Raw genomic sequence first — 71423 nt, 5'->3', positions numbered from 1 at the left:
GATCATATGACACTGAAGAGTAATGATGCTGGAAATTCAGCTTTGCTTCACAGGAATAAATTATAAGGTATATTAAAATAGATAAAAATTAAATTGCAATAATATTTCACAAAATTAGTTTTTTTTCCTGCATTTTTGATCAAATAAATACTGCCTTGATGAGCAGAAGAAACTTCTTTAAAAAACATTAAAATCTTCCTGATCCCAAACTTTTGAACGGCAGTGTATTAAAAAAAAAATGCTGACTCGTACATTAAGAATCCATTTAATTTTGTGCTCTGCAAAGCACTCATATTTATGCTACCTTCTGTCTTTTGTCTCTTGTCAGGTGAAGCTGTACTTCACCAAGACCGTGGAGGAGCCCTCAAACTCAGAAGCGAGCACTTCAACTTCTGTCACTCCGGATGTGAGTGATAATGAACCCGATCACTACCGCTATTCAGACACCACTGATTCTGACCCAGAAAACGAACCTTTTGATGAGGAACAGCACGCACAGATTACAAAAGTCTGAACACTTTTTGGCATCTACACCACACACACACACTCACACAAATACATGCCGGACAAAAACAAGAAAAACCAACCAACACCAGTGAAATAAAAAAAGGAGAAAACTTGAAAATAAACTGAAGAGAAAAGGACCCTTCCTCCCCTACCCCTCCTACAGCTCGAGGACAGTAGTGTCAAACGCCATTGATCACGGACAAAGAAAATATCCTGACCAATATGTTATTTTACTTCATTTTGATCGATGAATTTCGTGTTTGGATAACAACACCGTTGCCTGAGGTGGGAGGGAGGGTCCTGTAGCTATTCTGTGTATATAAAATCCCTTTTTTGTGTCAAAGACGTTAAAAATCTAGGCAATCAGGAGAGGGGAGGGGAGGGGAGGTAGAGCAGACCACACATCTCTCCTTCTCCCTGTCTTCACCCAGGCCAGTGCTGCAATCACCCTCTCCCCCTCTCCCTCGCTCTCGCTCTTCCCCTCCTTACTGTGAATGCTTCTTGTGCTGTCTGCAGGCGCTAAGACCTTTGACCCCTTCCTGCGCGGTGTGTGCTGGTGTACGTAGTCTTTCAGGCTGTTGTACAAAGGCTACGGCTGCCAGCGTTCCTTTTCCTAGCCTCACAACCTACCCTGCCCCCACCCCACTGTGTATAACGATAAATTATGCAGAAAAACACGACATCCCATGTAATTGTCGTTTTTTTTTTCTTTTTTTTCTTTTTATCCTAAGATAATAAAAAATATAATACATGAAAGCGCAGGGAACCAGTGTTTGCAATAATGTTAACACTCAACATTTAAAGGACAAATTGGTGTGCATGTCATTGGAGTCAGTGTCCATGTTTAATAAATGCTATATGATGTGTTTTTATTAAAACAGAAGTGTCAGAACTCTCTTAAACGGTCGTCTGAGATCAATTCACAAAGGTAAATCGGTATCAAGACTTCAAGTTGTGATTGTTTGTATTGCACTATATATATGTATATATTAGTGCTGCTAAAAGATTAATCGCGATTAATTAATTTCGTTTACATAATATAAGTGTGTGTACTGTGTATATTTATTATGTATATATAAATACACATGCATGTATATTTATTTCAGAAAAATATGCTGTTTATATATAAAATATAATTATATACATGTAAATATTTTCAAAATATATACTGTATGTGTGTGTCTTTATATATACATAATAAATATACACAGTACACGCACATGTATTATGTAAACAAAAACTTTTATTTTGGATGCGATTAATCGCGATTAATTGTTTGACAGCACTAATATATATATATAAACACACATATATACATACATGCATACACACACATACATGCATACATAAAGTATAGACACCACATTGGCCGATATATGTTAATTTGAATTTATCAGTGTTCTATTTAGTTAATGCTCACTTCCCTTATTTTACACTGTTAGCTGAGCCTTTAACAAATTGAGCCTTAAAATGCTAACAATACTTAGATGTTAATTTTATTTACTGAAGATTACATTTGTTTTCATATTGTACATGATAATGTTATACCTAAATTGCAGAATTTAAAATTATAGTTTTTTTTTCAGTGATTAAAAAAAGTGCACTATAATTTGGGGTTGGTAAATTAAAAAAAACTAAAAAACATTTTTGAACATTACTCTCACCAAGTCTGCGTTTATTTGATCAAAAATACAGTAAAACAGAAATACTGTGAAATATTACTGTTTAAAATAACTATTTTATGTTAATATATTTTAATATAGTATTTTGATCCTGTCATGGCAAAGCTAAATTTTCTGTAGCCATTACTCCAGTCTTCCATGTCTCATGATCCTTCAGAAATCATTCTAACATTTTTATGATCATGTTGAAAACAGTTGTGTTGCTTAATATTATGTAAACTGATTTTTTCCAGATTTTTTTGATGAACAAAGTTAAAAAGAACAGCATTTATTTGAAATGTAATTTTGTAGCAATGTAGAAGTCTTTTCTGTCACTTTTGATCAATTTAATGCATCCTTGTTGAATAAAAGTATTAATTTCTTTAAAAAAATCTTACTGACCCCAAATATTTGAACTGTATAAAATATAGATTTTTAATATTGGCTATTTGTTAGTTAACATGAAATATTTTTGCTTTTGAGGAATTGGGCAGAATTTTAAACGGTGATCCTTTTTTCCTCTCGCTTTTTCCTTAAATATTTATTAGTCATTTTATGAGGGTTTCATCTTTTTGAGTCGTTTCTTAAATCGAAGCTCCCTTTTCAAACAAGGTCATTGCTGGATGCTCGCTCTCTCCTGGCTTCCTGTTTGTGCTGTTAAACTTTCTTGAGTTGGGAATGCAGAATGCATTTCACTATATGCAGTCTATTATACATATATGAAATGAGGGGCTTCTATCGGATTTCCAGGTTGATGAGGATCTATTTAGATTGACATAAATGATGCAATCCCTCTGATGGGTTTAGGCACAGCACGTCAGTAGTCTGAAGCAGATGTTGGTTCAGGCAACTATTTATGGCTTAGTGCTTCATAGTAAGTAGTGAAAATTGAGTCTTATTACGATGATAAAAAAAATCTTGATAGTTACTGTGGGAATCAGTAATCTGACTAGTCTATCCATATAATTGTCCAGTCTTAATGCTGTCTGCATATCTGTAGCTTTCTGCAGTCATTAGATTAGAGCGCATAGACATGGAGGAAAATATTAATCTCATAACAAAGAGGAGAGGACATGGATATATAATCCGTCCTTCTCCTCATCTCTGTCTTCCCTATTGCTTTTGATTTGCCTCTCGGTCAGTTTTACCCTACCCTTTGTCTGTTCACGCCATCCTGTCATATCTCTTCTGATGTTGATAAAAACTTCAAACTAGACTCGCACCAGCTAATGATGGAGACGGGAACTGTTCCGCTACACTGTAATTGGTTGCCCAACGGGGAGTCAACCCTGAATGACCAATGAGGTGCTTGCCCTCCTCTGTCGGCAAGCACCGCTTCTTTCATCAGAAAGAGGTTCAGTCACCAAGAACGGCTGCGCCTTCAGTTTACATCTGATGCAATGCCACGACAATCTGGCAACCGCTATGCCCTCTTATGCACAGTTTTGGGGATTTTCAGAGCAGCTTTATACAGCAGTGTGATTTGAATAGAGTTTGGAAATCTCTTAACTTCGACTCAGTTAAATTATTCAGTATTTCATCTAATTGCAGCATTAGCATGTCCACGTTTTTCTCGTTTTTTTCTCTGTTTGGGAAGTATTTGCTCAACCTGGCAACCCGTCATCTACACTGTGGGACAGTGTGAAACTAATCTGGCAAAAACTTGCTGTTAGAGCACAGCTGTGCTATGTTTGGATTAGGCCCAGAATGAAACGGGAAGTGGGGATTAACTGGCCTGGGTGGCAGGTTCTGCATTTCTTTAAAAGAGCTAAACAGCCCTGAGAGAAGTATGGGGGCTGCACTATTTTTGTTCTTTGACTTTTTTTTTCTTCCATTTTTAGCAAATATAGCTGTGGTCTGAGATAAAATCATAAAGTGTAGGATAGTCTCAGAATTATCCTAATTCTGTTGATCTAAAAGGAATATTTGGTATTTAATAAATGTATCCCAATTAACAGCATTTGTGGCGTAATGTTTATTACCAAACAAATATTGAGGTTACAGTGAAGCACTTTTAATGTGAGTAAATGGGGCCAATGTTCAAAGATTCAAAAGCAGAAATGAGATAGCACTTGAATAATTCTGTTAGAACTTTATGCATTATTTGAGCTTTAAAATTCACATTAGGTTGATAAGCCCATTTTGTAAAAGCATCTTAATGATTTTATGAATGATTTATTCAATTCAATTCAAGTTTATTTGTACAGTGCTTTTCACGATACACCTGAAACCTGACTGAAATTCTTCATAGAGATCATTTTTTTGCAGGAAGGAGCACAATTGAGCAGACAACTTTTTCTAAAATTTTAGAAATAAAAGGAAGATTTATCCATTTATTTATTTATTATTATTTTTAAAAATTCCAGTTTTTAATTGGAATGTCATAACTTGATCTTCTGGTGAAAACAACATATTTCTATGGTGATGATTTTTTTTCCAATTTTTATTTTTCCATAATCATTTGCATGTACGTTACAATATGGGAGAAAATATATCGCTACTACTTTATTACCACAACTTTCAACACTGATGTTGTTTATTCGTGCCTATACTATTCATACATTTAATATTTAACATTACTTATTTAACATATTCTTACTATTTACATATTATTTAACATTCTTACATATTACTTATTTAACATATTCAAACATTTAGTATATTAACATTTACATACTGGCCTCATTCACTTTCACTGTAAGTCACTGCAAGTAACTCAGATTTTTGCCTATTTAATAAATAATTTTTTTTCAACAGACAAGTTTAAATAGTTTTAGTGGTAATCAACATTACGCCACAAGTGCTGTCGATTGAACTTAACTTGTGTTGAACCAGAAATAATCCTTTAAGGTCTGTCATGCTCAAACATTATGGTTGTCTTTTTGTGGACAGCACACTCTTGTCAATAAATAAACACCGCCCCTTCAAGTTTCTATGATTAAATCCAGTAGGTAACCTGTATAAAAGTAGACACTGAACTGAAAGTCTCTGAAGGAAAAGCTCAGCACTGTACTTACAGAAGAGCTGCTGCAGATACAGAGTGACAAGAATTTGCAATGTATGGGCGTTAGTATTCAGAGTGTGTGCGCGCTTTCATTTTAAAGAGCGCTTGATTAGACAGAATCCCAAGGGGAAAGGATTAGAGGATTATGGCGTGTTTTCCCCAGAGACGATCGGCCACGCTAGACCAGGCTAACATCCGTCACAGCCAAATTAATATGGGGCTCAGATAACAGACACCAACACTTCTCATATCAGCGCCGAGGAGTGTGTCCTCTCCATGAACCCGGCTTACTGTCACACATCTCATATGTGCACAAAGGCGATCATAAAGAGGTCTGAAATGGCTACGAGTCGACCCCAGATTATGAAAACCTCAGAAACCATCTCAGTCTTTGTTGATGTGAAACATTAACATGTCATGATATAAACACACACACACTAATAGCCAATGGCAAACACACACAGGGATAAAGATAACGTGTGAATGTGCAGTCGTTCCCGGCTTATATGTTTTTAAGGCCACAAAAATATGTATAGGAGCCAATAGCTAAAGAGAACTGATCCTGAAGACACACAAAGCATGTCATTAAACAACAAATCACAGGACCAATAAAGCTGCAAATTAAGATTTCTAATGCAAATACTAGACCTCATCATTTTTTTTCTTCAGTTTTCTCTAACTGGCAATGCTTGTCACGTAGGAAAAAGCTTCACCTGACAGTTCTCCACTCCTACAGCTGACAATGACAGAAGAAAGGTGACAGAAAGACTCGAAAGTCGAGACTTAAGGTTTTGTGGTTTCCATGTCACTGTGTTGTCACATGAGTAAAGGGGTGAGACATCAATGAATGTATCAGTTGTATAGCCTACAGAAGTGCTACATTGGTATTGTGTAGGAGAAAGGTGTGTTGATGTGATTTTGCACTTGCACTCTTAGGCTGTCAATTTGAAATTTAAATCAAACCTAGAAATCAATCATTGCACATATTAGTTCACTCACTGGTGATTTAACTTTGACAAAGTGAGTCATTTATAGTACAGGCACTTAAAGTTCCACTCGTCTCAAGATCCTGTGTTTGGAGAATTAGAAGTTTCTAGAAAGTTTCTGATGATACAATGGGCAACTTTTTGAGCAATGTTGTTGGACAACTTTGGAAAATGTTGCCATCAATGGGCAACCAGGTGAGACACAGAGCCCACGACTGATCTAAAATATCCAAATAGAAATTTGTTACCCATTCTCAATGGGGAAGTGCCCAAGCAACGTTGCTCCAAAAAAGTTGCCCTGTGTATCATCAGCCTTATAAATAAAGTGTTGCCATATAAGAACCATTTGGTTTCCCCAAAGTGCCTTAAAGTCAACAGTTCCTGAAAGAATCCTTTTTTTTATTGTGATGAATTTTTAGTAATCTACATTTTTTTCCATTATAAAGAAGTTTTTTGTACAAAAGTTCTTAATGGAACCACAGAACCAAAAACTGCGTACACCATACTTTAAATGTAGTAATTTTCATATGTTCGTATGAGTCTCAGTGATATTTATCAGTGAGAAGTGTGTGTATATTGTCCTCTGGTGCTATCTGCCAGTAACAAAGCAGAAGTAAAATGTCCCATAATTCACAGCAGGAGCTCAACCAATAAGAAAATCACAGTAACGAGGTCACACAGCTGAGAGTCAGTCTATAAAAGAATGTGTGTGGCTGCAGTGTTATGTAAGAACATCAGCACACAGCATATCAAAATCAAACTTCCTGGCTACCAAGAAACTTATTTTCATTGTTCAGGTATGAAAGGGTTGATCTGAAAAGGTCACCCCCCTCCCCCGTACCCGATAAATGTCACTTTCCTGTGTGTTTCTGAAAAAAAAGATGATGCAACATTGTGGTAACACCCAAACAGAGCGTGTGCTCACTCGCGTGCAGTTTCTGCATAGCACGACCAGAGCAGACAAAAGGTCAGGCTGAAAAAGGTTGGTAGTATCTACCAGGTACCCAAAATTTCGTCTGCCATACGGGTTTAAAGGAAGGTGGATTGTTTTAGAGAAAGTCACAGTACCTCACATTATACTTCAGTATAATTTTAGTATTGAAGACAAGATAATATTCACTAAAACTGCTTTTGTTTAATTGCAGATGTCAGTTTGAAATTTCAATCAAACCTAGAAATCAATCATTGCACATATTAGTTCACTGGTGATTTAACTTTGACAAAGTGAGTCATTTATAGTACAGGCACTTAAAGTTCCCCTTGTCTCAAGATCCTGTGTTTGGAGAATGAGAAGTTTCTAGAAACTGTTATGAAATGGCATGCATTGCCCTGGCATGTCCTGGGTTCAGTTCACACAGTGTAATAGAGGAGAATGAGAAATAGCAATAAATTGTATTGTAGCTGCCATTTTATTGAACAATTGTTGTAAATCACATGACCAGTTCCATTGCAATATGTGGTACAAAGCCTCAGAAAGGTACATCTTAACTGTTGTTTGATAAAATGGCAAATTTTCATAAGTATGTTAGATGCTAAAGCTTGAAAATAATAGATTTTAAAGATCATTTTGGTCTACAAATGTTTGCAGTAAGAACGATCTGAAATTTGAATACAGCTCAACAATGGGGATTCCTTTAAGACAAAATTCCCTAGAGGGGAAAGTCCGCCCTTTTACCTCGAATCGGTTCTTTTGAACAGTTCGATTCAGTGAACCGGTTTGTTTGATTCATTTACATCATACCGTTTTTAGCAAATCACGTGCTCCTGGAGGTCTATACAATAAATGCTACTTATTAAAACCAACTATCATATACTCAGTTCCATGAGTATGTGACTTCTTATTGTCTCGAGAAAGGCTTGGACCAAGATTGACCGGTTTTGGTAAGACCGATTGATAAGATTCGGCTCAAAAGAACAATTAGCTTGCGCATTCGACCCAACCCTACTTCCGTAAATATTGTTGATAATGTAACGGCGTTTTTTTGGGGTTTCATCACTACTAAGCTGTTTCTTTGTGCCTTTTACTCTAAAGACATGTATGTCTACAATCTCGTCGTATTTCTGTGCTGTGCGGTAAGTAAAACTTTAAACCATATTCAGTTTTATACGGTATATAATACTGTTCACTGTACATAATATCTAAAACGCGCCCTACAGCGACAATCACTAGAGGAACACAGAAATGTATGGAATTGCTTTGTATTGCTATTACTATTTCAAAAATAATTTAATACAATTTAGTGTAAAATACTGTAGTACAAACATACTAAACATTTATTGTACTTTTAAGTTTCATTTTCATTTCATTTTGTAAGTTTCATTTAAGTTACCCATGATCTTGCTGTTGAGAAAGCATGCTTGAAAAGAATTTCAACAAGAAAGCGTAACTTTAATTTCATATTTTATCTGTTAAGGGCAATTTTTTTACGTGTTTTAGGTGGTAACTGTAGGACTGACAGAAGGCAGGCTCCGGCGCACGAGACGCGGCGCCTGTGAATACGGGACTTACCAGCATGAGGGAAACACTTGCTGTCTTTGTCCCACAGGTAAGATCTAATATGTCTCCGCACATTGACTCCGGGGCTCGACATTAAAGGGGTCATATGATGCTGCTAAAAAGAACATTATTTTGTGTATTTGGTGTAATTAAATGTGTTTAAGTGAGGAACGGCCGGAGGGCTAGAGTGAGCAGAGGCCGGTCGGCTTGAGAAAGGCGTGGCCAGCGGATTCGACGAAGGAGCGGCCGGCGGGCTTGCGGCAACCACATGTGACGACCCCGAGTTGGACTCCGCTTCGTCCACGGTGAATGCCGATCGGGCGATCGACAGCGCGAAGTTGAATTTTATATTTATGCCTTCTCAATGTACCAAAGTGATCATTTCCGATTTTTTCATTCGATAATTAATCATAAATCGGTTAGTCTTGACTGGCAGCGCTGCGCTATACGAATCAGCTCAAGTGTGTTCCGTGCGTCCGTCAAACGATTCCGAACAGAACCGATGCGCGGGACTCGATGATGGAGAGAAAGCAGCCAGAAGAAGTAGTGAAATGTACCTACATCACTGACCTGTTCAGGGCTTCAAGTGCAGGTCAGTTTCATTTGTAAATACGCTAGATAGTTTTGTCTTTATTACCGTAGTTGAGTATTAAACTGCTAGTATCTGTTAGGCTATCAGTAACACCCCATTATTATCATCATTCAGAATACTGTGCTAAAGGACATCAATATCGATTGTCAAGTTGCATTAAAAAATTTAGCAGAGACAGATATTCATATGGATTTATTGTACAGGGAGGGAGGGAGCTAGAGCAGACAGCAACACAAAAATAATATGAGTAACAGGCTCACAGCCTAATAATTCAATAGTGTATTAGACTTTTTCAACAAATATATATTTATTTCTGTGATTTCAAAGCTGAATTTTCAGCATCATTACTCCAGTCTTCAGTGTCACATGATCCTTCAGATATCTTTCTAATATTCTGATTTGCTGCTCAAAAAACATTTATTATTACTATTATTATTTTGAAAACAGATTAGATTTTTTTCAGGTTTCTTTGATGAATAGCAGACAGCAACACAAAAATAATATGAGTAACAGGCTCACAGCCTAATAATTCAATAGTGTATTAGACTTTTTCAACAAATATATTGTACTAATTTTGACATTTAGGCACTTTAGAAATTGTTTTAATACACTACTAGTCAAAAGGTTTTGATCAGTAAGATTTTTTATGTTTTTTAAAGAAAAACCAAAACCTTCTGCTCACCAAACCTTCATTTATTTGATCCAAAATACAGCAAAAACAGTAAAATTGTGAAATATTTTTATTAAAATTTAATTTATTTCTGTGATTTCAAAGCTGAATTTTCAGCATCATTACTCCAGTCTTCAGTGTCACATGATCCTTCAGATATCTTTCTAATATTCTGATTTGCTGCTCAAAAAACATTTATTATTACTATTATTATTTTGAAAACAGATTAGATTTTTTTCAGGTTTCTTTGATGAATAGAAAGTTCAGAAGAACCCGCCCCCCCCATGGCTTGTTTTGTGTTCCAGGGTCAGAAATATTTAAGACAACCATGTAATTATCTTAATTTAGAAGAAACCAAAGGATGTTCTGGAGTATACAAATGGAGTATACAAATGTGTGTATTTGTGTGTGTTACAGGTTACCAGGTTTTAAATCACTGCACAGATAAACGTGAAACATATTGTGAGAGGTGTGAGGATGGCGCCTATATGGATCACCCGAACAGTGATCACAAATGCCAGCCTTGTAAAGTCTGTGATTCCAATGGTAGGTCTTAACACCTTGTTAGTTTTGTCAGTTAAATTGTGATTTTCTGCAAATCAATGTTTTTCTTGTTATACTATCTAATAAACATGAATTTTAACAAATGGGCAGTAAACAGTCAACTCTTATTTAGAAAATATTTGGCAAAACATCACTAATGCCAGAGATGGGGCTTTTTTCAAAGGGTAGTATTGTGCTTCTTGAAGCCCAAATGTAAGCATAGGCAAAACTAATTTTAAAAAGTCTTATTTCTGCTTAACAATAGCAAACATGGACACGAAGGAGAGATGTTCACCGTTTTACAACACTGTCTGCTGGTGCAAGGAAAATTATTACTGTGACAAGCGTGACCAGTGCAAGGCCTGTTCTCCCTGTGACATGTATGTAGTCAGACAAAGGCCCTTTTCTCTCTGAAATGAATGACAGATGTCTGTGTGCTTAGAAAGTTAGAATGGAAATTACTGTAAAAAGCTGTGTGCATGGACATGTTGCTGCCATTCAAACCAAATACAATCTGCGCTAAAGCAGACTCAGTTTGGGCAAAATACTGAAATGATCCTGACATAAGTTATCTTTTGTTTTCTTCCTCTCTCAAAAAGACAAAATATAAAAGTAACAGCAATGCTTGTGCTTTACTTAACAATACATAGCAATATTAAATAACTGTAACCTTGGTCCAGCTGGCCTAAAGGTTTGCAATGTTTTTTTTTGTTTTTGTTTTTTTCATCCGTGTTTCTGCTCATTTGATTTTGCTAACAGTTGCTTGAAGATCTGAAATTTGGTTTAGCATTTTTATACTATCTCAGTATATTATATATTGGTTTTCAGTTTATTATTCTGTCTTCTCTCTGTTTGCCTATTGATTACCCAATAGGTGTGAGAAACTTGGAGTGAAACAACAATGCACAAAAACCAACAACACTGTGTGCCATGATGCCATACATCCACAATCCACAAGCACAGGCAAGGGCTGCTTTATTACCGATTTCAGTACATGTTAAAATGCCCGTGTCCCAAGAGCACTTCTGTGTACTCACAGTATAAGCAATAACTTATAAAAACTTAATAAAATGTAATAAAAAATAATTAAAAAACGTAATAAAATAAAGCGTATGCAGTATAAACGCCAAGTACATTACAGATAATTGACTAATGATTGCTTATTTCAGGGACCATTGTAGCTGTTTCAGTGTTGCTCATACTTTTGGCTGGTGTTGGTGTGCTGGTGTTTTGGCTATGGAGAAAACACAAGCTTTGTTTTAAGGATGAACAGAGCAAAGATGCAATGAATCATGAGGTAATTTTTTCTTATTCTAAGCTTTCATTGCAACCTTGTGGTATTACAGTGGAACTGCATGTTAATTTTTCATTTGCATTTTCAAAACTTTTGTGACTGATGAATATGCTTGGGTTTCCCCATATAGGAAGGCCTTCACCTGAAAGGTATGTTTGCTAGTGAGAACTATTTGATATGTTTGCATGTTTTTTTAAATGCATCAAATATCAGTATCCTCCCTTGAAATGGTAATTTTTTGGCATCAAATTTGTTGAATTCATGTTCAGTTGATTCAATAATGTCAATTACCAATAAGTAATATGTGATAGTAGCACCTCTTTACCCAGTTATTTTTTGGTAAATAAACTATTTAAATTAACCTTTAAAATAAACGCATGCCTTATTTGATCCCCTATAGATGGAACGTTTCTGGAGAAAATAAAGACAGTAGATCACAGTTCAAATAATAGCAGGATAATAAGCTTAAATCAGTGCTGTCTTCTTTTTCTGTGTAGATTTAGAGCTGAACCCTCACCTATCAGAAATTGCTGATGTTCTGGGCTGGAAAACAATGAAACGTGTTGCCCAGCGGAGTGGCATGAGCAAAACTGATATTGAGCAACATGAGCTTAATCACCGTAACGATGTGAAAGAACAGACCTTCGCACTTCTGCAAGCTTGGTCTCAGAGACAAGGTTTACATGGAGCCTACCCAGCTCTCATCAAAACTCTTCGTCACATGAACGAAAGAAGAACAGCAGACGAGATCCAGAAAATTATTGAGAAAGAAGCAATAGCTCAGCCATAGACTGAATGGGAGTTGTGAACTAAAAATGCACAACATTAAATTATAACTTTGTCTCGACATTAGATATTCATATTTCATATTATGAAAACAGTTTGAAAATACCAGTAGCAGAATTTGAATTTCTTAACTTGTCTAAATAATGTTGATCAGTCAAAACAAAAATTCTAGTTATGAATCGTTTGCTATAGATTTGGTCATTGACAGCTGGCAGCATAATAACCAAAAATAGGTAATTTTAGAGTGATCTGTAAACAAAGTCAAACTGTTCAAGTCATTCACTTTTATTTTGGTGTCAAATGTCATTTTCTCTCAGTATACCTCCACCCTGAATTTATTTAGTAATTTAAAGGAACACTCCACTATTTTTGAAAATAGGCTAATTTTCCAACTCCCCTAGAGTTAAAACAGTTGAGTTTAACCATTTTCGAATCCATTCAGCTGATCTCCGGGTCTGGCGGTAGCACTTTTAGCTGTAGCTTAACATAGATCATTGAATCTGATTAGACCGTTAGCATCTCGCTCAAAAATGACCAAAGAGTTTCTATATTTTTCCTATTTAAAATTTGACTCTTCTTAGTACACATTGTGTACTAAGACCGACGGAAAATGAAAAGTTGCGATTTTCTAGGCCGATATGGCTAGGAACTATACTCTCATTCCGGCGTAATAATCAAGGAACCATGGGTGCACTAGGCGCAATGATATTACGCAGCGCCTGAAAATAGGCTTATTGGAAGTTACCTAGCTGGGGACTATTTTCAGGCGCTGCGTAATTGTACTATCAATTGTTCCATTGTACCGTTTTCTTGGTATGTATGGAGAGTTTATTGTTTGTTTTTAACCAGTGTTTTTATGAGTAACGTTTTCTGTTCAGTGTCCGGCAGGTTTGATTGCACATCCAGGGTCATTTCCAATGATCTTAATTGAAGCCTAACAAACATCAAGTAACTGACTGCACTGCTGCTCTGTTTTGTTTTTTTGTTATGTTATAGTTTTAACAGTTTTGTCTGGAACACATCTGGGTCCGTCTGTTATGTATTTTGTTTTGTTTGTTTTTGTGTTTGAAGCACTGGTCTGTACATGAGTTAGCCGGGAAGCTAAATTCCTGTAATCTGGCTCTTTTTGGCCATTTTATTTCCCTCCTCAGTGCCAGTGGCTGTTTGTTTGTGCTTTGGTGTTTTTGTGTGTAAACTGTTATGAATTGAGTTTTGATTTGTATTAATATTTTTTTTTATATTGTTTTGGTTTTAGGTCGTTAAAGTGGGAGGGGTTGGCCATGGTACCCTGTACTGTGTGTCCACATGGAGTGCTGTGTTTAAAATTTTTTGATTGTTCGCATGCGTGTGTGTCATGGGTATTGAGTGTAGGGTAGAAATCTGAGGGTCTTTGCTGGACACCTCCCTCTTTATTTTTGTTTTTATCGTATTGTACTTATGGTTTTGTATGTTACTGGTATAGACTTGTGATGTGATTTGAGACCTTGTGTGAAGTATTGTTTGTTTGTTTTTATTGTATGTTAATAAAGTGATTCTTGTTGATATATCTGTCTATGTCTTCATGCTCACCCTACCTTTGGCAACGAACCTGTGCCCCTTTGCTTAGGGTTGTGCTGTTATGTCCCGGTGTATTCCGGGTGGCGTAGTCGACTATAGGATTTCTCTTATTATTGGTAATTTTCAAACACCTGACCCCTTTTGCCACACTTAGTCATATATATTGCATATAATTACCCTGAAATGTTCGGTGGACATTGCGCCTGTTCATTTTCACGAAAACAAAACCTTGCAAAGAACAGAAACTTACACGAAATGGATCCTAACGCCATGTGTTAAATGGCCTTGTTTTGGAGATAACATTGTCATAAATACATATAAAGTCTCATACAAAGTGAAGGGGCCTCATTTATAAAATATTGCGTATAAACCATCCTAAATTTGTTGTAAGATCATTTCTGTGCGTAACTGCGATTCAGAGAAAATGAACGTGCGCACAAAAACACGGCGCGTACGCCTCTCTTCCAGATGTGACAATTATAAATCGCAAATGATCTTGAAATTGTGCGCAGCTGACTGGTGTCAGATCTCCGCCTTGTAAACGCCCCCCAATTAATATTACCATATAAAAGAGCACATGCCAATATCCGAATTTCTATGCTTGGGAATGACGAGCACAAAGAAAAACAAAGGCAAAAAAAACTTATCTGAGTCTGAAATTGAGGTCCTGCTGGCGGAGGTAGAGGTTCGTGAGGGGACGCTTTTATTGAATAATGTGTACTTATTCTGTGGACAAACAATGTGTGCGTGGTTATATTTTTTTCTCTTGACTATTATCAAAATTACTACTTCTAGAAACAACAGAAATAATAAATAATAATAATAATAATAATAATAGTAGTAATTATAAAACAATTAGGTTTCCAAAAGTAAGACTAAACTACGAATTCAAGCAAAATTTTCAGTCACCTTAAAAAAGTGAGCCTCTATAATAATATATATAGTATATGTATAATAATATAATATATAGAATATATTAAAACCGTTATTGCACGACATAGGCCTATTCTTATAGGCCACACAGACAGACAAAACAGTCGGAGATGCGTTTATGCATTTTTTTTCTATTTTACGCATTAGTAGTAAATCAAGACTTCGCAAGTTCTCTTTTAAAATAAAGTAATAAAAAAAACAACGTGGAATAAACTGTGTACAGAAAGCGAGTAAAGAACTCAACATTTAAATCATTTTTATGCTGTTATTTCTAGACCTAATACTTGTATTTTTAAGATTTCTTACCATTCTTACCTTTTCTTCTCTTTAATTGAGGATTTATTGTTGATTTATTTTTATTGTATAACATTCAAATAAATTTCTCAATGTCCTCTGATCTAAATGTTGTGTCAGCTGTGAATGTCCTCGTTAGACTAATTTATTTTTCTCTGTAACTCCAGTTCCCCACTGAAAAGCAACCTCAAGGGGCTGGAGTGCCACTTCACCTGGGATCTGGGGCAATATCGAAATGAGCTCCAGGGGTTGAGGAGGAACATGCAAGATGTTGAGCAGCAGGAGTGCATCAGACTGATCCACCATTACAACCTGCTGGGCTTCCCTACTACTTCCCCTAAAGTTGAGAAACCTGTCAAATTTATACAAAGGGAAAGTGTTCTCTATGAAGGAAAACAGCCAGGAAAGGAAGATCTTGACTCAGACATGCATGAAGCTGTTTGAGAAGGTTGTCAAACATTACCCAGACTGTGTCAGAGGATGGTTAGCCCTTGCAACACTGCACCATTACGCACAGAACACTAAGAGAGCCAATGAGATTTACCAGCAGCTCCTGTCAGAGAAAGATGATCTCCCTCCTCATACTCAACAGTTACTGTACTATAGTTATGTGTGCCATCTACATCAGAGTAGACAGTCCAGAGACAAATCAATCAACTTTCTCATGAAAGCAGCAGAAATCCAAAACATTTCAGGGGACAAACAGAAAAGCATAATGATTCTTAAACAAACTGCGAAGAATGGCAGAAACTCTCGCTGTGAGGAGATTTTGCAATTTCTAAAGACAGTTCTTAATGATGAGTAAGTATTCTCTTTATTTCACTTATTCACGCAAAGTGAATAAATAAGTGTAAAGGTGCGGTCACGTTTACCATTGCTTGGTGAATTTTCTTAAGTGTTTCACCAGGAAACCATGCGTTTGAAGAAATTTGCAGTGGGTTTATGTTGGTCTTAATTTGGTTTAGTTAATTCTGTGTGAGTTGTGCATAGAATATTAATTTTGTGGCTTTACATTTCTCATAGCAACGGCAATGACAAATTATCAGACTGTGTCCCATTTCACTTTTACCCTGTTTTTAAGACATTTAACCCAAAACTATATGAAGTATTTTTTATAAATAGATTTCCTGTATGTCTAATTGCAAGAATAAATGTATCAGCTGATAAGGAGTCATCTCTATCCAATGACATGACACACTTTGAAAATGCAGAAATTTTCCATCCTATTATCTGTAATAAAATCACTTGTTGTATGGAACTCATTAAATCTGTTTATTGCTTGTGACTTCATTTCCTGTTTCTGTTGATATGGAAAAGATTTGACTGACTTGAAATACACAATGAATCTGATGAATAGAGAGAGATCTAGCAGCAAAACAGCTGGACACAACAAAAGAAATGTTTAAAAGAGTTCAACTGTAAATAGTGGCTCATATTGAGAGTGGAGCTGAGTATGTTTGGTAACACTTTATAAAGTTGCATTAGTTAACTACATACAGGAATACAGCATGATCTCTCAGTGACTCACATAAACAACAAATCAACACTGCTAGAAGAAACATCTCTCAAACCGGACCACCGCTGACCATTTATGGAGTAAATTGTTTACCATTCAAATATGCAAAAATGCATGACAGATTTTTAGACTGTATGTGGGATTGTGTAAAAATCTTGTAGTCTATTAAAAATGTTGATTATCTGTTCAATGGCTGCTAGATATTCTATATTTTTATGTAAACAAAAATACGACATCTTTTTTTTCTAAATGATTCTGTAACTCCAGCCTGAAACAACACCTTCAGAAGCTGGAGTGCCACTTCACCTGGGATCTGGGATACAGTAAAAATGAACTCAAGGCGTTACGGAGTAACTTGAAAGATGTGAACCAGGAAAGATGCACTTGGTTACTTCACTATTATAACCTGCTGAGCTACATCCAACAGTCTCTCGGCTTCAACACAGAGGCGCTGAAGTACCTGCACAAAGCAGAAAGTGTGATGCAGGAGCAGGGAACAGAAGAAGCTGGAGTCCGGCTGCAGGTTAACAAAGCTAACCTGGCTTGGGTCTACTTCCTTATGGGAGAGATGGATAAGAGCAAAGGATACCTAGAAGAGGTGGAGAGGCTTCAGGGAATGCATCCTGCTCCACCTGGATGTGCTCTACACCCTGAAGTCAGTGGAGAAAAGGGCTGGATGCTGGTGAAGTTCAACAAGTCCAAGAAGCGTCAGGCAATTGATTATTTTAAGATGGCTTTGAAAGCAGAACCAGAAAGGAAGGAATGGCACAAAAGTCTTGCCATAGCCATGAGCAGGGCATATATAAAGTCTGAATTTACTCCACAGCTGGAGGCTGAAATACTACAGCAGGTGAAAACGGCAGCAGAGATGGACCCAAATGATTTGTTCCTTCAATCCCTTTATATACTAAAAACGTTTGAGGTGCAACGAGAAGACAATGAGAGACAGATGCAAGATTTACTAGAAAAAACTCTTGAAACTGAAGACCTGGAGTGTTTGGGTATTATTTTCAGGTATTTTAGAACCATTTCTGTAGATAAAGCTATTAAAGCAGCAGAGAGAGCTCGAGAAAAGTTCCCCACCTCAAATAGAGTGTTGAAATATCTGGCAAATTGCTACAAATGGAAGGTTTACAATATTAAGGAAGACAGCATGGAAAGGAGGACATTGGCTATGAAATCCACTAAGCTGTTTGAGGAGGTTGTCAGACATTATCCTGACTCACTCAGAGAAACGGTAGCCCTTGCATCAATGCACAAGTACGCAAGCAACAGTGAGAAAGCAAATAAGATTTACAAGCAGCTCCTGTCAGGAATGGATGATTTCCCTCCCCACAGCCAACAGTATATTTACTATTGTTATGCCTGCTATCTATACAACTGCAGATGGTTAGAAGATTCAATCAACTTTCACATGAATGTGGCAGAAATCCCAGCTATTTCAGACGACAAACAGAAGAGCATTAAGATTCTTAAAAAACTGGGATGAATGGCAAAAATCCTCGCTGTGAGGAAATTTGGAATTTTCTGGAAAGAATTCATATTGACGATTAAAATGTGCTTTAATGCAACAACTAGGGGTGGAATGGTTCAACTTACTCACGGTTTGTATCACAGTTTTAGAGTCACTGTTTTGGTACGGTTCGGTATGTGCTATGTTTAGGGAAAAACTATACTGACAAATAAAAATAAAGAAAATAAGAATAATCTATCTAACTACCAGCAACAGCACAAATAAATACAATAGAATAAAGATACAAATAAAATAAACAGTGATTTTCAGTTTTTTTAGGTAGGTCTAACATTAGTTTTTAGGTACAGAAATTGAATAAAGTAATGAAATGTAAAACAGCATTGCGTATTTGACTGTATAAATTAAAGATTAATCTTTATTAAAGTTACAAAAGCTATTCAATCAAGAGCAGTGATTGATTTCTTTGTTGTTGCTGTTTAATTAATATTAAGAAAGTGCTGTCACTTTAAGAGAATGCACGGATCCAGTGCACTGATACAGTTCGTTCAGCCGGCTTTGTCTGCTATAGGATACTTACCAAGACGGGAATTTTGACATAATTTTTGTGTGAATTTGTCAATTTAAACACAATACTTCAGAGAGAGCTTAATATTTGCGCGTGTTCTGAGTCGCGGGTTTGCGTGCTTCGGATGAGCGCACGCACTGTCTGCTATAGGATACTTACCAAGACGGGCATTTTGACAAAATTTTTGTGTGAATTTGTCCATTTAAACACAATACTTCAGAGAGAGTTTAATATTTGTGCGTGTTCTGAGGCGCGGGTTTGCGCGCTTCAGATGAGTGCCCGCACAAATCTCCTCACTGAGCGCGTGAGCTCGCGTCCTCTGGCTCTTAAATATTTAAACTGGCAAAGCTTAAACAAGTTTAGTTTAAACACAGATATCAACGTGTGCTGTTCAGGTTTCACCTGTGCGCGCGCGCTATCAGCACCCAGGTGATGACGTAATAAATGACTGCTCATATTCCAGCATACGGCATTCGCATTGAACAAGAGTGAATAATGGTTTGTCCAAGGTTTTTTTCTTTTTCTTTTTTTTTCATCGCTGTTGTTGTAATGTACTGGGAAGCCAGAATGCGCATCCATCAACAGTTATTTAAAGCAAACCATATTACAGATGCGTTGTCAGATTTAAGTTGAACCGCGGTCCTAGCGCGTGCCGGACCGTGTGTGGAGAACCGTACGGTTCGATTTTTTTCCGCGAACCGTTCCACCCCTAGCAACAACCCTCAAAAATCACTACGGATGATGTTCTCTCTGTTTTACCTGATGGACAAACTATAATGGAGAAATTGTGCTCTGCCAGAAAATCAGAACTTGTTGAACTTCTTGTAAAAATATGTATTTAATATTTCTCTCTTTTTACCTCTGTGGAGGTCTTTACCTATTTAATGGCATTGTGTGAAGGACTGAAGCCATTTAGGCCATTCGACACCTATTTTAAAAGAATGTCAAAGTAAGAACATTTAACCCAGGACAATATAAATAAATAAATATAAATAGTTTTTCTCTGTCTAATTAATTTCCAGAATGACAAGTGGACATTTCTTAAGTCTTTATTCAAGGATATAAACTGCAGTAATTTTCCATCCCATAAAAAAAATCACTTGTTAAATGGAACTTAAGAAAAATTACATAATAAATCTTTATCGTGTATAATGACTTCATCTCCTATTTCTGAGTGGCGAATTGATTTTGAATACACACTGAATCTGAAATTGCCCGATGAAGATATCTAACAGCAAAAACAGGTGGAACCAACAAAATACTTTTTAAAGGCAGATTGACTTTGTAAACACTAGCTCAAATATTCATTATAACATGGTGAATATGCAAATCTCCTCAAATGTCAGAACAGCCAATCAGAAATACAGTCGGGTCACACCCACATAAAAGCATCAACATCAAAAGATCCATATGTTACTTGTAAACAAAATTTCTGGAATATATCTAATGATTATCCATGGTGCTTTATAGTCGTGAAAATAAGAGTTTGGTTTGATTCAGTAAAACCTGGTACTACAACACAGTGATTCATGTACATTATGCTACAAAACAGCTTGCATTTGTGGTAAACCACGTGAGAACTTTGTACCAGAACACCATTATGCATTATGTTTGAGGAACAAGTCTCTAGACTTTTACCACTATCATTAGGAGTTGGAGTTGCCACGTCCTCAGAAAAGTGGTTAATTTCCCAGCATTTCTCGAGGCTTAGAACGCAGGCTGCTGGTCGATGCAAATAAGGTGCATGGGGAAAAAAATGTCAGGACAAGTGTGACAGCGCCATAATGTGTGCTACATGGTTCAAAAAGGCTTGCTACGTTAACACACACACACACACACACACACACATAAACACAAACTAACAATAAATACATAACAATAATAGTAACATTCAGAGGTTGCTTGTGAAGGCTCCACTGTCACAGAGAGTAAACGACTATGTCTTTCAGTAAAAACGAAAACATATGCAGAACTGAAACTACTGGGAGGGGGATCAGGGTGTAATACAGAAAATGTATTGCTAATAATAATTTCAGCAGTGTGTATTTTCAAAGCCAGATATAGGCCTAGTAAAGAATGGTGACAGGAGCTAAAAAGAACAGCTCGTTTCTTCTGCTGTTTTAATTTTTTTTTTATTCTAGCTTCTTATTCTGTTTTTACCTTTTCCTTTTGTAAAAAAATCTCTTTTGAGCTTAAATTTATTCAAAATAACTTCAAATAAAATATTTATTCATTTGATTTTGTTCCACCTATAATTTGAGGAATTTAACCAATTGTAGGCTACACTAGGTGTTATAGCTTAGCTACGACTCTGAAAAGTAGCTCGTTTTAAACCTTTAAAAGTATCCAACGAACAATGATGTTCCGTTTGTGTGTCCGTGCCGTTAAGTTTTGGCAAGTAGCTTTGGGGATTATTTCTGTAAGATGGTTAAAATGTTATATGTAAATGGAAATAGTTCAATTAAACTAAAAAACGGTACTTCTCCCAGGTTTTCTCTAAATCGTGATGTGCGTAAAGGATGCCCAGTGTCTCCTTATCGGTTCTTAATTACAGTGCAATTTCTTAATTTACATATTAAAAGGAGTAACCTAAAAGGCATCACTGTTGGAAATGCAGAATTAATCATTAGTCAATTAGCTGATGACACAGCATTGTTTTTAGAAGACTCCTCTCAAATCTCAATAGCCTTAAATATTCTTTAGTCATTTTCTAAAGCTTCTGGTCTAAACCTTAATATTGATAAATGTTAATTATTTCCCATTAAAAGTTGTAATGTCTCTTCAATCTGTGGCATAGCTGTTAAAGGCACTGTTAAATATCTTGGTATAGAAATAACTAAAGAAAAAAATAGATGTGCAACAAACTTAAATCCGATTATTGAAAAAACTAAGAAAAAACTGAATTGCTGGCTTCAAAGGGATCTATCTATTAAAGGAAGAGTTTTGCTCACGAAGGCTGAGGGACTTTCACGTCTCTCTTATGGCCCAATCTCTTTATGTAGATAAGCCTATGTAAATTGGTTGATAGAGCTCTAACAGATTTTGTCTGGAAAAACAAAAGCCATTATATGAAGAAGTCTGTTATTTTAAATTCTTATAACAAAGGTGGCTTAAATTTGATTGATTTTAGTTCTTTAAATTACACTTTCAAAATAAATTGGCTTCAATATTTGAATAATCAAAACTCCATCTGGAATATTTTCCCTCAACAAACTTTTTCATATATTGGAGGTATACGATGTTTACTGATGTGCAACTACAACTTATCAAAAATTCCTATCAAACTTTCAAATTTCCACCAACAGGTACTTTTGGCATGGGCTTTAATATATAAACATAATTTCACTCCCCATAAATTCTTTATTTGGAACAATCAAAATATTTTATACAAAAATAGAACTTTATTTTTTGATCAGTGGTTTAATAACGGATTACTTTTAGTTTGTCAGCTATTTAACAACAAAGGTTTACTAATGACTTACGCAGAATTTCTTTCAGGATACAATATGCCAGTTACTCCCAAAGAATTTGCCATAGTTATGGGAGCGATACAAACAGGAATCTGTATGCTTTTTAAAAATTACACTCAATCTACTACTATAACTACTGCTTTCCCTGAGCCAATGGACACTCCAATAGTTGAAATATGTTTTTCTGGAAAAAAAAGATAGAAACATTAAAGATAGATCCCTGTTTATTGAATATATTATCTTGATATCTCCTGCAATCTTTTACTGGAATAATTTATTAAAAAATTTAAAATGGAAAAAGATTTGGTCTTTACAACAAAAATATTTTCTCACCAATAAAGTAAAAGAAGTGTCTTTTAAAATAATAAATACATTTTAGCCTGTTAAATATTTTATGATTAAATATAAAACCAATATTGATACAAGATGCTCATTTTGCCAAGTTCACACAGAAACTGTCCACAGAAACATTTTGGTCATGTATGGAAAGATATTGAAACATTTATTAAAGATAATATCCAACAAGATTTATTGGTTACTTTTAAAGATATTATTTTTGGACACTTTGATTCTGATTCTATAAAAACAAAGCTTGTTTTGTTATAAATTAAATGTATTTTCTTGGCAAATTCTATATCCACAAATGTAAATTCACCAACAACAAACCAATTTTTCTTGTTTTTTTGAAAGAATTTAAAATGTATCTTAATACTATTTCATCCTCTGTAAACAAGAAAGCGAGAAGAACAACCTCAATTTGTAATGACTTTAATTTGTATACTCTAATTGAAATATAAATTAATATCTTACCCTCATGTCCTTTCTTCCAATTTTTACTTTTTCTTTCTTTTTTTTTTGTTCTGTATGTTCAGATGACATTGTACATATTGTTGATAAATGTTGTGTACTCTATACAAAGTTGTATATCTTTAATGTCATCTTTGTGATGTTTGCATTCATAAAAAAAACAGCCAAAACTCTAGATGGCATTGACTACAGGAGCAAGGCGGACGCAGTCACGCAGACGACGTTGTTTGTTTATTGATTGATTGACTGCTTGAATGATTACAAATGATACACTACAAGACAGATGACAACCAACAACGTAAAGCACATCTACAATAAATATAATAATATACTCTGTTAATAGTGGTTTTATACAGAAAATATTTCATTTTGAAGTGGATCCGTGTGGCTTTTGTGGAAAAGTAAACTTGTCTGAGGAATTAGATAGTTAGGTTATAATCAAGGACTAATCTAATATGAATACTTCTCCCTTTAATAAAAGCCGATTGTGTTGCACTATAGGCCAAACTACGCCTTTTTTTAAGTCTATTTGCAAACAGTTGTCTCCAGCTTGTCTAAAATAATTAGTCCTTGTTCGACTTTGGAACTAGAATAATTAAACCGTGCTTCCATAGATGGTGATAAATTAGCTTTACTCTTTTAGTCAAAAACTAGGATTCGTATTTCGGGCCAAAAACGTTTCTACTGTAATCCCATTGATACCTGGGGACGTTCCTTTGGACATTTGAGTAATAGCAATATCTAATTCTAAATTATCAGTATCAGCTTCCATCATTTTTCTAAAATCACTGTCTATAATAGGAACTTTATATTTTAAGAAAGGAAAACATCACCATCTCTCTTATTAAATCTTGATTTATAAATCAGAAGGAATAAATAATCATCAATGAGTGTTTTCAATCAGTGTCTTCACTTATGTGGTTATTATTGCCAAGTTTATTAATAGTTTTTAAAGCTTGTTTGTGTTTTTCTAAATGAAAGAAATAACAAGGTTTCCCCTCTTAAACTTTAAATAAGCTTCAGTATATTCCGAGCAGCTAGGGTCCTCACACATACCAAGAAATCTTCTCACATTACTCCTGTTTTATCCAGACTACATTGGCTACCTGTTCGTTTCTGTATTCAATACAAAATACTCCTCATTACATTCAAAGCTCTCCATGGTCTCACCCCTCAATCAGATCTCATACACACCTACACCCCTTCCAGTGCACTTAGGTCCTCTGAATCTGGCCTGTTACAAGTTCCCCGGCATAAACTAGTATCATTTGGCGGTATGACCTTCTGTATCGCTGCCCCCACACTCTAGAACTCTCTTCCCCAGCATATTCGCTTCATTACGGGATTTCAAAGCCCACCTGAAAACATATCTTTTCACTTTGTGCTATTCTAATTTACCTGTCTCCTGATCTGTGTTTTTTCTCTTATGTATGTCTTTATTTTGCTGTCATGTGAATGTGGATTTATTGTATTGAATGTGGAATTATTGTAAAGCATCCTTGGGTTTGTAGAAAGGCGCTAAACATTATTATTACTATTATTATTATTATTATTATTAATCCATTTGCCTCTAGATCTTAAGAATGCTCCTTTAGCATTTTCTGTATAAAATCTGTTCAACTTTGACTATACATGAAATTCTTTCTGCTCTATATCACTCAAAATATCTTTGTTACCAAGGTATTGTCATCTTGATAAGATTGTTAACTGCCTTGATTTTCTAGTATTTGCAAAAAAGTTTCCCTTCTTTTATTGCCAATCTTTTAATGTTCAATATGACCCCTTCTCTGCAGTTAATTCTATATTTTGACATCCTTAATCATTAACAAAACAGATTAAATGTGTTGAAAGAAGTAGGATATCTATCCTGCCTTTCATCTGGAACAGCATTAAAATCTCCTTCAATAATAATTTTATCTGTAAGACATATATGTTCTTCCAGTCATCAAAGCCATATTCTGAAAAAAAAAAAAAAAAACTATTAGCGGCCTTGTTAGTGTAACCAATAAACATTAATCAATATATAATTACATAAGTTAGATTCAAGAATCACCATAATCCAATGGCCCTTACTATTGCCTGAACTTGCAATAATTGTAATCAATTAAACAAAAATGCGACCCCTGCTGAATGGGAAGTTCCATGAGAAAATAAAGTGTCTCTCTCCACCACTGATCTATATCAGTGGTCTCCACCCCATTGTGACTTCCAAAATCTACATCAGTTGAATGCGAAAGAAACAATTAACTTTTACTTGCTTCTTTCAACAACAACAAAAAAAAAAGTGCCATTTAAAGATAACAGAGAAAGAGACAAATAACTGAAATGAACTGCAATGAAAGAACTGCTAAGTTTCAGATATTATTCCTCTTATTCTAGATTCAGATGTTTATGTGCCTTATATTTCAGTACTCTCCTCACAAAAATAAAAATTACAGCTCAAAAACCAGTCACATCACTGCATTCACCATGGAGGAAGCAGTTACTCTCTGACCATTAATCACTGCATATCCTTCTTGCAGGTATGTTGTTCTTCTTTGTCATGCTTCCATGTCAAGCATGAGCCTCTCTGTCGTCCTTGCAAAAATCCTCTCTGAAGCTGATTTTTCCCTTGAAACCAGACCGGTGCATGTATGATCCTTCATACCACGTTGTGTACATTTTTCATGCCAAACTGGATAATGATATGACAAGGTCCTTCTCTCTTCGTTTTTTTGAAGTTGTTCTGGAGATTGAGGGACGATTGTCACAGAATATCAATCATGAAACTTTTTTTCCCTATGCTTCTGTCACTCATTTGGGCCCAGGACTTTTGAGAGGGGTGTGAGGCATTGTCTGCTGTCGTACATCTTTAACAGACAATACTTCAGACTCCATGAAGTCCAAAGTTTCCTCACAAGCTGAAGCTGCCGACACATATACATGTTACACTTACAAGGACAGAGGCTCACACTGAAGTAACTTTAAAATACACAAAATAAACAAAAACACTAAATAAATACAAATGCTTCAAATGCTGAATTTGCAGTCACCGTAAACCAAGAATAAACGGGTTCTTTGACCCCAATCTGTTCTCTGACATTATATGAGAATAGGTGAACTTTATTGGGTGATGTAAGCAAAATAGCATTTGTGCATTACTGTTCATTAATGAAGCTCTCTCTTTCAGTTATCCTCTGAAATGCACCCTTGAGAAGCTGGAGTGCCACTTCACCTGGGATCTGGGGTGCAATAAAAATGAGCTCCATGAGTTAGAGAGGAACATACAAGACATCTAAGAGCTGGGATGCACCAGGCTAGTTCACCATTACAACCTGCTGGGCTACATCCAACAGACTCTCGGCTTCAACACAGAGGCGCTGAAGTACCTGCACAAAGCAGAAAGTGTGATGCAGGGAGCAAAAGAAGCTGGAGTCTGGCTGCAGGTCAACAAGGCTAACCTGGCTTGGGTCTACTTCTTTATGGGAGAGATGGATAAGAGCAAAGGATACCTAGAAGAGGTGGAGAGGCTTCAGGGAATGCATCCTGCTCCACCTGGATGTGCTCTACACCCTGAAGTCAGTGGAGAAAATGGCTGGACGCTGGTGAAGTTCAACAAGTCCAAGAAGCGTCAGGCGATTTATTATTTTAAGATGGCTTTAAAATCAGAACCAGAAAGGAAGGAATGGCACAAAGGTCTTGCCATAGCAATGAGCAAGGGTTACAGAAAATCTGAATTCACTCCAGAGCTGAATGCTGAAATTTTAGCGCAGTTGTAAAAGGCAATAGTGATAGACCTAAATGATTTGTTCCTTCAGTTCCTTTAAATACTGAAAAAGTCTGAGGTGCTAGCAGAAAACAATGATGAAGAAATACAAATTTTATTAGAGAGAACCTTTGAAACCAAAAACATGGAGGGATTGCCAGGGTATTTTTCAGTATTACAGAAGATTCCACAGAGAGATGTTTTCAAGACGGAGAAAGGGTTCGAGAAAATTTTCCCACCTCTACTACAGTTCTTAGAATCGTAGCTAATTTATACAAATGTAAGGTTTTCTTGATGAAGGATGACAGTGAGGAAAGGGAGACTTTGGCTAGGAAATCCATTGAGCTGTTTGAGGAGGTTGTCAGACATGATCCCGATCGTCTCAAAGTAAAGTTAGCCCTTGCATTGCTTATTGCATTTAATTATAACTACTGTTCACATGTGAATATAAAACACTTTTATAATTGCTTTTCTTTGAGACCTTCATTTCTGAAAAGTGGATATACAGATGTGTTGCTTACATGTCCTGCTGTTTCAAATAGAATAAACATTTATTATAAAACACTGATTCATTTATTTCTCATTTCTACTTGATCAGATCTGCCTGCTTTGTTGATTTTGAAACTTTGTGTTTACTGTTTGCAATAATATGCTAATTAAAAATCTTTTCTCACAGATAAGTGATTTTCAAACATTAGAAATGTATGTTTTCTTTTCACATTTTCCAAAGAACTTTAGCTTGCCAATGGAGAGACTGAAGATACATTGTGACAAACTGAAAATGATCTATTGTAACAGTGTTCCAGCACGAAACAAGGTCACATACAAATAAATGTGTACTGTTCAGAGTCACAAGGTATTTGATGTACTTTCTAAAAGTTTAAATCAAGAGATTACATGTAATTTGTTTCTCTTCTTGTCGAATACCCATAATTCTTTTCGAAGGGAGAATATTGTCCATGATCTTTATATGAAATACAGGTTATCTGATACTGTTTATATATACTATAGCATCTCATATTATTCTTGTTTCCCTGACATTTAGCCATTTTTCAATCCATAAAGTCTATTCACCAAGGCATTCTCTGAATGGCTCACACAGAATATCCAAGTCCAAAGAAAGCTTTGTAGATTGATGCATAATTAGAAAAAATCCATCGCATTTTGCCATATTTAAAAACGTAGTATTGAAAACATTTAACATAAAATATGTACACAAGTTATCATATTGATAACTCAATTGTTATCAATCGATAACATTTATGACATTAAAAAGATGACATTTGATTTAAATGTTTTTAGGACAGTGAGGTTTACAGTGGTGTATGTAGCTGTATACACGTCACAAAATTTTGGGGTCAGTAAGATTTATTTTTTGTTTTTGAAGGAAATTAAAACTTTTATTCAGCAAATTATTCCATCACAAAAATAAATTACATTTTACAATATATTAAAATAAAAATTCAAGTGTAATAATATGTCAATATTTGTAATAATATTGCTTTTTTATTGTATTTTGATAAAACAAATGCAGCCTTGGTGAGCGTAAGAGACTTTTTTTTTTTTAATCAAAATCTTACAGACCCTAAACTTCTGAACGGTAGTGTACATTATAAAAACACTGAGCTGTGAATGAAGCAGTGTACATGGAACTATTGGGAAAAGCACATCTGATCATTTCTCTGACTAGCCAATCAGATATCAGCTGAGAGAGACACATTAAAATAACAAATAAGTATCAAATACAAAATAAATTTCCTTTGTAGCAAACACGCTTTTAACCAATTGGTTAATCCTGCATCCTGCATTTCAGTAGTAGAGCAGTGTGTTCTTTTGGTCAGTTCTGTGTTCATTAATGCTACAAAAGAGCATGTATTTGTGGCAATCACTCTGACTGATATTAAGCTTCAGATCAGGAACACGTGAAAACCCTTTTTAACTCTGGAGGGTCACTTTCATGTTTCTTGACATCAATGTCGCAGTATTTTTCTACTGCTTTAGAAATCTCCATTGTACCTGGTTGTGAGTCAGTTTAAGCAAGAGCTCCCTCTAGTGCAACGGATGGTAACTCTCACAGCAGCCAGAATCACAGCACTGCAGATCAGAGCGACTCCACTGAGGACGAATGTAGCTGTGTAGGAACCTGTCTGATCCACTAGCCAACCTAAGAGAGAGAGAAAACACTAATTTAGTTCATTAGTTTGTTTAATTTAATTTACATATCATTCAGTTAAATAGAGAGTGGAAAATCTGCTGACCTCCAATAGGTGGGCTGATGAGGTAGGGGATGGCGTGAAGAAAGTAAACAACTCCCAGAGCTGAGGTCAGGTGGGTGGAGCTGACAGTGTCAGAGGTCACCACAGGAATAAGTGCCACGTAAGCTCCATCAAAGCAGCCGTAGATGAGAGAAAAGGGGACGAGCAGGGAAAAACCATTCAGCAGAGGCAGAAAGAGACAACTCAGCCCTTCTGACCCCACAGCCAGCATGTAACTCACCACCCTATATGGCCTCAAACACCTGAACACAACACACATAGATACAGATCAAACCACAGTGTGAAGGATAGGAATTGTGAAGAATTACAATAGCAGTGGTTCAGTATCATTGAATAAGTAGTGCAGGAATCTCTACTTTGTTTCAAGTGAGAATTGTATATCAGTAGCCGTTTGAGCACTATTAATAGCACACCTTTTAGTCAAGCTTTTAAAAACTCACAGTGTACACTAAAGTCTCATGCTGTCCCAGACACCAATATTTTAATGATTCAGAACATATGAATTACTGTGTGGCCAGGTAAGATTTCAGCATGGAGAAAACAGAGCTCACTGTGAGTGTGTATCAGCACTGCTTGTTGTTTGCTTTTGGTATCTGTTTGAGCGTTTGGACCCAGAAAAGGTGATAGGGTTGATTTCCAATCGTACTGAATGTATAGATTTAATCTACCTTAGAAGACATGAATATGAATTTAAAAACAGATTACAATATCACATTTTTTATGCCTACCTCCACAGGTTTTATCAAGTTAACAGGCGTCTAGTGTAGATGTAGCTCTTAAAGGGATAGTTCACCCAAAAATGAAAATTCTGTCATTAATTACTCACCCTCATGTCGTTCCAAATCTTTGGAACACAAATTAAGATATTTTCATTGTTTTTGATTTCTTTGCACACAAAAAGTATTCTCATAGCTTGGTAAAATTACAGATGAACCACTGATGTCACATGGACTATTTTAACGGTGTCCTTACTGCGTTTCTGGGTCTGGGAACATTTCAGTTGCATTGCATATCAAAAATATCTTAATTTGTGCTCCACAGATAAACAAAGGTCTTACAGTTTGGAACAACATGAGGGTGAGTAATTAATGACATAATTTTCATTTTTGGGGGAACTATCCCTTTAAATGTCTATAATATTGCAATTTATGGGAGAGTTAGAAATAAAATCACAACAAACTCTTACTTTCTATCTGCAATCCATCCAAAAGTGATAGTACCGACAATCCCTGACACTCCAAGTATGGACATGAGTAATGCTGCCTGCTGAGGGCTGACACCTGCACTCAGGGAATATGGCACAAGATACACAAATGGCACACTGCAACCATATGCAAGGAACAGGAAGGACACCAACATCAATAAGAAGTCTGGTATCAACAGGAAGGAATATTCTCTCAATACTGTTTTCCTTATGATAGACCATACATTGTCCCTGGACTGCTTCAGTAATTTTGTGTTTGCCACTTTTGACTGTGCCAAAGTATTGTGGTTAGTGTTTGATTCTGGGAAAGTTGTGTCCTCCTGGTTGGTTGGCAAACAGTCCAAAGGCAAGTCACCTGATTGTACTAAAGCTGGGACTGAGATGTCTGTATCTGAGCACTTTGGCTTTGATTCTTTGTCCCATTCATCTGTGCTTCTGGTCATAGTCTCTGAGTCCTCTGAGTCTTCCTGTCTAAGGTTTATTTCCACATTGGAGTGTGTTTGCTTTGCATCAGAAGGCTTTGACTCCATCCGTTCTTTTCCATCGCTCTGCATATTCTCAGCATGTTCATTTTCCCCACTCTTTTCCATATTCGTATGTTTTACCTCCACCGATCTCTGTTCCTGTGCACTCACTTCCATATTGTGCCCTGCATCAGCAAGTTTCACATTTAGGAAATCAACCTTTTTGCCACCCTCCAAGTCCATCTCTTTCTGTCTCCCGCTTTGACCTTCCAAAGGCCTCATAAGTGCTCCACAGACACACATGTGGGACACCAAACCCCCCAGAATGAGCAGCGCACCCCTCCAGGAGAAGAGCTCAATGAGGAGTTGGACAGCGGGTGCTAGTATGAAGGTTCCGATGCCGCTGCCTGACATGGCGATCCCGTAAGCCAGCGCTTTTCTCTCGCTGAAGTAAGAACCCACCATGGCAATTGCAGGAGTGTAGCTGAGAGCAAATCCCACACCTGTGCAGAGAATCAGGGAACTTCAGTCTGTGTGCATTGAATTTATTTAATACACGAGTTTCACAATTTGAGTTGAATTACTGAAATAAATGAACTTTTCCACGACATTCTAATTTATTGAGATGCACCTGTACATGACTACGGACATGCCTGCCTAGTTTGTTGCAAATTGATATAATAATTGCAGGGCAAGGTGACTACAATAGCTTCCCCAAATTATGATTATCAGTGCAGTTAAAATAAAAGCTTGTATGCTTGTATGTGTGCAAATCTGAATCAAACCTGTAAGAACACCCAGTGTGAGATACAGGAACTCCACACTGGTGGCCAGTGAGCTGAGCAGCAGGCCGGCAGCGGAAAGAAGCCCACCAAACATGATAGCTATACGAGAAGAGAGGCGGTTCCCTATATAACTACTCAGTGGAGCTATAAAGAGAATGAGAAAAAGAATGAAGAGAAAGTGGTGGATAGCAAGATAAATATTGAATATTAACTGATAAATATACAATATCAACCTATACCAATAAATAAAAGATTATTATTTATGACACCGCCTTCTAAAACAATTTATTAAAAAAAAAAAAAAAACATCCTAAAAATGTGTTTCAACAGATACACTGGAAAAGCTAGCTCCTTAAGGTGACATCTGCATATGTTTTTTATTAACCTTTACAGTTCTTTTAAGAATATGTTTATCTTTATGATATATTTATCAATAAATATGTATTGATATGTGTATGTAATCTCAAACATTTGACAAATACTATAATATCTAACTGCTTAAACTAAGTAAAAGAATTGTGAAAAACAGATACCACAAGATATAACCAAGGCCCTTACATAAATATGAAAATGTGTTTCTGTGAACATTCTTTCTCACCAGCAGCCAGATAAATCTGGTTTAGAGTGGACTATGCACTGTAAACCTGTCAACAGAGACTTTTTTTTTTTTAAACAAAGTTCTCCTAAAATCAATATAGTTTTATACAGTTTGAGCTGCCACCTTTGAGTCAGAGAGTTTTTCTATAGAGAGAACATTGGGGATTTTTTTTTTATTTTGGCATTAGTCTTACCACACAACATTGTGGTGCAGTCCAGCAGAGAGTGTATCCATGCAGTTGCAGAATAATCTCTGGAAAAGTATGACTGGAATTCCACAAAAAAGATGGAAACACACCTGCAACCAGCATGAGAAAGTGCAGATTTGAGAAAGCAATATGATAAAGGTCTTCTGGTGCTTAGAGCAACATTAATTTTATTCCTTTTAAGCACAACATCTAAAACTGGGTATTACTCCTGGGGTAGTTATTCTGCTTATTTAATGATTTAATATTAAAAGACATGAGTAATTCAGTCTTGGCTAGTGGCTCAGTATTTAAAAACGTAAGAGAACATAAGAATCTTGGTTGAGTTTAAAGGCCATTTCTGCAGCTTTTAGCTTAATTTAGGCTCACATTAAATTTGCAAAAACTGAAGTGGCATGAGGGTATCACCTTAATTCTTGGTGAGGTAAGGTAAAAAAAAAAACTGATCCTGGGGGAGTCATGAACTAACCTAGTGACTGCACGTGTGCAAACAGTGGTGAGGAAACATCCGGCTACGATCATCCAGCCCCATCCGCCATCAGGAGCGGCCGCTGAATGTGGAGTTTTTTCACTCATCTCTAGACTTCTGCTGGACAAGATGCTTCCTCTCTTCATCCTCTCCCTCACTCTCTCACTCCTTTCAGCCTCTTGTTTCCTCTTCTGTCCAGTTTCAGCTGGTTTTGCTCTCTCTGGCTCTGTTTGGGACAAATTTACTTGCTGTTTTTCTCTTCCTTTCATATATAAGGAGCTTCTAAATGCCATCAAGCAAAATCTGCAGGAGAAACAGACATTTTTTTTAAACTTTAGCCTTCTTCTCAAAATGTATGTGCAATCTAAATCAGTCTGTGTGAAAAAAAAATCTCAATTTTTATTGTGAACTTACCTCAAATTACACTGTGGTGCTTTTGATTAAATACTAAAAATGTATCACTTATGTCTCTGAGATAAAAGGGATAGTTCAGCCAGAAAATGAACATTCTTGTCATCATTTGCTCACCCTCATGAACGTGTGAATGCTATGGTTAGTAAGTAAGAGCAAAATAAAGAAATTAGAGCCTGTCTGAGTCTGCCACATAAACACTCCATGATACAGAGTGTGACCAAGTTACTACACACACTAGTCTGGTCCAAAGGGAGGCAAGGAACACAGTGTGTCTTCATCAATTCCAAGAGAGAGGGCCAAAAACTAATTAATGGGGCAAAAGTAGTTACTTTATTGCTAAAATCATCAGACATGGAACAAAGACATTGAAAAAACAACTTTGTGCTGGGCTTGATTGGTATAGACTCACCTCAATCTATGTCCGTTAAACCACAGTCAGAATTTATGCGATGACTCAGTCTTTAAATTAAAGACTCAACAGACCGCCTCACTGAAGGTACATCTTCTGAAACTTGAAAAATGAGAGATAGTCATTAAAAAAAACATCTTACTAACCCAAACATTTAAAATAGACTACTGTTCAAATGTTTGGGTCAGTAAGATGTTTTTTAAATGCATTTTTCAGCGATTACTGCTTTTATTCAGCACTAAATTGACCAAAAGTGGCAGTAAAGACATTAGTGTTACAAAAGACTTCTATTTCAAATAAATGCAGTCTTTTTAACTTTCTATTCACCAAAAAATCCTGAAAAAATGTATCACTGTTTCCGCAAAAATAAGCAGCACAACTGTGATAAACACTTCATAAACATAGAGCAAAAAACAGACATGGAGTACTGAATAATTGCAACCAGCTGAATAGTTGGAACCAGGAGAGGTCAGAAGAGTGAATGTAAAAATAATCTTTCTGGATCAATACAGGTACAAGCATAAAATGTTCTGTCTTTAAAAAACATTAGCTAGACAAATAATTATGAATTAGCAGATGAGAACAATTCTCAACAACATACAAACAAACAAAATACATGACTGAACGTTTGAAGAGGTCAAAGAGAAACGAACTTACTCTGAAACACACTTCTCAGTGTGCAGAATCTAGAGCAGACGAGGAACAAAAACAACCGCTGCGCTCCTCCAAAGTGTGGCGGAACACATTGGCGCACATGGCTCTGCATCACTGCGCGGCGTGCGCGCTTGGACAGAACAACAGGGCGGAAAACAACCAGCCAACGGGTGGAAGTACAGGGGACCTCTTACTTGCTTTCATGTCTGAGGTCTAAACTACCGTTAACTGCAGTCCCGGGTCGGATATTTGCCATGTTTTCCCTCTCTCTCACCCCACCCTGTGCATATTATACAATGACTTTCAGGGGGGTCGACTATTTTAATAGAATTTCAATAGGACGTTTTCAGGACACAGTCTGTTGAGGTTCGTCTCGAGCAACTCAAGCTCTCCTTTGGTCAAACTCAGTAGCCTACATTTAGCTGTCAACTTAAAAATCATTTGACATCTACACTAAAGTTCCTTAAGGTATATTTAAAATGTAAAACCTATCTAAATCAATAATAGTTTTAGTTTTGTCCGATGATGACCCTAAAAAGTACTACTGTAGCCTACTCCTCAGCAAAATAATTCAGCCTATGTCTGAAAAATACAAGCCCAAAATGTCTTGTAAACTAACTTTTGTGATTACTTAAGTGTTTGAAAATTCAAAACCGAGACATATATTGATATGTAAAAAGAATATGTACTTTTAAGACCCCACCCCCACCGTTTGTTTTGAGTTCTTAGGGTTCAAGCTATAGCTTTAAGGAGGCCAGTCAGGAGATAACAGGAGAACAGCGGTTTGCCTATGCATATTACCCTAGGGGGCAAGGTGAGCCACTCATTTGCTTTTGAAAAGCATTTATCTAGTAAGTTTTAAGAGGTAATGAATGGTTCAATTGTACCTAACATTTTTGTCCTCGTTCCCTTTCTCATGTTCAGTTTAGTAAGTAGCCTAGGCTACCCTACATTTGCATTATCAACGTGTTAAGACAAAATCGTAAAATAATAAAACACAAAATCGTAAATAATAACATTTTAACTTTATTATTCTTTAAAATGTTCTTGCATAATAGCATCCAATTAAACCCAGTGAATCACACAGACATCAAATCTCTCATATTTTCTTAAAGCCACAAATTTCAACAGTGTGGCTTTAATGACATCTGAGAGGTGAAAAACAAAGACAGGAATATTTACATGTTTGTACAATCGAATATAACAGCAGAAAGTATCCATTAAAGTAGCATCAAACAAGCAACTCAAAGGATAATGTTTAAAAATGTCAGTAGGAATTAAAAGAAAACACCCAGATACAGAAAAAGAACAATAATGTTTCAAAAGCCCCTTTTCTCTCTTTATAAGTGTTACTGACAAAAAAGGCAGACAGGACACGAGCAGCTAGTTTCGAACTCTCTCTTAACCAAGCTGCTTTTAGCCAACAACATTCAGCGCAACTGACTTTACTGCATAGCAAGTAAAGTCAGGAGTGAAAGGTCACCTTTCAGAGGAAGAGAACCATATGCATTAAAATGATACCTAAGGATTTGTATTAGTACAACCGTCTATGATATAGACTAATACAGCTTTTAAACTGTAAGGTCTGTGCGTTGTTTCTTTACCAAACAAAATTGCTGTAACTGGCAGCTGGTTTTGTTGCTTACTGGTATGACAACAAAAGTTACTTCAAACCTTACCAATGTTTGCAAAACATGCAGCTGTTTTTTGTGGTCTAATGCACAATGAATGACAGCTTTAAGTATAGAATTGTGCAGTGCAATTACACAGGCTTGAACACTTAAAAAAACATGCTCATACTTGCATCTTACTAACATAAATGTACAATCCCTATCAATGTTAATCATCCATACAGCATACAACTCTCATATTGATACACTGTTTGGTATACAAACAAAAAGAGCATCCTAATCTAGAATGAGGGGTTTAAAACCGGATAATTTTCATTAAAAAAAATCCAGTAATAACAAAAATAATAACATTAACAAATTTAAAATCAAATCACACAATGACCATCAAATTTTGTACCCAAAATATGCTGTTAAATAATTTAATTCAAAATATTCAAGGCCAACCAAAGCCATAATTAAATATTATAAAGGTATACAACATTTTTAACCAAACAATTTTTTAATTGTTTGATTTTATGAAAAAAAAAAAATAAATCAGATTTGAAGTTTAAGTTACCCAGGAAATCTCAGTTAAAATGACAGAAATAACAAAAATGTAATAAAAGTAAAAAAAAAAATTAAATAAAATGAAAACACAACCTAAAAACAGCCACAGAGGTTAAAAGAACAGATCAATCACAAAGAAGGCAAGAAAGACAGCAAGGAGAATAGAACAACAGAGTTAACTAGTAAGGGAGTGGTGTTTATATTTTCAATGACATACGATATTGGACTTAGAATGATCTTAGAAATACTCTTAATGCTAGGCAACTTTTAGGAGAAGTAATGTGGTACATGGCCTGGCAAAGCAGGAATGGTTTGACTCCTCCCGGTCTCACTTTGGCACTACAATGGAAACACAATGGCTGAGTCTTAGAACTGTCTAAACAGGTTTGAGATTTAAAAATACTAAGCAACGGGGGTTGTGGGTAACTGCTGTCATAGTGACTTAATCTTTCTGTTTTGTCATCGCACGGCTACTTCAAGTACTCTTAGTACCATTCTAGATAAGAGGAAGGCAACCAAAGAGGGGGTATATGCATATAACTGTGTGCATCCAGAAAAAGATGACAGAAGTAGCTTTGGTTTAGATAGGAAAAAGTATGGGAAAAGGCAGGATGAAAAAAAGGCAAAGCTGGACAAAGAAGACAAAAAATATGGGATGTTAGGGGAGCTTTCTATCTGAAGTGTCTGTCAAATTGGCCACTTGGTCCCACAGAATTCCCTCTCAAAAATACAAGTGACACCCTGAGCTTTCTGTGTATTCTTTTATAAGTAAAGGCTTCATGTGAATCAGTGTAAATATATCTTTAAAAAGTTCAACTATTCTGATATAATTCCAAGAGTGAATAGATTCCCGTTTAAAATTACTTTCATGCATAAATGCATGGAGAACTCTTAACTGTAGTGAAGAGGAAGAGTGAAAGGAGAGGCAACCGCAAAAAAGGTTGCTCTATGCTGTATAGAGACCAGTGTCTTTTCCTTACTACGAGGATCCCTGTCAGTCGGCACACATCTAACATAGCACCTGAGGCTTAACAATTAACTAGAATAGTGTGTCAGACATCATTTTGGGTTTGAACAGCAGTTTAACGCAAAAAAACTCTTAAAAGGTCCATCATTTAACCAGACCTAAAACAGAAACCACCTGGTGGGCATGACAAGAATAGCGAAACTTTAACAGAGCAGGTTTTGGCCATCAATAAACTCTCACAATGATATTTACAAACATTACAAAATGAAAACAACAACAAAAACAACCAGAAAACAAATTAGCAATAAGGTTACGTTACAGTTGGCAGTCTGAGGGAGACTAAGTTACTCATAAAAATATTGTTTAGAATCTTATTTTAAGGGTTATTTACAGGTTAATTAGTATAATGGCTTCATTTAAATTTCCCAGTGTTCCCAGTATTCCTGTTGGAGCTTCTGTGTGCAAGTCTTAAAGTAGTTTCTGGATCAGAGATGATGATTTCTTTCTTTTATGCATCATCAGACGACTTCAGCAGTTCTAGAAAAGCACCGACAGCGCCAAAGTATCCCTGAAACACACATTTAAGTGTACATATAAACATACGTGTACTACCACTATACAAGATAAATTATTCTGAGAATTTTCACTATTATACACTACGTCAAAAGTTTGGGTCCAGTATTATTTTATTCAACATTAATAATAATGAAAAATATTTCTATATTGGCATATTAGAATGATACTGGGAAGTGGAGTAATGACGACTGAAAATTCAGCTTTGCCATCACATAAATAAATTACATTTTAAAATACATTAAAATAGAAAAGATATTTTAAATTTTAATAGTATTTCATGATATTACGGTTTTCACTGTATTATTGATTAAATAAATGCAGCCTGGGTGAGCATGAGAGACTTTGTGGGATGTTTTTAATGAAAAACATTAACAAATTTTACAGACCTCAATCTTTTTAAATATAGTGCATTTCATTTTGAGTGAAAATAAATGCAACAGATTAAAAATTAATTATTAAAACAGAGAGAATTACCTCATGTTCCAGAAAAAGGGCCCTCAGCTGGCCCTTGGACCAGAAGTCCATAGCATAGGCAAGAAGCTTTGTCGACACAGTGTTTATACGCAGAAAGTTCCCCACAAAAACAACCCGTTCGATTTTCTACAGGACAAAACAGAAACATCACTCAGCATGACCAAGCCCAGATAGAATTCGTGGATGTTTTTCACATTTCCACACTCATTTTGGAAGAAAATCTACAGAATCTACAGAACAGATTTAAACACTATTTAATTAGTTAAACTGAGTGCTGAGTGTTACATTCTTGCTGCAGGCGTAAATTTCATGAGTCTGTTTAAATTAGTTTGTTTCCTGCAGGACCACCAGGGGGAGTCCCAGCACAAGCAATTCCTTTTATGGACTTTTTATAGGAGGTGCTCAAATTGGTGTTTTTGGTAAAATTTAAAGCATTTGCCACCATCATCTTGTCATAGATAGTAGCTAATGTGATACCATGTATTCTCTGCATATTGTTGGGAGTTTCTGCTCTGATGATGTTCTGTACACCCTGAAAGCCCTGTACAATGCTGCTTGATCACCAGGCTACAAGGCAACACTGTAGAGAAGCCCAGAGTGGCCAGACAGATGCTCAGAGCTGCTGGTGACTGCACGCAGATGCACACACACACACACACACACACACACACACACACACACCTCATTAACTGCACACATGCGTGCGATGGAGCCAATGTTGTTTGTAATTGTGACGAGCGTGGCTCGGGCCAAGTCCTCTTTGGAAATACTCTCCCTCTTCTCTTTGCTCATCATGTGCCCAAAGCTATAATAAAAAACAAGCACATATTATGTACCTATCAGACACTCAGAAAAAGACCTGTTTGTCTACTTGTTGCATAATAACATAGGGCTGGATAATGCAACAGTCCCATGTCACTCCTATAATTTACTGTACAATTACTATAGACTATGCATCTAAATCAGTGTAGATTGTGCGGTTGTGATAAAAATAACCAGTAAAATAAATAAGATTAAAATGTATAAATAATACATAAATACATACAATCATTTATAAGGTTATAAATGTCTCTAATGTCCTGATTAAATCAATTAAATGCATCTGTGCTGAATAAAAGTATTAATTTCTTTAAAAAAAAAAAAAGCAAAAAGCAAATGATAGCAAACTTTTAAACTGCAGTGTAAATTCAAATAGCCATTTAAAGAAAGTGGGATCTCATGCGTTTGTGTCACATGAAACAGAAAAGCCTACACGCAAGACCCCATAAATACAGCTCAGCAGCATCACATTTCATTTGTGGATCTTTGTCATCCGACACCACGCACACAAACACTGAGTGTCTTTTGTACCTTGAAGCCACCGCAGACCCTTGTAGGCCGAAGCGCTGGTAGTCTCCTCCATAGATGTCCTTCACCAGTTTGTCCACGTTGGTGCTGTCCCCTTTGCTGGCCATTTCAAGGGCCTCTTCAAACGTCTCACAACCCGTCAACAGGCAGCAGAGCCCCAAAAACGTCCCTCCACCAAGACTAAAGAGAGCAAAAAACATTTAGAGTCAAAACATGGCTACAGGCCACATTTGAAGTGCACACGGGCATTCATACATGCATACAATTTGACCTTGTGACCACAATTTAAACTACGTGCCTATGGCCAAGGTCACAAACAGGTCAGCTTACAAGGAGACAAGTAACAAGTGTTGGGGTCAGTGCGACACAAAGCAACGTCTACATCAGTGGTTCTCAACTGGTTTGGCCTTGGGACCCACATTTTCCCCATGGTCATCAAGCTGCGACCCATATATATATATATAATTTGTTAAAACAAAAACGAAGCTAATTTATTTCACAAAAATTTAAGTTAAGACTGTTAAGAATATGACTAATACTGAATAAACATTCTATAAGGTAAGGCTATTAAATAGTCCCAAACTTGTTTTTGTTAATACAATTAAGTTGGGCCACCACAGTCATTTAAACATATACAAAATGACACAAAGTGAAAACAACATGGTATTTTTGGGTTCTGGAAACAACAGCTACCATGGTGAATATACACTAACATGAACTGTTAATGAAACATGGAAACAGCTCCAGAATAGAATGAATATCATCATACCTTCATGCAAATCCTTCCCAGCTAACACACGCAGTACCAGTTATGTGATTTATCGGTAGGCTACTGACAGCGCACTTTTCTCAGACACTCTTTACTTAAACTGTATCTGACAGAAGTGTCAACAGCTTTCATGCACATCTTTTAAAATAAAAGTCTCGCATCAGAAAAACATTTAGAATTACATTTTTTGTTGTTGATGTCGTTTCTTTGGCCGTACACTCAGTGACCCACCAGTTGAGAAACACTGGTCTACATATTACACATACTCTACAAAAAGTTTGGAATAATTAAGATTTTATGTTTTTGAAAAGTCTCTTATTCTCACCAATGCTGCCTTTATTTGATTAAAAATACTTTGAATTTAAAATAATTGTTTTCTATTTTTATATATTTTAAAATGCTATTTATTCCTGAATTTTCAGCAGCCATTACTCCAGTCTTCAGTGTCACATGATCCTTCAGAAATCATTCTAATATGCTGATTTGATGCTGAAGATACATTTCTTATTATCAATATTTTAAACAGTTGTGCTGCTTAATATTTCTTTGGAAGCTGTGAACTGCTATTCAAAAGTTTGGGGTAAGTAAGATAAAGTAATAATATTTTTATTCATCAAGGACGTATTAAGTTACAGTAAAGATCAAAAATTACAGTAAAGACATTTACAATGTTACAAAAAAATCCCATTTCAAATAAATGCTGTTCTTTTGAAAAAAATGTTTATTTGTTATCAAAGCAGCAAAAGCTGTTTTCAATATTGATAATAAGAAGAACCATCATGGGTCATGTGACACTGAAGACTGGGGTAATGGCTGGTGAAAATTCAGTGCTGTCATCAAAGGACTAAATTACATTTTAAAATATATTAAAATAGAAAAAATAGTAAAAAAAAAAAACGTACTTTGATGTGTAACAATATTTCACACTATTACTGATTTTATAGTATTTTAATCAAACAAATGCAGCTTTGGTGAGCATAAAAACATTAAATCATCTGAATTATTCCAAACTTTTGACATGAATGTGGTAGAAATTACTAAACTGAACAGGATCAAATTGACAGGGAAATACACACAGGGGTTTGTAAAATGGGAGTAATAGCTCCTGATCCTCCTGCAAGTGTGACAGATTTGCAGATCAGCTTTGACTACTGCTGACAAACATCCTCCCATCTGTCAATCACGGCAGAAAGGCTGTTCCATTCTGGCACAACCACATTTAAAATGCTCATCTTTCAACTGACAGTGAACTTCACAACCTACTCTGTTGTCAATCATATTTGTTATCATCTGAAGATGACTCAATCTCATGTTTCAAAGGGAAAAATGAACACAGCAGGAGGTGATTGTGTGTTCTTGTGCTTCTAATAGGCTTTTGATTCTGTGTCCATGATAGACAAGGAAACAATCAAGTTCATGTGGTTAGCAAATGGCAAATGTAAACTCATATTTCATGCTGGAGAGGGAAATTTTAAGATAAAAGCTCCATGGCATGGATGGATCTCAGCAAAAGTTGCTCATAGAAAATACAGAATAAGCAAATAGCTTTTTTTGTTTTCAGTAGAATAACTGTAAATTACAACCAGTACTTTGAACTTTTAGCTTGTTATTTGATACATTTTTTTTTTTTTTTAGCAATTATCAACAATAAAACATCCCTATGTGAATTTATTTTGGAAACAAAATACTAATTTTATCACATACTTTAGTTATTGAGAGTGTAATGCACTCGAAATTGCTTTAGAATCTGCCAAATCAATGTAAATGTTAATAAACTAGTTTAAATGGGCCTGGGCAAAGTCTGGCCATGATACTGTCACTCCTATTTGTAGGTTTCTTCTATATGGTGCATGTTGCTCAGCTGTGCTGACCTGGTGCCGGTCACTCTTTTGTAATCATCTTTTGCATAGACTGCCAGAATGCTGACGCCCGAGCCAATGTTGACCAGCAACATGGGAAAAAGGTTGTCAAGACTACAGGGTCTCTTGATGCAGTTCTGTGTGTCGGAGGGGTTCTCAAAGTAATAGCACTCAGGATGACCGTTAAAACTGACAGAGTCTATGTACAGCAGCCCCTGGATTAAGCAATCAAGCTCATCCAACTTCAGCAGCTCTAGGTCTGCCATCTACAAAGAAAAAAAAAAAGAAGGATTCATGACTACTCATTGCTCTGAATGTACAAGTTTCATTCCCTTAAACATATTTCCAGATTTTTTTTCTTGAACATACTTTTATTAATGAAAAAAATTTGATGCTTAGCCTTTCCTTTGAGCAGTTTGGACTTTATTACCAAACCAAGACCTATTTTTTACAGGTCAGTTTAAAAGTAACACTGTGTCCTAAACACAATAAAGCAACAAGCAATAAATGTAAATCTGTCTTGATTAAAAAATAATAAATAAATAAAAACAAGATATATAATATATACTAAAGTTTTGGTGTCAGTAAGATTTTAATGAAATTAATACTTTAATAAAATTAATAAAATGTCATTATATACTTCTGCATTTTTACAAAAGATTTCCATTTCAAATAAATGCTGATCTTTTGAAAATATGTTTATCACGGCTTCCACAAAAATATTACTGTTTTCAGTAATATTAAGCGCTAAATCAGCATATCTTATAGATTTCTGAAGGCTCATGTGACATTAAAGACTGGAATAATGACTGCTGAAAATTCAGCTTTGCCATCACATTTAATAAATTAAATTAAAAAAAGAATTAATACAATTTAATAAATTACATTTTTGAATTTTACAAATATTTTCTAAAATACAGAAAACTGTTTTGTTTTGTTTTTTTATGTAATAATTTCACATTATTACTGTTTTTTGGATTGAGTAAATGCAGCCTTGGGGAGCATAAGAGACTGCTTTCAAAAATATTAAAGGCTTACAAAACCACAAGCTTTTGAACAATAGGCTATTTAATTTTAAATAAATAAAAATAGTATAGTATTTAGTATTTATACACACACACACACAGGTTTGTTTTTGTCCCCACCCACACACCCACACACACACACACACACACACACACACATACACATACACACACACTTCTTTATCGTGACGTAATGTAACTGTGAAATCTCACTGGTCCAAAATACTACTCCACACTGCTGTATATTAACCATTTGATTTTACTGTCAAACCAGTTTGAAAGCCATGCTGTGGTACATCTCCTTACCGTTCTGAAATCATTCTCAAACTTGTATGCCCCGCCACCAGTGGCGCACAGTGTGGTATGCAGGCTGGAGAAGTGTTTATCTCTGCCCATCTGGATGAATCTGTGCATGGCAGCGGTGGGGAAGCGGATAAAGTGCAGGTTCCCTGTGCGACCGCAGATTGTCAGGTTGTGTAGCTCCAGGTGTACATCACGGACACCGGTTTTGCCATAGGCCGTGTTGGAGGTGAGGTACCTGCGTATGCTCTTCAGATTCTCCACCTCCTCCTGCTCCTCTTCTGCAGTGATGTCTTTTGGCTCAAAGTAAACAAGCTTTACTAAAGTACCACCGATGTCCATTCCAAACCATGGAAAGGCTAGAAAGAGATAAAGAGACTGATCAACATGATTGTATAAGTTGTGTTCCAAAGATAAGACAGTAGATAAACTGGATTGGCAAATAAAATCTTCTAAAGAACCCTCAAGTACACAATAAATAATGAAAGGTGAGTTAAAACATAAGAACAACAACTTGACCATATTTTTGTAGTATGTATGCTACTGTTCAAAAGATTTTTTTCTCACAAAGAATGATGTTCTTTTGTACATTCTGTTCAGCAAAGAATTCTAAAAAAAATGCACCATTGCTTCCACAACATTGATATTAAAAATAAATGTTTTCTGAAAGATCATGTGGCACTCAAGACTGGAGTAATGGTTGCTAAAAAAATTCAGTTTTGCATCACAGGAATAAATTACATTTAAAACTATATTAAAATAGAAAACACTTATTTTAAATTGTAGTAATATTTCATAATATTACTGTTTTTATTGTATTTTTGAACAAATAAATTTAGCCTTGGTGGGCATAAGAGACTCCAAAAAAATCTTACCGACCCCAAACTCTTAAAAGCAAGTAAGCTAATCCAAACATTGCAAGCAGGTTGGCTAAAGAGAGGCAGAGACTTGCTTGCCCCAAGCAACACTGCAGCATCTAATGAAGTCAGGCAGTTACCATGTTCCAGGACGCTAAGCAGGTGAGAAACAGACAGATACACACTAAGACAGCAGAACCAGTACAAACGTTCACACAGATGCACAGGTCTGTTTCTATAATTAAATACATATCAGTACACAGAAATATCAAATTTGACCTGAAATACAGATCAGCATCTAACAAGCAGCAGGGGCAAAGTCTTATCAAATAATTGGTACATCATTACTGATATGACTCTTACATCAGACATTCACTGGACTGACCCCAGTGAAAACTGGAAGAATTAGGGCAGGTCAGGGACACAGATCTGAACTTGAATAGCCTCGTACACGCAGATCAATCTGACCTTCCAGGTATAAAAACACTGTCAGCTTTTACTGCACAGGTGACTTGTCTGCAACCAGAACGCTCTCTGCTACAACATCATCTCAAATGACCCTCACACTTCTGTCCTCCACTAATATAGATGTTGACGTATGCTGGGAGGGTTATTTTGGACGTCACTCTCATTTCAGAGAATGCAAATCAAGTGGATGAGAGCCCATCTAAATGAATATGCACGTGCTTTGCTTCCATAGTTTTAAAAAACACAGGGAAAATTAATGTTATTTGAAGTGAAAAACGCAGAGGAACATTGTAGCCAGGAATGAAACCATGTTGCTTCTTCATTGACCTGAATGACCTGAGCCAGAAGCAGCAGGTGAACAGGGGGTGTGACAGTGGTGTGACATAATGACATCAAACAGCCCATGTGGGTGAAAGGTCTGTTTACTTCTCTTGGCAGGCAAGCGTGTCCATGTGAGGGGCTGAGAAAGGCAAAGAAGTGGCGAGAGAGAATGTGACCAACGAGAAGGAGAGGGGCTGACAGAGAGAAACTGGCAGGCAAGTGAGTGTCCATGTGAAAGAAAAGGGGATTGTGCAAAAGAGCAAGAATGAAGACCACTGAGCACCTGAAACACCCATCAAACTAGAACAGAAGAAACATTGCCATCACCAAATTCAACATTAATGTCAGACCTACAATCACTCAGTATAACGTACTGCAAAAGCAGTCAAAATATTCATATACATAAATTTAAATATAATAATCTAATCTAATATAATAATAGTTTTTTATATTTACAAATATTCAATGCCTATCCACTTTGTGTGCTTGTGGTGTGTGAATCTGAACAAAACCACTGAAAAGAACATAAGAACAAAACCCTGTGACAGTCCAAAACTTTGCACTTAACTACATCCTGCTGTTTTGATTAAATAACAATTCACACTTCTTTTTCCATGTTTTTACTATTCTTATATCCCTCCTTCTTCTAGCTGGTGCTATTCTGGACAATGTGACAACAACTTTATGTTGTCAGTACTTCTTGTGTTATTGCCTCCTTATAATAAATTGCTTGTTGTATTTTTCATTTGTCATTTTGGATAAAGGTGTCTGCTAAATGAATAAATGTAAACTGTCAGGTCATAGAAGTCTTTCACAATACAGGGATAGAAATATATATATATATTTTTTAATCTATGGTTAATATGCTACTCTACCACACACACACAAAACATGGCTGGGGCAGAGGAATGTTGACAAGCTGGCCTGGCATGCAGTCTGACACAACTAAAGACTCACTCAACTGTGTGAACGCTATATTAAGCATTCATTTTTCTGCATCAAGACACTTTGTTTTACAACATTTTTTGCACTTTAGTAAATACCAAAGAAAAAAAATCAAAACCATTTACAGTGTCACCAGAGTATGTTGCAAGAATGAGGTGATGTCTTACCTGGCTTCCTTGAACACTTCAACTTCATCTTGCTGGTAATCCTAATATATTCAGGTGCAAACAAAAACGCTCAAACAGCAGGAGAGCCTACAGGCAATACGCAATTAATAGTCTAGTTTGGCTTGTAATGCATTATAACTGCACTCTAAAAACTGAATTCTTAGCGTCGCTTTGCAAAAGTGAGTAAAAACGGAGAAATTCTGTATAGTGGAGGGTGGGGGCGTTTCTGTCTAGCCCTTTAAAGCGGCCACGCGAAGACAAAAGTCAAGCGCTGATTGGTCGAAACGCGTCGAGCCTTTCCATCAGGAGCGGTTTCTGCACACCTCCTGACTTCACAACGACCAATCAGAGAGCGAGAAGAACAGTCTCAAAGGTTTCCTCAAAACAAAAGACACTCTTCGGAACACAAGCCAGACACAGAAATGAAGACACTACTAGGATTGGGAATGCATTTTTAAGCCAGAAGTGAATAATTTTCGTGTACGTTCGAGAAGCGTTAAAAAACTGGAATGCCATCCTTTGCTGATACGAACGGAACGCCGTATTAAACCAATCTGACAGTGTTTGCTACTGAATCTACAGCGTAAAACATACGAGACCGGTGTAGTCCGATTTCTGAACCAATGACTCTTATGGGTCGGTTCTTTTTAGTGAATCAAAAACATACTGTGCGTCCAGTGTAGTCCGATTCCCGGACAAATGACTCGGTTCTTTTTAGTGAAACAAAACAAAATACTTATGAATCAGTCATAAGAGTTACTGATTTATCTGACTTAATGAACCGCAGATTATTATGATCCAAATATAGTGTTTTATCTAAAAATCTGTCAACTCCTTTTGCATGAACTTTATAAACCTACGTGTTCTCTGGAAATTTGTAATTAACGTTAACGTTACCTCACAATTTTGGCAACAGTAAATTAAATCAAATTTTCATTTCTTTCTACTCAAAAGTACTTAATTAAAGAATCGATAAATTCCTCAAGATTCTGAACCCTACTTTGGACTCGTTCAAAAATCGTTATTAAGGTTAACGTTACCTGAGGTAAAACTGTGAGGTCTGAAGTCGATACGACACTTTAAAATACCTTACAAGAAATGAATTCGCACATATATTTTTCAATGCCAGTTACTGCCCCAACAATTAGGGCAAATATATATATTGTGCCATTACACTGGCAAAAAATTTTTTTAACCCTAACAAACGGCCAGTGTAAACCATTACTCTCGCAATAATGTGTTAAACATTGACATGAACACGTCCTTACCAGTGTATCTTAGGGCATTACTGCTTATCAGACACTGTTGAAATCAAACGTACAAATATTATATGCTGAACTCTGAAGTTGTCTGACTATAAACTTACGCGGTCGGTTTTTCCTCGCTGACTCCATTCGCCTCCGCAGCCGACACCTCTTCGCCGGGGACCCGTTGGTTTGAGGGTCGTGGTGAAGATGGCGGTGAATATCGTCCGTCGGACCGAACGGGCTACAGCTCCCGTTGCTCAGCTGTCGCCGGAGTGGCTTGTGCATGCCGTTTGTGCAGCAAGGACCCGATCCTTTCTGATCCATCACTGATTTGGCCTTATCCATATTTCAATGCACAGCAAAAGCCTACAGCGCACGGCTCCGGTAATAAGGTTGGAGGCGAGCCTCAAAGCACACACAGACAGACACGCGCTGGATGTGTCGCGCTCTCGAGATAAGATAAGACAAGGCTCGTGGCTAATGACCTACGCCAAATGCACGGATTTAATCTAAAAACAGCAGCAGCGATGATAAAATCGCGTGTTTACAAGTGTCGAATCCTAAACGATGAGAGTAAAACACTAACACAGGCTGTGGTCGAGGTCATTGTCGGTCATATTTCCAGTCTCCAGTCCTGGCGCTGCGGCAGCCACCCCCGTCAAACACCCGGCTCGTGACGTCACCAGAATGGCTCCACGAACCAGTTTTACAGCCCAGCCCATCATCGCTAACAATAGATCAAAGTACAGAACGATCTTTCCTCACAAGTTATCCCAGAATGTCTTTAAATGTCTCCCTTTTGTCTGCGCGGTATGAGGGTGTACGGCATGTTCGTCTGCGCCACTCTTGTGCTGTGTTGATAACAGTCTATCTATCTATCTATCTATCTATCTATCTATCTATCGTTTCAAATGAATTATTTGAATGAGTAGCCATTGAAAGCGAGTTCTCTCTGCATGAATGTGTGTGGGGTGAATGAGGTCAAAGGGGAGTTTCAGTTTAGTGGTTCTCGGGTATCAAGCAGGCTAAGTATCATGGAGGTAAGGAAGGACATTAGGAAGAGAGAGATGAGGGAGGGTTCAAATGAGTGAATTATTAACCAAAATAACGTAAGAAATGCAGGCTAATTTTATAAGTCATTTGAAATAAATTAGTTTTAAATCTCCATGATGGGTCTTCATGCTGAAATAAACAAATACAGACATTTCTAAATGACAAACTTACACACCTTATGCAAACTAATAGCCTACCAAGTGTTTGAATGGTAGAAAATAAGACTTTTCCCACCTTATCCACTTATAAGAACAAATCTAACAATTCTGCAATAAATAAAATAGGGTTAATGAACAAAACAAAATGTATTTCTATTCTTTAATTTCAATCATGTTTTGTTTTGTAGAAATTATAAATGATTGAGAATTTGATTTAGGTTTTTAAATTAAGAGGAAACTGTATTTGGTTTTTTCCTTGTGATTGTTCTCAACTGGCTTGGCCACCTAATGGGGAAAAAGAGTACTGACAAGTAAGACTGAGTGGCAGAGAGAAGTAAACCACACTAACCAGAGGCAAATCACCAGTAAGTCTCCAATCAGCGGTAACTAACTTTGGTCAGTCCTTTTAGTTAGCTTCAGAAGAGTATATCTGACAAACACTAAAGAGTGTTAAAGAATAATTGCATCATCAAATGTCATTTCATTCATTGTGTACATTTCTGGAAAGTACTGTGGGCGGTACTTTTCAGAATAGATACATGCTAAAATAGCTACAGGACCGAGGGGGGCCAAATCATTCAGGAAACTGCAGCGAATGTGACATCAGTGACCTCAACTACTTGGAAAGCCAGGAGAGAACTGGACATTTCAGCCGTAACGTAATGAGGGCAAACGACAATTGAAAATGTTTTTAATCTATGAAACAAATACACACACACACACACACACACACAACCCTTTATGGGGTCCGATCAAAGGAGCAAATAACATTTTCACCATGCATATAGCTTTTAAAATAGTCCTAAAATGATTTAACTATTATATCATAAACACAAAAATCCAAGTATGACGTCTTTCATACTGAAATTTGTGATAAGCTCTTCTTATCTGACGTGGTAGTTCTTTGTTTTGAGCACAGCAGATAGACTGCATTATTCTTTCAGTCAAAATTAAAAAGAAACAAGGACAGTTACAAGTCTTCCTGGAATGTTTGTGTATGTTTCAAAGACTTTCAATAAAACAACAGTAATTTTTTTAATCCAATGTTTCCTTAATATACAAACATTCATTTTCAGTGCAAGACTTTGCTTGATTTGTATCAGCATTATTTTCCTTTGTCATTTTTTCTCATCCACCTTATTTTAAAATGGGGTACATACAGAATACTGTTGTTTTTGATAAGACAAAGTTTACCAAGGTATTTCAGTACTGTCCTAGGCTTTACCGGTTTTGTCTATATTTAGAGTGTCTAATGTTCATAAGGCATCGGACTGAGTGCTCTGTGCTGAACAGCTTGTCCTGGTACGTTGCGATGGTAGGGCTGAGACAAATTCAGTTCCAGGATGCAGGGATACACACACAATTTTAGAGCACCCTCATCCTAGCTCATTGGACCGGTTTCTAGTGGCCATGTTTAAGGCAGCTTTAGACATCCTATCGCTGTACCAGCCTCCAAGAGCTGAAAAATAAACCAACAGAAATGTGAGCTTTGGGTTGTTGAGACCGAAACAGATCAGATGCAGCTATAGACAACTCTAGTTAATTTCATCTGTGGCCAGTCTGGCCACTCACAGCATATTGCTATAATTGTATATTGGTAGGTGTTAATTATTTGTGTCCTGCTCAGAAAAGTAACATGATATTCAAACTGATTTATTTTGGGAAGCTGACTTGAATGGGGATAGAAATTATTGTGGAAAATGTGAATGTTTCTTTGCATTACTATGCAAAAAATTATAATATAAATGTTCAATTTGTTTTGGTATTGTCATATTTGTGGGCCCTGGATGGCTGATATGTATGCTCTTAAAAAGGATGTAGTAATTAATAACACATTTTTAAATTTATGACTACTTAAACTATGTGTCAATTTGTTGTGTTAAAAAAAAAGAAAAAGAAAAAAAATGCAACTGTCCAACAAAATAGTCTGTTTTAATTATCATTCAATCACATTGCTGCTTACATCACTTATTTCTCTCACAAGCAAAGCCTCAGCTTTTTGGGATATTTTCGATGTTTGGAAGTCAGGTAATTTACTGTACTTTTATTTGATGTTAGAGAATTTCAAAATGTCTTTTGCCAAGTTCTCTGTAATCTGTAGACGGTCAATGTGTATTTTACACAGTATGTGGTCAACGGTAAACTGCTTGTGATCTTTCCTCTTGTGTGAATTTCCAGACTAGAATTACCAGACCGCTACAAGACCTGCTAGTGGTAACTTAAAATGAGTCTTATGTTTTCCTTTGCTTGATCTATTGTAAATGAAGACACATTTAATTAGTAAATGAAACTATTTTTAACACATATGCTTTAAGAGTGTAGCACAAATTTCACATCAGAACAGGTCAGACAGAAGGCAGTTGGTTACAAATGGAGCCTCAAATAGGCTACATATACCTTTCTAAATTCTCAGTTTTTCACATGAGCTCATCTGATGTTTGACAGCGGAGTAATTCTTTCATAAAGTTGTTACTTGGTTATTGACTCCCCACCTGATGCCATACTGTGTTCAACCCTCATTTTCTACATAAATGGAGAAAAACTTGCTCTTGACGTATGCTTAGATACCAACCATTGATCCCACTCTAGCAGTCATGTTCATAATGACGCCACTGTGCTGTTTCTCTTTCTTTGGGGACTGTTGGCCAAACACCCCTGTTCCCTTCTGAAGCAGGGGGGAAAATACTTGGCCTTCACCAGTAGACCCACTGTATTATTAGTGGTCAAAGTGGAAATTACTCCCTGAAAAAGGAAAAAAAAAAACAGTCTAGCAGTCATGTTCATAATGACGCCACTGTGCTGTTTCTCTTTCTTTGGGGACTGTTGGCCAAACACCCCTGTTCCCTTCTGAAGCAGGGGGGAAAATACTTGGCCTTCACCAGTAGACCCACTGTATTATTAGTGGTCAAAGTGGAAATGACTCCCTGAAAAAAGAAAAAAAAAAAAAAACAGGAACGCCAAAGTGTTTTTTTTTTTCTTTTTTTCTTCATTTCAAATACATTTGAATATGCCCCTCAAAGTATGATTGCAGTATTGAGCGGACACGTCTCGTAAACTTGTTTCTCCTTTACCAGACGGATGAAGCATAGCTGAAGAATTAACCCAGCAGGCACCGGATGTCTATGTAACGTCAGGTTGACGTTGGACATGACGTCAGACAGACGTTGCATTTTGGTTGAAAATGAATTTCAATGAAAATGAAAATAACCTGACCTTGACTTAACATTGGATTTTGGTTACACAACCTAAAAACAACTAAATATCAACGTCAGCTGATGTTGGTATTGGACATCAATTTAACATTGACATTAGACGTTGAATTTACATTGAATTTTAGTCACCCGACGTCGCGACCGAAATTGAACCAAATATCAATGTCTTATGACGTTGTATGCCTGCTGGGACTGATCCAATCCACTTTCCCAAAGGCAGCTCTGACACTCTCAGCCGCTCTCTTGATGTCATCTTCCCTTTTAAGAAGGGCAAAAGCAAAGAAGGTTAAGTGAAATTGTAAGTCGCTTTGGATAAAAGCATCTGCAAAATGACTAAATGTAAATGTAAGTGAAGGTTTAAAAGAAAAGATAGGGTCTAAAACAGTGTGAATAGAAAGGTGGCAGTAAAAAATAATGTGGGGTATGGGTAAGGTTGGGCATTGTTTGAATTTTAATGATTCCAATTCTTGTCAATTCCAAATTTCGATTCCAATAAGGTAAAAAAATTAAATAAATAATAATAATAATAATAATAAATAAATAAAATAAAATCTTAGATATCATCTTATTGCAAAATATTTAATAGTTAGCTGAATACTATGAATGAAAATCAACAGGCTAAAGAACACTTACACAAGGATGAGTGTCCAGCAGAGAAAACAGCCTGTGAGTCTTCTTGACTTGAATGGTTTAAAATCACATTTTAAGTGTAGTTTGTTATAATAACGAAGGTGGACTCCAGGCACATTTTCGGTAGGACAAAAAAAAAAAAAAAGAGCATTTTATGCTCATGTTAACCCATACCTAGGCTTGGGAATCCAAAATCTATTCCAATTATGGAATAGGATGCTTAAGGTCAGAAATCGTCTACTTGTTATAAAATAAAAATTGATTCCTCTTATTGATTCCTTTGTGCGCATTTTAAACCATTCAAGCACAAGAAGACTCATGCACGGTTTTCTGTACTGCACACATAGGGGCGTAGCCATCATTTCAGAAATGAGGGGAACAGAAATGTAAAACAAAAAAAATAAAAAAAATAAAAAAAAAAGAATAACTTGTCTAATTGACAGGCTTGATTTTTTCTTATGTTTTTTAATTGGCTAAGAAATCAAATACACTGCTGGACGATAACCAATCATTTGTATTCTATAATATTTTTTTTCTATGTTTTCCTAATGACAATTTTGGATTGGCTTATACAAACACATAAGGCAGAATGGTTTCTATATTGTAATAAATGTTATGTCAATTAGCACTGCATTATTCATATACTATATTTATTACCTGGAAATGACCTGAAATTGCCTTTTTTTTTTTTAGCTACAGCTGGTCATGGTCACTTGGGGAGGAGAGAACGAGGAGACGCAGGAGAATATTTCAACATGGAATTTAATGGAATCAGCAACGGGGAAAACACAGGAACTCACAGAAGACATTTAACGGCAGACGGAAAACACTGGGAAACACAGGGTTTAAATGAACAGACACCAATGGGACACACCTGGGAGCAAATGAACTAATTAATCAAACACAGCTGGACACAAATGAAACCAATGAGGACAAGACACAGGAAGAACCAAATAAGGGCAAACAGGAACATACACGTGACACAGCCATAGCTGGATGCCTTTGTCCATATTAGGGATTTCCTGCACTGCATATGTTATTATATATTACTTCTACTGGGCCATTTTGAACTTTAGCGCCCTCCGGCTTCCAGTATGAATGAAACATGCACTGCATGTTCACATCGTCTGGTTTTGGATATGAATAAATAGTCTGGTCATACATAGACTATCTAGTTTTTTCGCATATGTGCACACACTTCCAAAGCACGCACACAGAAAAAGTGATATAAAAAGTGCAACTATTATGGATTTTTGAAAATTACGAGTCGTTTTTAAAACGAATCCCAAGCCGTTTCATGTTGAGGTCAACATGAAACATTAGCATATTGCCTGCCCACTTGTTGGTCTTTTTGCTTGGTCTGAATTAAAATGCAAATTCATTCTTTGCCACTAGGTGCCGCTTTTGGAGCAGTAAAATAGCTGTTTCCCGGTAACGCTGTACACAAAGCATCACAAACGCTGCTTTGTACTTGGCTTTATCAGGCATTACAGGCACGATGAAATGGAAATGAGACCAATCTGACCAATCACCGCAGATTAGCGTCACGCAAAGGAGGGGTTTGGAAAAATGAATCGTTGAGCTAATCATTTGGGAGTCGTTGAGCAAGTAAGGTAAAAATAAATGCATATTAAGACAATGAAAGTGTTTTTTGACCTTGCATGCATGTCAACCTGTTGTTGGGGACTCCCAAAACCAAAATATGAATCTTTCATTACCCATAATAGAAAAATGCATCTTTAAAATGCATCTGATTGACAGATAAATCATGGTTGATCTATCAGCCAGATGCACGTAAAAATGCATGCGCTCTTATTTCAATGTTGTTGTTAATGTTGAGGTTATTTTAGCTTCGTACATTTAGTTTAACTACACAGTTAAAGAGAGCGATTTTTACCATTCAACTGAACTGTGTGCATGTATTTTAGACACATTGTTCTTGCTCCTTCCATGCATTAATTCTATCAACCGAGTTTTCTATTTACTTATACTGCTGTGTGCTCTGGTAATATCAACGGTATGACCCATTCAGGAGTTGACAAAATTAAGATTTAAAATCAGAGCATAGCTCACATTCACTAAAATATGGAAACGCTAAGCTGATTCAAAACGACAACGCCAGTGATTGACAGTCAAAGCAAAGCGCGGTTTGAACGGCCCGCCCCCCAGCTGAACTGGAAGTTTTGATTGTTTTTTTACCCGAGTCAGACCTGTCTGTTATTGCCTGAAGCGCAGGGCTCCACCCCCGTCAAACGCCAGCTCGCTCTGTTTCTCTATCGGCGCCTCCTTTGCCTATTTTATTTTTTTTTGTACTTTGTACTTTTGGTGAAAAATAAACGTAGCGAAGCTGAATACTTTAGTTTTATTTTACTCAAGTAAAAGTAAAAGTACCACAATTTAATTATACTCAAGAAAGTAGAAAAAGTGTAAAAATGTACTCAAATACTGTAACGAAAGTATTTGTAATTAGTTACTTTCCACCTCTAAAAATAGGCTTATATTATTATCAGTAAAAGCCATAGATGTAGTAGCATAAAGCATCACTCATAAAAGGGACTCATTATTGCATGAATGCCATTGCATTTGACTCAAAACTAAGTGGCATCTGTGAAGAAAAGATGCTTGACCGTTCTTAGAACTAACTTGACTTTTCTTGACCATTTTTACAGTTAAATTTAGGCAGCTGCTCCCGGTATCATTTTAGTCAACGAATGATTTCAGTTGCTCTCAAGTGCACGCAGATGCCCTAGCAGAGCAGCCGCAGGTGTAGTTCATATGTGTGCTATGCGCGCACCTGAGAAGTCGCGCATTCAGTGCACACGTGGGTAATAGCGCATTTGCTCTGTTTTTATATTTTGTCACTAGGAGGCGACAGTGTAGCTTGTTTCTGGATGAAATTTCCGGATTGTACTTTAAAAAAAACAAGAGTTCTGTTTATCCGTCTGGTTGATGTGGAATCATGGTCTTCTGTACTGGAAACAGAACTGGTTTTAATACAAAAAAAAATATTTTCTAGGGATTTGTAACATGATATGTTACACAAAACGGGACAGATTATAAATCTTAGACCTTCAGAGTGAATGAAATATTAAATGTCACAAATGACACAATATATTAAATACTTGTGTTAAAACCCACCCCGTAGCAGTGCAGGTTGTAACACCAGCACTCTTTTTTCTTGAAATAGTAGATTCAGGAATTATTTTAATTTGCAGAGGACAAAATGGTAAAATCAGAGAAACAAAACTCTATTTTGTTATAATTCATTATCAATGAATGACTATTATAAATTTGGTGCTGTGAGGGCAAAAAGACTGACATCTCACATCTGTTTGCTAAAGCTTTGGTTACACCCGTTAATGCTTAAAAACAAAATGATAAACTTCCCTCTCACTCAGTTTTTGTCACGGTGTGCAAAAAAGAGGAATCAATGTTCTCCTCTAAAAATAGAGAAATTAGCGCGCGTCGACTGAAGGCTAATCGGATGCGCATCACTCATTATGCGCGCAGCTGTGATCTCGTGCCATCATCGGGCGCTCTGAAAAGTTCATGGATAAAAGGAGCACGGCATGGTGCTGGGTGATACCAACAGATCAACTGTCGCGCAAAGCCACGGAGAAACTATGAAGTCCTTGATGGGTGAGGAGCGCGCGCTAGAGACAGGTGCAAGCGTGGAAACCTCTAACGACATGATGATTTCCGAGGTCCTTATCCCTCGCCTATTCAAAATTGCGCACGAGTCTGCTTCCAGCTACCCGATCCTTCTGGAGATGATGGAGGTGGCGAACGGCACGCGCTGCTCGGAGCAGATCCTCAGCTACAGAGAGGTCGAGAAGGTGCTGATCGGTGGAGTGCTGACCATGCTCACGCTCATCACCATCTGCGGGAACTTGCTTGTGGTCATCTCCGTGTGTTTCGTGAAAAAGCTACGACAGCCCTCCAACTATCTCATCGTGTCCCTCGCGCTCGCGGACCTCTCCATTGCGCTCGCGGTGATGCCGTTCGTCAGCATCACGGACCTGATCGGTGGCCGCTGGATTTTTGGCAAGTTCTTCTGTAACGTGTTTATAGCCATGGATGTGATGTGCTGCACCGCGTCCATCATGACCCTCTGCGTTATTAGCATCGACCGGTGAGTTTTCTTAAGGGTGTACTGATGATCATTGATAATCATAATTATGATCAATGATCATGAAAAATGATTTGGCAACACTTTACAAAAACATTGTTATCATTAGTGAATCTATTAGGTACCATGAACTAACAATCAACAGTATTTTTTATAGTATTTATCATTTTATGTTAAATATCACTTTCTACATAAACTCATTAAATTCAACTCAAGTACAATTTAAACTATACATTTATATTGCATATCATTTAGAATGAAATATTTTTTTGTAATCTATTATGAACAAACATGAGTTTAGAATGAACAACAATGTATTCATAAATTAGTATCCATCTAGATTTTTCAGTTTAACTTAAACTGGATAAAGTCTAAATCAAATAGCTAAAAATTGATGGCACAAAATAGTTCATCACATATTTATTATATCATATATTATATCATGACTTTAAATAAAGTCCTGTCTTCTTACTTGTCCATGTATTTTCCCTCTATCACAGGTACCTTGGCATCACCAGACCCCTAACTTACCCAGTTAGGCAGAACGGCTGGTGTATGGCCAAAATGGTGCTTTCTGTATGGCTGCTTTCTGCGTCAATCACTTTGCCACCGCTCTTTGGCTGGGCGCAGAACGTGAACGATGACCGTGTGTGTCTGATCAGCCAGGACTTTGGCTACACTATTTACTCTACAGCTGTTGCATTTTACATCCCCATGACTGTCATGCTGGTCATGTATTACCGCATCTACCGTGCCGCCAAGCTCAGCGCTGCCAAACACACCATCACCGGCTTCCCTCGTGCAGGACAGGAGGAGGAAGAGGAGGATGAAGGGGAAGGGGAAGGGGCTGATGGGGCGGAAGAACACGTGGAAGTGGATTGCGTAACCGTCGCGATCAAACTGCAGAGGGAAGTGGAAATGTGTGCGCGTCTGCCTCGACTCCTGCGAGGAGTGGGCAAGAGGAACTCGGACCGAAGGAACATATCCATATTTAAGCGGGAACAGAAGGCGGCGGCCACGCTCGGGATTGTGGTAGGAGCGTTCACCATCTGCTGGCTTCCGTTCTTTCTCCTCTCCACAGCCCGGCCCTTCATCTGCGGGACAGAGTGTAGCTGCGTCCCGCTGTGGGTGGAGAGAACGCTGTTGTGGCTGGGCTACGCCAACTCACTCATCAACCCCTTTATCTATGCTTTCTTCAACCGCGACTTACGCACCACTTACCGAAGCCTGCTCAGCTGCCGTTACCGCAATATTAACCGCAGACTGTCGGCCGCCGGCATGCATGAGGCCCTACGACTGGTGGAAAGACCGGAGGTGGTTGTCTCTGGGTGACCCGAACTGTGCAAACGTTCAGAGGTCGACATTTGCACTGGAACTCACAAGCCTAAATGGGCATGGATTTAGGATTGTGTCATGTTTGGACAGTACCTACACAGTCCAAAACAGTGGTCAAATTAGACAGAGGCGTGCGTTATGGTCAATGAAATTGCATTTTCTCATCTTTGCTGACACATGAACACAATCACTGGCTTTCCTTTAGTAGAACAAGAGAGAAAAATACATATAGCTGATGAATCAAATAGAGTCCAGCTTCTATTTCAATTCCAGATAATCTAAAAGAACAAAAAAAGAAATACATATATTATAAATCTAAACCAATTTCTCCCTACAGTTCTACTGATCTGTATATCCAGAGTCCCTCAAGTGTCAAGATATCACGATACTGGTGGAATATTGCACACGTACCCACTGTATACATATATATATATATATATATATATATGAATTTATATACAAGACATGTGCAATATTCCACCAGTATCGTGATATCTTGACACTTGAGGGACTCTGGATATACAGATCAGTAGAACTGTAGGGAGAAATTGGTTTAGATTTATTCATTCTTCAAAACAGAAAACCGCTCAGCTCGGTTTCTGCGTTAAAAATGTTTATCGAGCCGTGAGAAACTTGTTTGTCAACTGTCAGCACCTGTTATTTCACTAAGTGTGATTCATCTGTGTCTGAATCTTGCGTCTCTGTGCTAAACACAACTAAAGGCAAACCATTTCATTCTGCACATGCTCACTCTGTATAAAACCACCGATTGTTTTATGCATTGATGGAAAGTGCATTAAAGCACAGATCTAATGTCAGCTAAGCTTCTTTCTGCAGCTGTGATTAAGCCAGAAGGAACAGGACGTAATCTGATCACAGATCAGTAATTAAAGGGATTTTGATGAGATTGACTCGGGTCTCTTTTTTGTAGGCAGCTATTTATAGTTTGATTCTGCTGGGATCTTATGTAATTAGCTTGTATGTCGCTACTATTTATTTATCATACATGTCACTGAAAAATTCATGCAGTTGTAATCAGGTTCACTCTTTTGAGTCCCTCACAATTACTTGTGCATAAAAATATCAACAAATTTGTAATGACTTTTGTACTTATGTCTACCTGTGTAAATATTATAAGCAGATGCACCAAAATGTAAAGATACCTATTCGTTGTCTTTTTACTGTAGTAGATGTTTTAATGTTACTCCTTGTGCATATTTTGAAATAAAGGATCAAAGAACTGGGATTTTTGTGAAGTTCCAACCTCAGAACATTGCCAGATCTATAGAAAAGTGCTGCTCAGTTACCTCACTCATTACACATTTTTCCCATTAGGATGCCATTTCTATGACTTCACCTTGAATATTGAATACATCCAGGCGATGAGGATAAGAGAAGGATGGCGGGAGAAGGGAAAGAAAAAGAAGCGAACTGCAGGGGAGGTGTTCCCATTCACTTAGAATCACTAAAGCACTTGTTATGACTCAAATGTAATTAGCTGCCCAGTCCTTGAGGCCCTCCTGGGAATTCTATTTTAAGGGTCCAGTGTGTCTACCTGTGACAGCTACCTGTGCTGCAAAATCCATTCACAGAGAGGCTGCACTGCTGCTGATGATAATGATAATGGACCTGATTTCACACCAACTTGAATCTGCTCTGGTCCATGAGTATTGTATGAACTCTTGCTGACACATAGAAATCATTTTTTTTCCCACTGAGCTTAAGAAATAAAATATAAAGGCTACCGTAGTGGGTGATGGACCGGAGGACTGTAAAATTACAAGTCAGAATAATTCCCTCACATTTCACCAAACTGAGAAAATCCTTTCAGCTGTAAGAGCGAGAGGAGAATTTTAAGTGGGCAGTAATCACCTGTGTCTTTCTTTGCATCTTTTTTATTACTTCTGTAATTTTCCTCCATCTTTATTTCCTCTTTTCCACCGACATTTAGGTGTTCTCTCCATCCATCATGACACAGATTATTGACTCACCTGAGTCCATTTCTTATTATGAACATTAATTAATTATTTTTTGCATAAATTAATCTCATTTGGAACCTGGAGATTAATTCTGAAAATCACATTATGCTCAGCTAAATTATCCCACTGAAATACCTTTAATATTTTCTGTGAAGCTCATTTGAGTCCTTAGCACTCACACTTTGTCAATGGATGATAATCATAATAATACAATTTCCTCTTACTTTCCTCTCGTCTTGCTGCATGTAAGAGGTTGCAGTGGGTTGTTGAACTGCTCTTTACGTGATTTCTGTGCTAGAAAAATAGATGCGTCTGCATTTTTCATCAGTCTCCCTGCTATTTACATATGAAGTGGCTCAGAAGTGTGTTGGTCACAAAAATCACTCAAACTACATGCTGAGAGAAAGCAAGAGAGATGAGAACACTGAGAAGCAGAGAAAAATAACAAGAGGCTTCATCTGTGAGCATTCTGTGCACTTAAGAATGATTAGCTCATACTTGTGTTTGATTCTGCTTTAAAAAAGTATTAAATATTCAAGCTGGCTTATTTCACTACAACAGTAATCACAGATGCTAATCATGATTACAGAATTTGCATTGTATACAACATTATTTAACAATCAGTGGCATTCAGAAAACAAAATAATGACATCTTTAAAGCGGCGTTCTGATTGGGCTGTTTATCAAAAGGACCCGTTGTTGCTTGTCCAAAATGTTACCTGTTAATCATCAATGCCCTTTGAGGATGTCTTTTACACTCATATTTACTCAGTTTTGTCTCACTGCTTCTGTCTGTCACTCTTTCTCTTTTTTTCAGGAGGTTGTGTCAGCTGTACTTCACTGCACTCCTTGCTGCATTGATTATGTGACTTGATTGACTGATTATAGGACTGGCTCAATTGTCAGAGCAGGTAATTATTATAATGGTTAATGCAATTATGTCTATGTAATAATACTTAAGTGACTGTCTGTACATCTGGCTTCCCTCAAGTTAAGTTCATCTGGAATAAGAACTGAAAGGCAGCATTATACATTAACTAAAATTGATCATTTCTGAAGTGTAACTCTATTCTAGTTCCATGCTCAATTTGTTAAACTACTACACAGAATATTTGAAGCAAAGTTATAATCAAGATCATTAACAAAGTTTCTATCATTGTTTCACTTATTTTTTACATAATAGTGTTTAACAGTGGAATTCCTGGCAAAAAAAGAAAAGAAAATGATGTAATACGAGTCAGTCTACATATTGTATTCACCTCAGCTGGTTGGTTTGGTTCGCTTAGAACACTTTAACTGAGTTTAAAAAAAAAATTTTTTTTAGTAAAAATGAATGGGAAAAATAATTCCAGTAAATTTTCATTTTAATTTCCCTCTTATAAAAGCTCATTATTAATGCTGAAATGAAACGGCACATGAAAGTGTCTTAGACTGCACAATGTATATGAGTATTAAATGAGACAAGCTCTATTCGTTTTATGAATGGTTGTTTTTCCACTACACAGCCTTTTAATTTTTTCTATTTAAACATGCGAAAAATGGGCATATATTTCTGTTGTTAAGATGGTTTTCTAAGCAATGTTAAAAGCCCAAAAGAATATTATTATAATTTATTATTAACCCTTCATGATAGAGGCCTGTATGACATGATCCTCGCACAAACTGCAAAACTGATCATTGTCCTGTTTTCTAGAAAAAGTTAGTCCAGAATGTAAGGTCTTAAAAAGTATTAATTCACTCAAAAGTTTTAAGGCACTGCAGAAAGTCAAATATCAAAAAATGTACATATCTACACATCCTTGTTTTCACTTTGAATTAAGTTGTGTTTTTCTGAGCCCACTGGCAGATATTTGTTCTTGATTTAATCATGAACTCATTTCAGTTTGATAAATTTTGCACAAGACAAGACTTATTACCTTATGTAATTTTGCTTCTCAAGTAAATGTATCTTGAAACTTTAGACATTTGCACTGGAAAACAAGACAAAAATACTACAGAAGAAAGAACATCACTTTAGACATTTGCACTGGAAAACAAGGCAAAATACTACAGAAGAAAGAACATCACTTTTTTGCACACTCTTAAAAATAAAGGTGCTTAAAAGGTTCTTCACAGCAATGCGCATAGAAGTAGCATTTTTGGTTCCACGAAGAACCATTCAGTCAAAGGTTCTTTAAAGAACCATCTCTTTCTTACCTTTTTATAATCTGAAGAACTTTCTTTTGGTTCTTCAGACTTTAAAGGTTCTTTATGGAACCATTTAGACAAAAAGGGTTCCTCTATGGCATCATGAAGCACCTTTATTTTTAACAGTGCACACTGTAAAAAATGACCGTGAATTTAACGGTAAAAAGACTGTAAAAATGCTACAGTAAAAACCTGTTAAATGGTTAACGGTAAATTCCCCTACTATATACGGTGAAAAACTGTATTGGACATTACATGTAATTTTACGGTAGTATACAGTTTTTGGAAGTAAAAAAGACTGTATAATTTACAGTACTATATATTTTATTATTTAAAAGCTGCTTGTGATGGGCTTTGGTTCATCATGTGACTTTCTCATCACCACCTGCATTTGGTGGTTATCATCAGTGTAATACAACGGTACAAAACAGATTTCAGTACTTCAATAGGTTGGTATATTAACATTATATCAGTTAATGAAATTATAGTATTTAACTGTAAATTTAAGTTAAAACCGTAAAACCTAAAAAGTTTCTACCGTATCTTTTACGGTAAAATTCCGGCAACCACAGTTGCCGTTTTTTTACCATAAATTTTACGGATTTTTTTTTACAGTGCAGGTATACTGTAAAAGGTATTTCCATATTCTAGGGGTTGGGAGCAGAGGTATTTGAGCCTATTTATTTATTTATTTTGTAAAGTTGATTAAAAAGTAATGGAGATCGGTTGAAAGTTGTATTCATGTGTGCTTCCAAGACATTTACAATAGGAGAACATACATATAGTATATATACTGTATATATTGTGTTTCCTTCAGTTTAGTCCTTACATTTTCTTAACCTGGTCTTAAAAAGATCTTTAAAAAGTCTTCAGTTTACATTCATTAAACCTGCTTGAGAAGTCTACAGGGAAATGTGAGGCTGCCCATTGCATGCCAACACCTGCCTGGCTACATATGATCTGGGCACTCAGTGGGTGGGACAATGTTTAAAAAAAATAATGTCAATCTCTGGGAGCGCTATGAGTATTTAAGCCTCTATGGTCAGATCCCCTCTGTGAAGCTGATTACAGAGGGCTGTGCTCCCCACAGCCATCCCATAATCTCACAGCATGGAGGACACAGGCAGAACACATACACATCCAAACACACCCACACACACTCTCATATGCCCTATAGAAAGAAAACATATGCCCATATTGAATGTATGTAAGACATGATAGCTAGAATGAAACACCGATGGCTGTTTTAGCTGGTTTGCAAGAGGAAGAAAAAAGTAGAAGCTGTAGAGTGGCTACAACTGAATTTGAGCATTAGATGAGCAAAGACTGAAGACAAGGGTGAGAACTGAAGAGAATTCAGTCTTTAAAGCCAACAATAAACAATAGAATAAAATACTATGTGAAAAAAGACTTTTCAACGTTGTAAATATCCCCAAATCTCTATTATATTTTTTCCCCCAAGATATGGCTCAAGTCTCTCCTTCAGTGCAAGTATGGGACATTCTTATTGGATATTTTAAAATATCATTCATATCCACTGCACAAACACTGAGTTACTACCCACATTTTAATATTTCATTGCTCTTTTTATTCAAACCCATAACCCCAACAATGAGCAATAGTAATGTTATTGCCTGCCTGACCAATAAAAAGCACACAGACTAAGTCCTATTATAGTATCATCTTACTATATATTTGGTATGTGGAAGAGATTATTGACAGAAAATAGCAGGAATATCCAGGTGGAGGAGAGGGGGAGAACAAACAGAAACAGGAGGAGGCTAGAGAAGAAGGGTATTTATATCTAATGCTTATATCAGATGATGGCAGGGTTACTTTTACAACACAGGAAGACTCTTCTGTAATATTATATATCATTTATGGAATGCAGTTTGAAATTGCTGACCAATACTCTGAAATACACCACACCTGTTCACACACATACCCATATGTTCTTCAGATGCCCCCATGCATGTAATTGATGCACATAGATTCCATCTGTCCTGTTTATCTGTTTTGGCTAAATGTTGCATCTGATTGTACACATAATATCTTTAATAAATCACATTAGAGAACCAGTATCTGAGAAACAGATACACAAACAGCTCTGCAGGTACCCTCTTTAAAATAAGTCTTAATAGCCAGAACTACAACTTTGCAGTTGGTTTAATTGTGTCTCAAAACAATTGTCTCAAAACGACACACACGCACGCACGCACACACACACACACACACGCACACACAAACATTTTCATACACAGTCCACTACATAAATCTTCAATAACACCAAATCTGTGCCTGTGAGAACACGGAGACAGAAAAGTACATGCAAAAGCTGTCCTGTGAGAAGACAAAATTGTGGAGAGCGCAATAATTACTATATGTTCCTTTTTGCCATGACCCTCAGACAAAAAAATCTAGTATCATTTCAAAAGGTAAACTTACGTTATTTACCTCTAAATTGTGCATATTAATATACCTAAATATTACATATTACAGTTTTTCTGAATTGCTAAAACACTAAACCCCAATCTCTGAACCAAATTCTTAAACACGTTCAGGCAGTTAGGCTCTATTTGCAAATCTCATGCACTCTTTTTGCAAAACTCTAAACACATTCTCTTTAAACACTTATGACAACTGAATGATGATACGAACAATAGATGGAAACAATCTGAGAAGGAGAGGAGGAAGAGCACATGTAAGAAGTGGAGGATGAGAAGGAAGAGGATGAGGAGAGAAAGAGTAAGGTTTAGAGAGTGTTATCAAGGCTGGATCTGTCAGACCAGAGGGTTTTTTTCTCTTTGTCTAGCAAAAAAAGACAACATTACTTGTGATGTGGAAAAAGTCCTCAGGCCGGACTCAAGCACAAAGACATGATGCTGAGACAGAATGAATCTCTCATTGACCCTGATTGGCCTTTAAAATATATTCACCTTACTCAGTTGCAATTACTATACTTTTTTACAGAATTGCAAAATTGTTTACTCAATACAATATACTTTTTTTCTGTAATATTCTGGATGCTGTGCTCTCCATTTTTCTCTGTAGTGTCTAATGAATGCTCCATAGTGTTTATTTTATTTACTCATGTGTGTGTGATCTGAGAGCACCGTTTGATTTTGAGTGCAAGTGAAATGGTTTTGCAGTGATTGTTTGATTTTGATGGAAGAGTCAGAGGTTTTGTGAATTTAGTTTTGTGTAGATTTGTGTTTAAGGTTTTGAGAAAATGAGTGATGGTTTCAAGAAATGTGTTTTAGCAATTCAGAAAACTGTAATACTTTTTTTGACTGTACTGTAAAGATTGCAAAACAATTTCAATTAAAATCTAAAATAGAGTCATAACCATATAAAATAAGCACCTGAAAAGGGAATACATGTTTTATACTGCATAAAATTCTATATATGATGTTATGCCTTTTATTCTGCCTAAAAAAATCACATCCATAGAAAAACATCCGTAAGACCAAAATATTATTATTGAGATAAATTGGAATGTATATCAACATCTTTGCTATCAGTATCTTTAAGTCATGCCTAAGCAGGTTTTATTAAAAGCATTAATTAAATGTTTAATATGCATTAAGGTTCAGGTTTAGAGAAGACTATTAAAATGATTTATTGGCTTACACACACACACACACACACACACACACACACACACACACACACACACACACACAGAGAGAGTCTGAAAGTAAATGGATCTAAGTAGATGGTTTCTCTCTAAAGCCAAGTGGATTAACTTAATTAGTCCAGTCAGCAGCGTAGCACACACATTGCGGCTTAAGATTCAACCATTTTCAGTACTTCAGGACTGAATGTTTTCTGGAAATCCTTCACTATGAAGCCTTTGGGCAATTTAAATGTCTGCCAGAAAGGTTTTCATGAGATTTTTATTAACGAGTGGTGCGGTAATGAGAGTTGCATATACTGAAAATTAGGTTTAAGCTCATACCTCTTTCCCTAAATTGTTCCTTTCACTCATTCCTTAACATTTTGTTCTCCTCTATTCTCTAATTTCTAATTTAGAATAATTGCCAAATCTGGGTTTGCAATCTTGATTAAGCCACTCAGAATGAGTCCACTCCTCTCCTTTGCCTCCATCAGGGCTGACGGTGGCAGGTCTTAGGGTATGCTGATGACAGCTTTATTGTGCTATTAAAGGATCTTGCATAAATCAACAAATTTATGAAGGAAAGGGAGAGAGAGAGAGAGAGAGGTGCTTTGTCCTCTTCTCGGCTTTACTTAAAAGTGTCTGTGCAGCTGTTTCAATTAAATGCTTCTGTACGCTGTAGAGTTTTGTGAAATCTTAGGATGATATTTTGACATTTGTTCACAGATCATAATGTAAAAGCAAACCAGTGTCTTGAGAACAGAAGCATCAAACATCACAATCTAGCTTTGATAGAAAGGTAACTTATGTAAATAGCCTATATAAGGATATAAATCAATTCACACATATGTAACAAGTCATGTGGAAAATAAAAGTTGCACATTCTAATATTTCATTGGACTGCCGTAAGCTTTGATTATATTGTACATTCACTCATTGACAATGGGAGAGTCAAACCACTCTGTAAAGTCGACTCCAGCACATCCTAAAGACTTTCATTAGGGTTAAGCTCAGGACTCACTGAACCACTATTTCACAAATTGAGCCTGGCGAATCTTGGCATTGTCATCCTGGAATATGGACGTGTGTACGTTTTCCAACATGATTGTTTCAGAAGTAAAATGCTAGTCACTCCATTAGGGTTAAAAGAATCGCTGCAAAACATACCAGAAACATGTTAATCTCTGCAATCATGATCCAATCCTAAACTCTTCAGTATTTGCTTATTTAAATTCAAATGGGGACCTTTTTTTGGCCAGGCAGTGTATTTGAAATCACAAACAACAGAGTGCAACCAGTTCATTTAATAAATCGTTTGAACACACAAACTTATGTTACTGGTCTGGATGACTCCAACTTATCTTTAACTGAATTAACTAAAGTGGCTACAGAATCAACATATGACTCATTTACTGAAGTGTGAATTTTCAAATTTCCATTACCTTTAATGATCCATCTTAAAAAGTTCTGTGTTCCTAAGGAACTTAAATCAGTTAGGTGAATTCTATAGGAAACACAGATGCGCGCACACATACACACACTACTTTATACAGCCTACATCTAAAGAACTACAGGTTTCTCTACAGGATAGAGAAAGTGAGAATTGATTAGCGACCAGGATGAGGATTCCCTGAGGAACTGATAGTTTGAGACCCTTTTGACCTTTACATCATACACGATCGATTAGCTCAGCTTAGACACTCGCATCTGGTAAGATACTTCAAAAATTATTCTATTGAGTGACCTTACTGTAAAAGGGGCAATATAAGACAGAAATAGTGTTTTGGTGCCTGCTGTGTGTCCCGTTCACGCTCTGCAGAGCATGGCAAATGAGCATGTGAACACAGCAATCAGACAAAATGCTCAACATTAACCTCAAAAGGACAACAAAACATCTGAATAATAAAAAACATACAAAAAAGGGAGAAAGAACATATGATTCTTACTCATGCTCTTTCTTTAGTTGTAAAAATGGAAAAAAATGGAGTGCTATTACGTTAACTTAAAGGTCAACGCATCAGTGGTAATAAGGGTGGCGACCTTTATAGCAGACGGTCAGATCTGAGCAGACAGCCATTACTGATCTGCTGCACCAGTACTGCTCCAGGCAGTTTGTCTATGAAATGCCACATGCCATCCACCTCTGGCCACATTTCAACCATGCGGACAATCCCAGCATTAAGGTTAAACACTTATTTGATAAATTACTATGAAAAATTGTTATGACAGTCCTTAAATGAATAGTTCACCCAGTAATGAATATTTGCTGAAAATTTACACACCCTCCAGTTATCCAAGATGTAGATGAATTTGTTTTTTTATCAGAACAGATTTGGAGAAATTTAACGTTACATCACTTGCTCACCAATGGATCCACTGCAGTGAATGGGTGCCGTTCAAACAGCTGATAAAAACATCACAATAATACACAAATAATCCACACAAGTCCAGTCCATCATTTAATGTCTTGTGAAGAGAAAAGCTGCATGTTTTTAAGGAACACATTCATTTTTATGGCATGTTCATTTATGTCCATAATCCATAAAAATGCTTCCTCCAGTGAAAACTCAATCCCCTGTTGTCCTCTTACGTCAAAATCCACCAACATATTTGTTTTGAACTGTTTTCACTGGAGAAAGCAACATTATGAATAGAGAGAGGACTTATATATTTTAGCCGGAAGCAATGGTTTGAAGTTAATCTTGATGGATTTCTTACAAACAGCTTTTGCTTCACAAGACATTAATTGATGGATTGTTACTGGTCTAGATGTTTTGAACTGTTTTCACTGGAGAAAGCAACTGAAAGAACTCGGTGAATAAGAGTGGCTGCTGAATCAACACATGAATTACTGAAGTGTGAATTATTATTACTTTCAATTAATCAATTCAAAATTAAGCAAGTTTTGTGTTCCTAAGGAAATTGATGAGATAGAGTTGTGTATATTACTTGTGGATTATTGTGGTTTTTATCAGTTGTTTGGACTCTCATTTGGACTGCACCCATTCACTGAAGAGAATTCATCGCTAAGGAAGTGATGTAATGCTAAATTTCTCAAAATCTTTCCTAACTCATCTACATCTTGGATGGGCTACAGGTAAACTAAATTCAGCATTTTTTATTTTTATTTTTGGGTGAACTGTACCTTTAAAGCGACTGATTACAAAATTACAAATTCAGTTCTTGACAGTTTTATCTGCATTCAGCACTTCTGGATTTGTGCAACAGTAATTCTCATTTAGAAAGCCTTATTCCCTGCAATAATGAGTAACACTATTTTTTGAGTCAAACAAATGCAATTAGATCACACCATTAGTCTCGTTTTAACTGGCCAGACGGAAATCTGTGTTTTTGTTGTATGGCTGCCATTTTAGTTAAAGGGGTGGTTGACTGTTTTTTTTATAGGCTTGATTGTGTTTATGGTGTGCAGTCTAACGTGTTAATGCTTCGTTAAGTGTATTCACTGGTCTGATGATCTGAATGAGAGAGAGAGAGAGAGAGAGAGAGAGAGATTCAGAGCATGTGCAGAGCAGGGGGAGGCCAGGAACAGGATGAGAATGCTGCTTTAGAACATTGATTTTGAAACTTGTGAATCCATTCGAATCGTTAGAAGACAGAATCGCGATTCATATATGAATAGATTTTTACATGCACCTGTAGTTTTCTCTTCCTCTTTTCTAAAGCAGCCCAGCATGGCCTCGCCCCCCTTTCCTGCGTGTTCCCGGAGGCGGGGTTTATGTAAAAGTCTGGGTTCTTGACATAACGGACCCATGAAGTAACTCGTTGTAGTCCCTTACCGGTTGTTTTTGTAGGCATTAAACTGCCAGAATTTTAAAAGACGATATCTCCGTTTGCATTGAACTTTCAGCTTCGTAACTTTGCAGGTATTGTTTATGCTCAAACAGCAACAGTACACAATAACTAACATTAAAAAAGTGAAATCGCAATCAACCACCCCTTTAAACTGTCTTTTAAATCCCTTTAAACATTAATTATGTCTCTGTGGTCAGAGAACAAAAGAAAAAGCCCACTGGCCAAGTACCACCCTGAAAAAGCTGAATTATTCTTTTGTACTTCCTTTTTCCCCAAAAAGAACAAAGTTGGGCTTTAACTTAGTTGAAAAGTCATCCTTCAAAAGTGATTCAAGCCAGGGAACTCCTGCTGGCCAGACTAAAACTAGCTCCAGCAGCAAGCTAGTTGTTCACAACGGCCTACCAGCAATCAGAATGTGCTACCAGCTTCAAAAAGAAAACAAAGTCAAATTTGTAATTGAGGTGGGGAATTCATGACAACAGAATATCAGGAGGCCAGTTTAATGCATCGTCTGAAGGATGCTCCTTTTCACTGTCTAAAGCCATTACACTTGGACTTTTGCAAGCATTCAAGCCAGGGAATGACCAGCCCCTGCTGGCTGGACTAAAAATAGCTGCAACAGCAAACTAAATTTTCACAAATGGTCTCCCACCAGTGTACCGACCAGGCCCTGGCCTGCTTAGCTTTAGTGAGGAACCAGTCTCTGCCTACTGCAAGCAACAGCTGCATTCATATCCTTAATGAAGCTGCTCTAATAGAGGGGTAGCGCATCCTGACAAGCTCAATACGGCCATCAGGATGCGCTACAAGCCTAAACAATGAGGTCAAATTCATGATTAACCTCCTGACTACCAACTATGGAGTTTTGTCCACTGTAGAGGACATTATGTTTTAGTGATCAAGTGTAACACCCTTATGGAAATATGATAATATTTTCAAATAGTTTGTCATAAATCAACATTTCAGGAAAATGTTATGGGGTTTCAAATCAAAATATGATCTTCTGTTATGAAACAGAACGTCGATTTCATACATGTCCACTGTAGAGGACACCAGGACTTGAAGCATGTTTATTACACATTTTGGTGGAGACACAACAAATGAATAGAGAAAAAATTATGTATCAATATTCCTATTAAATATTAGATATTATTATGAAAATCTTGCTAATTATTACTCCCATTATTGCACTTATTTGTTCATTCTATGTTGCCCCAAAAACACATTACTATGCAAATTAGATGCAGTTTATAGATACATTGTATATAATGGAAAAACTTGTTTATGGCCATTTTACAGACATTTTGCATAAAGAAAAATGGTTTTTAAAAATATATTTCATAACATAGTTTAGAATCGTCTTTTTATAAAGTTTGGTATAAAAAATGAAAATTGATTTGTGATTAAAACAAAAATCCCACTGTTTTAGCCTT

General features: G+C 36.6%; 6 protein-coding genes and 1 pseudogene across 12 annotated transcripts in view; 4 read left to right on the top strand and 3 right to left on the bottom strand.

The window, feature by feature from the left end:
- ptena (phosphatase and tensin homolog A) overlaps nucleotides 1–1245 on the top strand; it is a 14863-nt gene extending 13618 nt beyond the window's left edge. For all 3 annotated transcript variants that reach the window (XM_016463629.1, XM_016463628.1, XM_016463630.1), the window contains one exon: nucleotides 329–1245. In XM_016463629.1, coding sequence (XP_016319115.1) covers nucleotides 329–514 — 186 coding nt within the window. In that variant the 3' untranslated portion in view covers nucleotides 515–1245. The remainder of the gene's footprint in view (nucleotides 1–328) is intronic.
- Nucleotides 1246–7887: 6642 nt separating this feature from the next.
- fas (Fas cell surface death receptor) lies at nucleotides 7888–12932 on the top strand. 3 transcript variants are annotated; one of them, XM_016463626.1, is made up of 9 exons: nucleotides 7888–8039; nucleotides 8191–8231; nucleotides 8596–8704; nucleotides 10335–10463; nucleotides 10726–10840; nucleotides 11335–11423; nucleotides 11630–11757; nucleotides 11885–11903; nucleotides 12252–12932. In XM_016463626.1, exons 2-9 carry the CDS (start codon nucleotides 8193–8195, stop codon nucleotides 12542–12544), a joined length of 921 nt encoding a protein of 306 aa, XP_016319112.1. In that variant the 5' UTR covers nucleotides 7888–8039; nucleotides 8191–8192; the 3' UTR covers nucleotides 12545–12932. The 3 variants fall into 3 exon arrangements, with proteins under 3 accessions (XP_016319112.1, XP_016319111.1, XP_016319110.1); XM_016463625.1 differs by lacking the exon at nucleotides 7888–8039 and having other exon boundaries at nucleotides 8085–8231; nucleotides 12252–12575; nucleotides 12610–12932; XM_016463624.1 differs by lacking the exon at nucleotides 7888–8039 and having other exon boundaries at nucleotides 8086–8231.
- Nucleotides 12933–17096: 4164 nt separating this feature from the next.
- Nucleotides 17097–28296, top strand: ifit16 (interferon-induced protein with tetratricopeptide repeats 16; the record flags this gene model as incomplete). The annotated part of the gene is made up of 2 exons (XM_016463578.1): nucleotides 17097–17762; nucleotides 26981–28296. Coding segments are annotated over 2 exons (852 nt in total), but the record flags the coding sequence as incomplete, so codon positions are not given.
- On the bottom strand, nucleotides 23384–34539 carry LOC107670844 (monocarboxylate transporter 12-like). 2 transcript variants are annotated; one of them, XM_016463620.1, is made up of 9 exons: nucleotides 34383–34539; nucleotides 33726–33827; nucleotides 32903–33128; nucleotides 32422–32525; nucleotides 31631–31774; nucleotides 30364–31348; nucleotides 29160–29419; nucleotides 28918–29065; nucleotides 23384–25114 (listed from the first exon to the last, which is right to left on the bottom strand). In XM_016463620.1, exons 3-8 carry the CDS (start codon nucleotides 33046–33048, stop codon nucleotides 28929–28931), a joined length of 1776 nt encoding a protein of 591 aa, XP_016319106.1. In that variant the 5' UTR covers nucleotides 33049–33128; nucleotides 33726–33827; nucleotides 34383–34539; the 3' UTR covers nucleotides 23384–25114; nucleotides 28918–28928. The 2 variants fall into 2 exon arrangements, with proteins under 2 accessions (XP_016319106.1, XP_016319105.1); XM_016463619.1 differs by lacking the exons at nucleotides 33726–33827; nucleotides 34383–34539 and having other exon boundaries at nucleotides 32903–33195.
- Nucleotides 34540–37191: 2652 nt separating this feature from the next.
- On the bottom strand, nucleotides 37192–48578 carry LOC107670845 (pantothenate kinase 1-like). Of its 2 annotated transcripts, none has more exons than XM_016463621.1 (7): nucleotides 47998–48578; nucleotides 43880–44232; nucleotides 42561–42814; nucleotides 39924–40100; nucleotides 39255–39378; nucleotides 38574–38699; nucleotides 37192–38091 (listed from the first exon to the last, which is right to left on the bottom strand). In XM_016463621.1, the coding sequence occupies exons 1-7, from the start codon at nucleotides 48221–48223 to the stop codon at nucleotides 38032–38034; spliced, it is 1320 nt and encodes a 439-aa protein (XP_016319107.1). In that variant the 5' UTR covers nucleotides 48224–48578; the 3' UTR covers nucleotides 37192–38031. The 2 variants fall into 2 exon arrangements, with proteins under 2 accessions (XP_016319107.1, XP_016319109.1); XM_016463623.1 differs by lacking the exon at nucleotides 47998–48578 and adding an exon at nucleotides 46632–47066.
- Nucleotides 48579–50279: 1701 nt separating this feature from the next.
- On the bottom strand, nucleotides 50280–54419 carry LOC107670811 (uncharacterized; annotated as a pseudogene).
- A 2081-nt stretch (nucleotides 54420–56500) lies between these two features.
- Nucleotides 56501–58392, top strand: LOC107670829 (5-hydroxytryptamine receptor 7-like). Its single transcript, XM_016463598.1, has 2 exons — nucleotides 56501–57063; nucleotides 57561–58392. Exons 1-2 carry the CDS (start codon nucleotides 56501–56503, stop codon nucleotides 58390–58392), a joined length of 1395 nt encoding a protein of 464 aa, XP_016319084.1.
- The last annotated feature ends 13031 nt before the right edge of the window (nucleotides 58393–71423 follow it).

This window comes from Sinocyclocheilus anshuiensis, unplaced genomic scaffold (genome assembly GCF_001515605.1).
Source record: "Sinocyclocheilus anshuiensis isolate Anshui unplaced genomic scaffold, SAMN03320099.WGS_v1.1 scaffold784, whole genome shotgun sequence".
Classification (NCBI taxonomy): Eukaryota; Metazoa; Chordata; class Actinopteri; order Cypriniformes; family Cyprinidae; genus Sinocyclocheilus; species Sinocyclocheilus anshuiensis.
This window is presented reverse-complemented; position numbering and strand designations above follow the sequence as displayed.

What these genes read in the sequence shown, in the direction of transcription:
- fas (XM_016463626.1), top strand. Translation starts at nt 8,193, where the DNA reads ATGTATGTCTACAATCTCGTCGTATTTCTGTGCTGTGCG. An exon ending in TAAAGTCTGTGATTCCAATG is followed by an intron (nt 10,464 to 10,725) that starts GTAGGTCTTAAC and finishes GCTTAACAATAG; the next exon opens with CAAACATGGACACGAAGGAG. An exon ending in GCCTGTTCTCCCTGTGACAT is followed by an intron (nt 10,841 to 11,334) that starts GTATGTAGTCAG and finishes ATTACCCAATAG; the next exon opens with GTGTGAGAAACTTGGAGTGA.
- LOC107670844 (XM_016463619.1), bottom strand. Translation starts at nt 33,195, where the DNA reads ATGGCATTTAGAAGCTCCTTATATATGAAAGGAAGAGAAAAACAGCAA. An exon ending in GGATGGATTGCAGATAGAAA is followed by an intron (nt 29,420 to 30,363) that starts GTAAGAGTTTGT and finishes TGTTGTGTTCAG; the next exon opens with GTGTTTGAGGCCATATAGGG. An exon ending in CATCAGCCCACCTATTGGAG is followed by an intron (nt 29,066 to 29,159) that starts GTCAGCAGATTT and finishes TCTCTCTCTTAG; the next exon opens with GTTGGCTAGTGGATCAGACA.
- LOC107670845 (XM_016463621.1), bottom strand. Translation starts at nt 48,223, where the DNA reads ATGGATAAGGCCAAATCAGTGATGGATCAGAAAGGATCGGGTCCTTGC. An exon ending in TTGAGAATGATTTCAGAACG is followed by an intron (nt 42,815 to 43,879) that starts GTAAGGAGATGT and finishes TTTTCTTTGTAG; the next exon opens with ATGGCAGACCTAGAGCTGCT. An exon ending in AAAAGAGTGACCGGCACCAG is followed by an intron (nt 40,101 to 42,560) that starts GTCAGCACAGCT and finishes TGCTCTCTTTAG; the next exon opens with TCTTGGTGGAGGGACGTTTT.
- LOC107670829 (XM_016463598.1), top strand. Translation starts at nt 56,501, where the DNA reads ATGGTGCTGGGTGATACCAACAGATCAACTGTCGCGCAAAGCCACGGA. An exon ending in TGCGTTATTAGCATCGACCG is followed by an intron (nt 57,064 to 57,560) that starts GTGAGTTTTCTT and finishes CCTCTATCACAG; the next exon opens with GTACCTTGGCATCACCAGAC.